The sequence below is a fragment of the Ipomoea triloba genome, chromosome 13 (assembly GCF_003576645.1).
Source record: "Ipomoea triloba cultivar NCNSP0323 chromosome 13, ASM357664v1".
NCBI classification, from domain to species: domain Eukaryota; kingdom Viridiplantae; phylum Streptophyta; class Magnoliopsida; order Solanales; family Convolvulaceae; genus Ipomoea; species Ipomoea triloba.
In genome coordinates this window covers 27,281,462-27,342,667 of record NC_044928.1, presented here as the reverse complement: position 1 = coordinate 27,342,667, position 61,206 = coordinate 27,281,462, and the positions used below count along the sequence as shown (strand labels likewise).

General features: G+C 34.0%; 8 protein-coding genes across 9 annotated transcripts in view; 4 read left to right on the top strand and 4 right to left on the bottom strand.

The window, feature by feature from the left end:
• Nucleotides 1-2,451: 2,451 nt before the first annotated feature.
• On the bottom strand, nt 2,452-4,341 carry LOC116001540 (probable WRKY transcription factor 75). Its single transcript, XM_031241418.1, has 2 exons — nt 3,858-4,341; nt 2,452-2,962 (listed from the first exon to the last, which is right to left on the bottom strand). Exons 1-2 carry the CDS (start codon nt 4,256-4,258, stop codon nt 2,785-2,787), a joined length of 579 nt encoding a protein of 192 aa, XP_031097278.1. The 5' UTR covers nt 4,259-4,341; the 3' UTR covers nt 2,452-2,784.
• A 12,167-nt stretch (nt 4,342-16,508) lies between these two features.
• Nucleotides 16,509-18,919, top strand: LOC116000892 (CDT1-like protein a, chloroplastic). Its single transcript, XM_031240754.1, has 9 exons — nt 16,509-16,550; nt 16,679-16,791; nt 16,960-17,079; nt 17,191-17,410; nt 17,632-18,237; nt 18,320-18,421; nt 18,495-18,594; nt 18,681-18,771; nt 18,862-18,919. Exons 2-9 carry the CDS (start codon nt 16,691-16,693, stop codon nt 18,917-18,919), a joined length of 1,398 nt encoding a protein of 465 aa, XP_031096614.1. The 5' UTR covers nt 16,509-16,550; nt 16,679-16,690.
• Nucleotides 18,920-19,144: 225 nt separating this feature from the next.
• On the bottom strand, nt 19,145-20,537 carry LOC116001430. Its single transcript, XM_031241309.1, has 2 exons — nt 19,953-20,537; nt 19,145-19,676 (listed from the first exon to the last, which is right to left on the bottom strand). The coding sequence occupies exons 1-2, from the start codon at nt 20,535-20,537 to the stop codon at nt 19,425-19,427; spliced, it is 837 nt and encodes a 278-aa protein (XP_031097169.1). The 3' UTR covers nt 19,145-19,424.
• A 1,885-nt stretch (nt 20,538-22,422) lies between these two features.
• On the top strand, nt 22,423-25,000 carry LOC116001429 (heavy metal-associated isoprenylated plant protein 7-like). The gene is made up of 5 exons (XM_031241308.1): nt 22,423-22,431; nt 23,603-23,723; nt 23,811-23,986; nt 24,085-24,172; nt 24,705-25,000. Exons 1-5 carry the CDS (start codon nt 22,423-22,425, stop codon nt 24,998-25,000), a joined length of 690 nt encoding a protein of 229 aa, XP_031097168.1.
• A 3,166-nt stretch (nt 25,001-28,166) lies between these two features.
• LOC116003195 lies at nt 28,167-30,938 on the top strand. Its single transcript, XM_031243356.1, has 4 exons — nt 28,167-28,874; nt 29,569-29,809; nt 30,077-30,194; nt 30,436-30,938. Exons 1-4 carry the CDS (start codon nt 28,312-28,314, stop codon nt 30,522-30,524), a joined length of 1,011 nt encoding a protein of 336 aa, XP_031099216.1. The 5' UTR covers nt 28,167-28,311; the 3' UTR covers nt 30,525-30,938.
• A 14,036-nt stretch (nt 30,939-44,974) lies between these two features.
• On the top strand, nt 44,975-49,812 carry LOC116002205 (ACT domain-containing protein ACR4-like). Its single transcript, XM_031242277.1, has 8 exons — nt 44,975-45,330; nt 45,580-45,625; nt 45,808-45,922; nt 46,024-46,091; nt 47,199-47,795; nt 47,981-48,085; nt 48,184-48,216; nt 49,278-49,812. The coding sequence occupies exons 1-8, from the start codon at nt 45,257-45,259 to the stop codon at nt 49,608-49,610; spliced, it is 1,371 nt and encodes a 456-aa protein (XP_031098137.1). The 5' UTR covers nt 44,975-45,256; the 3' UTR covers nt 49,611-49,812.
• A 2,523-nt stretch (nt 49,813-52,335) lies between these two features.
• LOC116002870 (photosynthetic NDH subunit of lumenal location 5, chloroplastic) lies at nt 52,336-55,593 on the bottom strand. Its single transcript, XM_031243054.1, has 7 exons — nt 55,432-55,593; nt 55,110-55,334; nt 54,361-54,511; nt 54,186-54,274; nt 53,097-53,151; nt 52,923-53,008; nt 52,336-52,700 (listed from the first exon to the last, which is right to left on the bottom strand). The coding sequence occupies exons 1-7, from the start codon at nt 55,453-55,455 to the stop codon at nt 52,548-52,550; spliced, it is 783 nt and encodes a 260-aa protein (XP_031098914.1). The 5' UTR covers nt 55,456-55,593; the 3' UTR covers nt 52,336-52,547.
• Nucleotides 55,594-55,875: 282 nt separating this feature from the next.
• LOC116000853 (protein ESSENTIAL FOR POTEXVIRUS ACCUMULATION 1-like) overlaps nt 55,876-61,206 on the bottom strand; it is a 7,314-nt gene continuing 1,983 nt past the window's right edge. For both annotated transcript variants that reach the window (XM_031240704.1, XM_031240705.1), the window contains exons 4-11: nt 60,926-61,206; nt 60,754-60,847; nt 60,399-60,545; nt 59,599-60,327; nt 57,410-59,419; nt 57,254-57,314; nt 56,771-56,922; nt 55,876-56,521 (exon numbers count right to left, since the gene is read on the bottom strand). The exon at nt 60,926-61,206 is cut by the window's right edge and continues 574 nt beyond it. In XM_031240704.1, the coding sequence (XP_031096564.1) occupies nt 56,184-56,521; nt 56,771-56,922; nt 57,254-57,314; nt 57,410-59,419; nt 59,599-60,327; nt 60,399-60,545; nt 60,754-60,847; nt 60,926-61,206 (3,812 nt within the window). In that variant the 3' untranslated portion in view covers nt 55,876-56,183. The remainder of the gene's footprint in view (nt 56,522-56,770; nt 56,923-57,253; nt 57,315-57,409; nt 59,420-59,598; nt 60,328-60,398; nt 60,546-60,753; nt 60,848-60,925) is intronic.

Here is a 61,206-nt window from a genome sequence, read left to right as displayed (position 1 = left end):
TCAAAAACACTGCAGATTTCATTAATATATATATATATATTCAAAAACAAGATTTCATTAATATATATATATATATTCAAAAACAAACACTGCAGATTACATTGATAAAACTTGGGTAGAATCCTACAGATTACAAACACTGCAGAAACTTACTTTAATTCTTCAAATTACATTATATCAAAAACACTGCAGATTTCATTAATATATATATATATATTCAAAAACAAGATTTCATTAATATATATATATATATTCAAAAACAAACACTGCAGATTACATTGATAAAACTTGGGTAGAATCCTACAGATTACAAACACTGCAGAAACTTACTTTAATTCTTCAAATTACATTATATCAAAAACACTGCAGATTTCATTAATATATATATATATATATATATATATATATATATATATATATATATATTCAAAAACAAACACTGCAGATTACATTAATATATATATTATATCAAAAACACTGTAGATTAAATTAATATATATATTATATCAAAAACACTGCAGATTACATTAATATATATATATATATATATATAAATAAAATGAAGGAATACATGAAATATATATCATATACACGCAGTCCAACCATTCAAGTAATACAAGTAATACAATGAAATATATATCATATACAAGCTTACGGATATACGAGATGCAATAGAAAAAAAAAATATACAAGTAATACAACAAAATAAATATATACATACCTACAGACGGATGATATTGCGATTGGCCGGTTGCAGACTGCGGAGCGAGGTGGCTGATGGGTGATGCTTCTGCGGAGAGTGAATGAAGATGAAGCGATTAGCGTGAAAATTGCGAATAAATAAGAATAGAAAAGGGTTTTAATTGGGAAGGGTAAATGATGTCATTTCTTTAAAATAATAAGGTTAAAGATGGAAAAAAAGTTAGGAAGCTAATAGCTTATTTTGAAACGCTATCTTAGGTAGCGTTCAAAAATAAGCTCCTATTTTAAGCTACTAGCTTATTTTAGGAACATTACCAAACAGAGCTTATAGCTTATTAGTAGCTTAAAATAAGCTATAAGCTCCTAAATAAGCTCTGCCAAACAGAGCCGACATCAAAAACATTAATATGCATAAAAAAATCAAAACAAAAATTTAAAAATATTAATCTAACCTTAAAAATTAAATTATCTAATACCTATGAACTGTGAACAAGATTTACCTAGTGCATGAATAGTGATCGAGGGTTTCTCTCATCGCAAAATAATAATAATAATAATAATATCCTTTGCACGTTAGGAATCATTGGCAATTGGGGCATTCTACCAATTTTTTTCAATTATCTTGAAGTGGGTTAGCCCAATAAGACTAAACCAGGCCACATGTGAGGATCTCTTCGGCCCAAACATCCTACGGGCTGAAGTATGGCCTGTTTTGAAAAAGGAGTTAGTTTATTTTAAGTAACCTTTGGGATTGGAGGATTCAAATAACCTTTTGGGAGAAGAAAAAAAAATTTTATTTTTTTCTTTTTTTTTTTAAATGCTATTTCTTAAAACGTTTCAAAATAAACTCATAATTTATAATTATTATTATTATTATTTTTTAAAAAATACTACATGTACTTTCACTTTTTACTCCCAGTTTATACTCCTTATCACAAACCACTGAGAATCTTGAGATCCACTTAATAAAAATATCATATTATTGATTGCCATTTATCACATCATAGAGTAAAAGTGATGGAATAGAACTTGGGAGTATATACAATTCTTCTTCTTCTTTTTCACTTTATTTTCTTTATCAAATCTTAACTGTCTCTTATCCCTCTCATATCTTCCCTCCATTGTTATCAACCTCGAAATCTACCCTATTTTTTACCAATTAACAAAACACACATATGTGCTTAATATTATTCTTCAAAAAGAATTATCATCATCATCATCATCATTATTATTATTATTATTATTTTAAAAAGAATTTATTAATACACATATTATTGCCTTAATATTAATTATACACATAAATTTACCTAGAATAATATATCATATATGAGATCTATTTCAAAAACATTTTGTAAATATAATCAATCCATTGAAAAACAAATATATACAACACTAGTTTTAAAATATTAATTTTTTTATTAATATGTTACAAAACAAAATTATAATTCTTTCAGAAACTGTAAACATTGATCATTTGAACATTACAGTATCTTATAATATCCTTTAATTAATTTCAAATTAAATATATGGAATGACTACATGTGTGTACTCATATTTAGACTTTGATTGGTTATCAATTTTCTCAATAACTAATTGTATCAAACACTTATAAACATTAGTTTAACTTTTTAGTTAGGTTTACTAAACATGCATATATAGCCTAACCTTTAACTAATATCAATACACATTGAGTGGGAGCCAGACTTTTAATTAACTTTGAGTTGTCAAAGCCACACGGTCTTTCGCACGTTCAACAAAAGTTAAAACCTGAGTTTTATCCATCTAAAGCTATAGCCATAAGCAAGAGTTCCATTAGACAAATATTCATCTAAATTAAAGAAACCATTCCCATACCAATCCGAGTCCGTCTAGAATTCTAATTTATCTAACGGCCTTTCCAGAATACATTCATGTACGTCCTGACGAATTTTTACACACACACGAGCAAAAAAAAAAAACTTGACATGATCTGATCAGTTGTACTATAAGCTAATATAATTGTACACCATCCCAACTCGACACAATTAACCATTTCGTGTCCGAGGTGGTGCATGGTATGTGTGTCGGCAGTCATGAAATTAATCAAAAGGCGGCGTAGATTTGCATCTGGCTCAAGATGTTCTCAAAGTTGTCGGTGGATTTCTCGATGGGATGAGAATGGACGCCTTCGTAGGTTGTCACCACAACTCCTTCGTCCTTTGACAGCCTCTGAACTTGCTTCTTCACGTTGCATCCTTGATGGGTGCACCTATAGTAGCTCCTATATATACATACATGCCACCATTAGAGAGAGAGAAAGAAAAAAGAGGAATGAGCTGACGAAGATTATTGCTATATACCCAAAATTAGGTTTAAACTTATTAGATGTTTTCTAGCTTCATCATATCCTTTTTAAACTTTACCCCAACCCCAGAAACAAATTTTAAGTCAGGGATTATTTTCTACTTATTACATCATCAACTCCGTCATATACCTAAAAATAGAAAACCCTATTTCGAGTTTCTATCTCTTAGTTTGTATTTAATTTATTTCTCAGATTAAGTGATAAGTACAATAGAATTTCCTTTCCAAATGACAACATAAAATCACAATTCTCAAAGTATATATCCTATAAACTCAAGAAATAGTAACAAGAAAACCGTCTTGATTTTAGCTTGGTAACAACAAAGTTTCAAGTTTTATTTTCAGTGGGGATCGGTGTGATCTATTAGCCTTTTTGATTTGAGGTGACTGATCATTTATGAGCAACTTAGACTGATTTACTTTTTTAGAGTCATTTGTCAGTTAGGATCATAAGACATATTTTATTGATGCAGGCCAGTGGTTGTGAATTTTTCTCATCACAAAACGAAAAAAGGAAGAAATAATAACAAGAAAAGAAATTCTTTCCTACACGATTCATTAAAGCTATTAATTCCAGTGCTTAGAGATTGTGAAATTTTTAAATTTCTTATGAAATTCTTGTAATTTTTCACCAAACAACAACATAATAGTGAGTTTTTCTTTCGTGGAAATAGCTTTTGATATTTTTTTTAATAAAAAAAATCATATTTATTGATGAAAACCTAGATGGGTGGTAATTAATCAAGTAAAAAAATGATCAAATAAATATGAAAAAAAAATATTTATTAAAAAAAAAAAAAAAAAAAACCAACCTTGGGAATCTATTGTTCTTAACAGCCTTCTGACCATATTTCCTCCATCTATAACCATCATCAAGAATATCAACTTGGCTCCTAGTCTGGAAAGCAAATCTAGCCTTCTTCATCTTCTTCTCTCCCTTCTTCTTCCCCGCCGACGACGATGACGGCGACTTCGCCGCGCCGATCTCCGTCAAACCACTATTATTCTCAGTGGTTGCAGCAGCAGTGCAAATAGACTCACTCTTCATCTCCTCACTGCAGGGAACCTCCACGTCACCCGCACTACTCATCTTCATCCCCAAGAACCCACTCTCCATACCACTGTTATTATTATTATTCATCATATTCATCAGCGACAGATACGGCAGCGGCGATGGAGAGGAGCATCGGAACATGGATGGATAGGCGTCCATGAGCGTAAAAGCTAGAGATCAGAACAGATCAGAGCTAGGACTAGAGGAATATTTGGGTGGGTAGAGGGGAAGAATGGGAATGAGGTTTATTGGGGCTTTTATAAATGGAGGGGCGGCGGCTGGGTGGTCACTGGTGGCTACTTTATTTTAATTTTTTTTTGGTCTAGGTTCATTATATCGACTATGCATTTTAATTTAATGCCGTGAACGCCCAGAAAAAGTCAAATCACATCATTGAATACATGGAAACAATGACACAATATTGTACTCCACAAGACTTAAAACATTTTAATGCCGTATAGTTACAATGTAATATCTATTCATAACTACTTTCTAAAATTACTAAAATTATTTTTTCAATTTTATAGTTTTTTTTTAGTACTATTGATTATGTTACAATGTAATATCTATTCATAGCTACTTTCTCAACCAAATGAAGCACAAAGAGCCAATATCGTCTCTACTGAAACTCGAACTTATCCCTCCCATGTGGGTTGATTCAGTGGTTGATTTGAGATCTATTCGATTATCTCAATATTTTTATGGTTGAAAATACAAATGTCATTTTTAATGAGGTTCGAGCCCTTAATTATTGATCAAAGGCTCCGTCCTTAAAGTCTTACCAACTATGTAACATCATGAAGTTAATTTGGTACTACTAATGATTTCACCACACAATTCAATTTGCATGGGTAAGGAAATTGGAAAACCACAATTCGTGTTGAGTTGACAAGGACTTTGAATAATAATTATGATTAAAAATAAGGTTATATTTATCTTCAAATTACACCTCTTTAAAGGGTGTTATTCAATATATCAATCCCCTTAAATTTAGAGTATTATCATAAATTAACATAATATCGAGCATAGTTATTATTTATTACATAACGTTTAAATTAGCTTGTTAGTTGAGTTTCATTTTAAGCATAGTCGACAATCTTTCGGTTTAGTGGCTAAAATGAAGACTTAAAAGTTGTAATTTTAAAATTAAAAGTAGTATTATCAAAATTTATTTTATATGAGTGGAGCTTTCATGATCATGGTTTTGAATTTTCAAGGTTTTTAGAATCTAAAGTCGTGCATGGTAATAATTCATTTTTTTAAGTAAAAAATGATAAATAAAACAGCAATAGTTTATGTCACTTTTGAATTTACTTGTTTCATGGTTATTCATTTGAATAATCTACGCTACCTAATTATAGTATTATAGTTGGAATAAATGTGAAACTCTCTCTAATAACTTTCCCTTGTTTTAAGCGTTTTATTGAAGTAATTAACCGTGTTTAAGTACTAGGTGCAAAAAACAAGAGAAATGTATATAATCCTTATATTGTTTTAAGCGTTTTATTGAATTCATTGACACAACTTTCAAAGGAGTGAAAATTATATAACCGAGTTTGCGGGCTATTAGACAATATCAAAATTTATTCAATACACACTTTCAGGTAGTAGTTGTTGGTTTTACTTGTTAAAAGAAAAAAAAAAGTACATAATCCGAGTTTGTATTCACAATATACATAATCGTTTATCTTTTTTTTTTTTTTTAAATAATTGAATAGTTTGTATTTAAGTCAAAACATTGCTCATGCAATTGCAAAGTTGATATGATTAGACTAAATCTAAATTAGTTTTACAGTGGCAAAGATAATAGATGCATATGTAAAAAATAATTTGAACTTAAAGTGACAATTATTTATTGGTTAATTATATAATATACTTCATACTTGTGAGTCTAGCAGTTTGAAACAATTGGTAAGTGTACTGTCAATACAACTACAATGTTGAAGGTTTAAACTAACTTTGTAAATTGTAATGGCTTGAGTAGATCATTTTAAGAAACACTAATCAAACTATCTGAATTATTAGTCTCATAATATTGAAAATAGCAATTATCATACGCAAAAAAAAAAAAAAGACATTAAGATTGAAACGCCTGTAGTATTATATTCCTCTTTTTCCATTTCCATGTCCCAATTAACTACAAATAACATTTTTTCTTTTTCCATTTTTGCGCCTACTGACTGTAACACGCAATTGAATTGTTGGTCAAGCCGTCAATGCACGTGGATTTTAATTCCAAATAACATATCTTAGAATTATCTTTTCTATAAAGCCAAAATGAAATAGGATTCCTCCATATTTAGTACTTCATCCATGGAATTCTAAACATACTATTTTTTAACTTTTTTTTTTCTTTTTCAATATACCGTTCAATATCTTAATTACTGTAAAATTAATCTGAACTCAATTCAAATCTTACCAGTAAAATTTACCTCTTACTTAAAAGAAAATTTGACTCGGAGCTTTTTAATACAACACACCATTCTGAACTTTAATTATTCGATATTATTTTTTCCTCAATTCCAAAAATGGGTAATTACAAATTTTTACATAATAGTTTTGCCTTGTAATTATTATTATTAAATAATTAGTAATTAATAATTAAACCAAGGCTAGTATAAGATGCATCTAGAAAGACTAGAATGATGAGAACATAAAATTAATTAGAAATTATAAATTACCAAAATAAGATAAATTTTAATTTATTGCACATTACAGTCAAAGAAGACACCTACCCAAATATAATAAACTTGTGTTGTGCATTATTTCTGTTCAGACAACTGCCATAGACTTAACCGTATGTATAGCAATTGCAAGGAAAATTGCATAAATAGACTCTAGAGAGAATTAATTAGGATATTTTTTTTTATTTTTTAAAAAGATATGAGTACAACATACAATACAATTATAATATTTTTAAGCGACTAAGAAAATTCACAATCACTATATGCTGGTGTACACGAGCTAAACATTATTATTGTCTAATAGTCCATAAACCAAAAAAAAAAAGGTTAACCGGTAAGGTTATAATATTTTAAAATTACAATTATGTGCAACCAATTACAAATATTAAATGTTCATAAAATACTAAAACATATATTCTTAACGCTATTAAATGTAATTGATGTTATGATGGTCCACAAACTAAAACTTCAATTCCTATCAAATTTAAGTTGCTTTAGCATTTTCTTAGGTTAGGTTCACTATAATGTGACATTTGGGGATAGAAAAAGACATTTAAAAAAAAAAAAAAAAAAAACACACACACACACACACAACAGTAAAATCTCAATAATAGTTATTCCTTAATTTTATCGAAATAACTGTGTTTACACATGCACTTATCGACAAACGATTATAATTTTGCATGCATTTGCTCGAGCATTTCCTGCTCTTGAGAGAAGTTCGCTTGAAGATAGAATTAGCCTTCCCAAACTAATTTCCTTCAAATTTATTTTATTCCCAAAAGGTTAAATCCCCAACCCCAAGGGTATACCACGCTCCGACAGAGCATATGGGAGGATGTAAATCATGGTAATTCAGCTGAACACAGAGGCTAGACCTTTGTTTACCACGCACAAGAAACCCCCTCACTTTGAGAGGTTGCTCTCACACTGCCGTTGGTGAGACTCGATCCTGATTTTTCTTTCATGTTACTCATTGACCATAAATACCTATTTTACCAAAGACTTTCTTACAATCCACTAATATTACAAACTAGTCAAAACAATTAATACAATAAACTATCAGCTAACCATTAATAACTAATTGTCAAATACCCCAGAGTTGATGCTCCCGTACGTCTATGGAGGACTGTTTGTGATCATTATTGACAAATCCTTTGTTTCTCGAGTGCTTCAGTGCTTCTATATCCTACTAATTAAAAAAAAAACTAATATAAAAATGTCAATAAGAATTTTGTCATAATTAATACATTTTACAATTTTTTAAATTAAAACCAAAAGCACAATACAACCGATAATCAAAGAACTTAATGGATATGCTTAACGAACTAAAATACTAAACAAGAAATAAACATGTCATGTATAATGGATAAATTCTAATTCTCGCTAATACTTTAATATGAATTAAAACAAAAACAATCTTTCATTCATCATAAAACATTTTCTGTAATTTTTTTTGAAGCACAAAGAGTCAATCCGCCTCCACTAAGACTTGATCTCATGATCTCCTATATGAGAGAGTCACTACATACATGTCATCTGAGCACAAAGTGTTTGGCAATATTTTCTGTAATTAATTCAAACTCACTCTACTGAAACCACATCAGTAATCGTTGTTACACATTAATGAGCTACCGTAACGTTAGAGGTATATCGAGATAATGAGAACTGCGAAAGAATGCTCAACCAATCCCCACTGAATTCCAAATAGGAATTCAATGGATATGGAAAGTATGCAACGACTGACTATTCCTGGTCAAAAATAGTGGACTAATAAACTCGTGCACACGGCTAGTGGTTTGGAATTTTTGAGATAAAAATTAATTTGAATTATTTTATTTTAATTTTTTGATAAAAATTTTCCACTAATACTCGTTTTCTGCTTTGCCTCCTGATTTGGCTGTATTACGTGGACTGAATAGTCATTGTGAATTGAAAGCATCACTAATTATCCTTTTTGTTTATTTGTTTTTTAGTGAAAACATAATTGGTGCATGATAGATTATCAAATTCCATTCACATTTTGTTCTTCGATTAATTTTTCTATCAGCCTTAGCTGAAATCTCTCATATGACAGTCATGTAAATTATTTGAATTTAACAAACATGTAGATTGCAGAGAAAATTGATCGAGACTCGAGAGGACCAAATGCGGAAGGAATTTGGTCTTTAGTACCTATCACTTTTTCTACGTTTAGTGCCTAACTATTAAATTCCTCTCACATTTGGTCATTTTTTATTAATTTTTTGGCAAACCTTAGTCTAAGTCTCTAGCATGAAAGTATTGTGAGTTATTTGAATTTAACCTTCATGTAAACGACATAGTAAAATATAGTGATCTTAGGGTTGTCATTTATAAAAATTTAAAAAGATTGGGTAAAAATTGATCAAGATCAGATGGTGAAATGTGGTAGTAATTTTATAGGCATGCATAAAATTTAAAAAAAAAAAATTGATAGTTAATGACTAAATAATGCGGGAGTGGTATGCCCCCTCTTGTTTTTATTTTTTGTTTTTTGTTTTTTTTGTTTTATTTTTTTATTTTTTTTTGGTTTTGTTTTTGTTCTCTGTTTCATTATGTTTGCAATGTGTGTGTGTGAACTCATAGAAAAATATTACGGAGTACATTTTTATTAAAAATATTACAATATATATTTAAAATCAATCTCACATAAGCATTTGTATTTATTTTGGTTAAAATTTATTTGTATGAGCAAAAAAATCTCTAGAAAAATTAATGAAAATAAAAAGATATTTATTTATACATGTTTTAATTTAAAATAAATAATATATAATGAAAAATAGAAAATTCAAAGAAAAAAAAGGGATTGAAGAAAAATTTTGAAAAATTAAATTAAAGATAGCATTAGAATCTTTAGTCTCGTGCAGAAGAACGACACCATCGTGCACAATAGTTTTTTTTTTTTTTTTTTTTTTTGAGTACTACTGACTCTGTTACAATGTAGTATCTGTTCATAGTTACTTTCTCAGACTGAGGCTCAAACCCACTCCCATCATCCATGTGAGAGTGTTTTCCGGGACACCGGGTGCCACTAAACCACAAGGTCATTGGCTGCACAATAGTTTTTAATTATACAGCTTTTGATTTTTGTCTTTATTAGGCAAATTTTTAATTTTAATTTTTAAAAAGGAATTATGTTTCATGTGTGGTCAAATGTGAACAATGAACACTTAATGAAGATACTTTTCTTTCACGCAAAATGTTCATATTAGGTCCTGCCTCTTCCACGATATGACGATAAAGATGGTGACCTTTGATTTTTGGAAGTGCTACAACTAGTAGATAATCTGCTTTTATGCGTTGGGATGAATATGATGTTAATGCATGTAAAAGTTTATTTTTATTGACAATATAAAATAAATTAAGTTTTCTTAATGCAATATTGATGATTCAATAAAACTTAATTAATTTTTTGTTAAAAATAACATGATTATACTTAACTTATTATTATTTTTATTTTTGTTAAAAGTAACATGATTATAATAGGCTTATTGATATTGTCCAATAGTACTGCTATGTTTGACAAACCTAGCTGAAAAGGTAGCTGAAAGCTGAAAAATAGCTTAAAGCTGAAAAGCTATAAGCTCGAAACTGAAATCTGAAGAGCTGTTATGCTTAAAAGTGTTTGGTAAAATTAACTTTTTGATAAGCTGATAAATATAAAAAGACTAAAAAGGACATCTTCATACAATTTAAATAATTTTAAATTTAAATATGTTTGTTTATATATTAAAATATAAAATAATGAAATCAATATATTTAAATAAAATATAAAATAAAAACATATATTTGAAAATATATAAAATAAAAAAAAATATTTATAATTCATAAGATTAGTTCATACAAAAATTAATGTTCAAACATAAATATCAAACTGAAATTACAACCAAACATAATAAAAAGAAAAATGTCAAAAGGGTTTTAATTGAGGGGGTAAAGGATGTCATTTATTTAAAATGATAAGGATAAAGATGAAAAAAAGTTAAAAAGCTACTAGCTTATTTTGAAAAGCTACCCCAAGTAGCATTTCAAAATAAACTCTTATTTTAAGCTACTAGCTTATTTTGAGAACATTACCAAACAGAGCTTATAGCTTATTAGTAGCTTAAAATAAGCTATAAGCTACTAAATAAGCTCTGCCAAACAGAGCCGTAGTAATAAAAAAAATTATGCAATGAAGTTATATAACATATGAATTCATAAGTTTTCATTGTGTATATGGTTTGGAACTCAATTTTTGTTATGGTCCTGTTTGGTAAATGGCTGTTGGCTGATTGGGTTAGAAGGTATGATTTGTTAATAACATTAGCTGATTGTAAAAAGTTGGCTGATTGGGTTGGCTGTTAGCTGATAGCTGTTTGGTATAAAATTTTTTTCAAAAAGCTAATTGAAAATGCGGGCTACTTTGAGTAGCCTTTTGAATTTTAGTATTTTAGAGTTACAAAAAGCTTATTAACCAAACAACTAATAGTGGTCAAATAAGCCAAAATTGGCTGATAGGCTGATATAACCAAACAGGGCCTATGTGTGAACTATTCATATTGTAAGCTCTCATTTACATTTTGAAATATTATTATTTTTCCTATAAGATTGATTAGATAATTAAATTTTTGCATTTAAATTCTTAAAATATAGAGAAATTGTCTCATACATAGTATATTAGCTTGTAGTAAAATGTACATTTTAATTAAAGCGAAGGGACCAAATTTGACAAAAATATTTAAAATGTGAAAATCACCATTTTGGTCACTGAAAGGGTTTAATCGATGAAATTTTAAATAATTCGAAGATCAAATTAGTTGAAATTGAAAACTATGGACTACATTGATAGTTGAGAGAAACAATTGATGGACCAAAATGATGATTAATTCTATTTATTATTAGTAGATATGTAGTATGAGAAAGTGAATTGTATGTTATTTATCAGATTAATATATACATATCAGAGTATAAATGGGGTTAAGTCAAGTTGAAATTCTACTAGTATTGGTATGGAAGTACATGTATAAGTGGTTATAATTTGTTACAAATTTTGTCCTAAACTTTCTCTAATCATAATTAAATAAATTAAATTATTTGACTTCGTGTTGTTAACTTGTTAGGTTTAATTTTGGGTTGGGTATGCGATTTGTTTTTCTGATTTTGGGTATGACCATTGCCACGCTTGGATTTTAAGTGATAAAGAGAATAGGGTTTAAAATTTGATAAGTAACGAAAATTTGTGGGGTAATCTTATCAAGTATTAAGTTGGTCAAGTTGTTAATTTAATGACTACAATGTCATAATTTAACTCTCATCAAGAATGGCCTAAATTCTCTCCATGATATAATTTTATTACAAAATGCATGACTAGGAAAATTTGAATTCAAACAACTGAATTCAAATTTTTTGATTTTGGACTCTAAAACTTTCGTTCACTTTTTGTACAACTCACTTTGAATTGGTACATGACTTAAGCAACATGTTAAAGTTTGGTTAGTTGTTCCATAATTATTTTCCAAAGCTCAATATCGTGTTTTTTTTCCTTAAATTATGCACCTCACTCTCGAAAATTTACCTTGCTAGGGACTCTAAAACTTTCTTTCACTTTTCATATAGCTCACATCGAATTGGTATATGGCTTAAGCACCATGTTAAAATTCGATTGTTCCATAATTGTTACTCAAAGTTACATGCACATCTCTCTCGAAAAATTGTCTTGCTACATGGATCAGAATCTTTCCTAATGCACAATTGTGAATAATATGCAATTTGAATACCTATATATTTTGAACTTCCATTAAATTAACTAATGTAGCATTGATTCTTCCAAATAATAAGTAGAAATTCCGATCCCTGTGTTTATCAAACCGCACCTGCCCAAATTCTTAACAACATTGAGCACAAGTGTAGAGAGTTAATAGTGACATGGGAGGTTAGGAGTAAAGTAAAAATTTGATTGAAAAAAAAAATTATTAACTTTTTATATGTTACGTTAAGACTTTTATTTATAACGGAAGAAAAACAGTCAAGTTTTATAATTTGTTTTGACAAGTTGACGGAGGCTATTGGTTGGACTAAGTCGCATGGTATAGATTGGAATTATGATGAATGATGATCAACAAGTCTATATATTATGCCTATTTTGACATGCGCCAACTTATTGTTGGTTGATTGGTTAAATATAATCAGACCTCTCACGCGCAATTGAACGAATACATGTGAAGACTTCTTAGACACGATTTTTGAGAGGAGGTTAATTTCTTAGACATTAAATTTTACGAACCTTATTTTATGAGTTAATCATAATCAAATGTTAGACCATTTTAAATGAGTTAGGCCTGATAGGTTGGGGCGATATATTCCCTTCAAAAGTAATTTAAGAATTATATATGGGATATTATTCAAATGAATAGTTTAACTTGATTGGCAAGAAGTATAGTTTGCATACTACAACTTTTTACCTTATGATTATGAAATCAAGTCAACTATCTTATCAGTTCAACTGAATTTCTCCCGTTCTTGCATTAGGTAAATCTATTTTGTTATCTTAGCCGATAAAAAAATTAAATCAACCTAAATTGTTTATAACCAACCACCACTTCCATTAAAAATCAAACTTAAAATCTTAAAATCACTAAATTAACAAGCATATCAACTTTCTTTGATTCTATTAATTAATTGGCTTCATTTCTTAATTGCTTCAATTTAAAGTGCAGAACTCGTGCTTCCCTGCTTCAATAAATATGGCTCCAATTCATAACACGTGCTTGTACTCTCTGTATATTTTATTCTAAATGACGTGGCCTGGTGTACTGTGTAGTATCTTTGTTTTGAAAAGTCTATGTTACCAAAAACAATGCCACTAGGAAAGTAGGAACTAGGAAGTATCCAGGGAAGCTCCGAGTATACCAGCAAGCCAAACTTTTCCTTGTGTACTTTTTTTTTTCTTCACTTTTTTCCACTGAAATTTTGTAGTGAGCTTTTTAACCAGGCATAAGTATGATATAATAATGTCTAAGGGAAGTGTACTAAATTATTAGATGTGGATATTACTAGAGGTATTATACTATGATAATACATCTTCATCTTTATTAGTCTTATAATAAATTAAAACTTTGTATATCTTGTATATATTTGATAGGGATAAAACCCCGGTCTACTTATACCGACCTCCTGGTCTATGTTCCGTCCCGGGCTATTTCATATTCTCTAGAACCCGCCTTTATCCCGGTCTCTACGGGTCGGTCGGACTAGCGTCTCAACCTAACTTAATACCCTATCTGGGTTAGAGCCTTACTTATCCGAGACTAGCACCTGGCTGCTGGACGATTGGGCTGTTACTCGTACCGGTGCATGTTCGACACGCGTAGCGCATGTCGCTGGGCCGGAGCTCTGCTCGAGGCCACTTATAAAAGGCGCATTTATTGCTGTCAGGAGAACTTTTGGCTGTTTTATCTCCTGAATAGTCAAAGAGACCGAGAACCTCTGACCAACTGTCACGTAGATCGATTTTGCCTAGGGTATTCCTACTTGTACCCACATCAGTATTTATACAGAGTATCCTAATGATATTGAATTGAAGGATGATTAATAAGAGTATCCATTATTCTCTATCTTTCTCTTTATCTAATTACTTTACCGCAATCAAAATCATACAACTATTCACGCAAGGATACATCTAGTTTCACAACATTAAAATAACCACATATTAATCACAAGGTTCCAAGTTTTAATTCCCGTGGGAGCGGCATATTGACCTTATTAGTTTGAGTCCAATTGTTATACCATGGACCAATGTTCGTATTGCATTGTGAACTCTAGTTCAAAAATTATGTATCTACAGTTAATACATTTTGTACCTACAGTTATTAATTTCAGTACTTGTAAACAAATTGAATGCATATAATATGATAATCACAGACACATAACATAATAACTATAAACACATGCATAAATTGTCAACTGCAGGTACAAAATATGTTAACTCCAGACACATAAGATGTTGGTTAACATATTATGTATATGTAGTTAGCATACTATGTACCTGTAGTTAACAGTTTATGCGTGTGTAGTTATCATTTTATTTGTCTAATTACTATGTGTGCCTTCAATTTGATTACAGGTACGTCAACAATGAGCTGCGGATACAGAATGTGTCAATTGTATGTACAAAATTTGAATGTTGTTTTTAGATTAGGGTCCACAATATAAAGTACGTATACCTGGTCCATGGTATAATTTGTTGTTTGAGCTAATTACAAGCTATGCTAGTTTACCTCCTTGTAGTTCTTTGACTGCTAGGGTAAAACAAAAAGTGAATGTTATTTGGTACACACTCTTAAATAATGATTATGGATATCCTTCCTAATCCAAAAATAAACAATAAAGACAATTAAATTGAACTTAATAGTAACAAATAAAAAACAAACAATTGGAATGAATTTGTGGTCCGGTCAATTCTTCTAGAGCCTCAAGATGCTTCATTTGGGCAAAACATTCAAACCAACAATGGGAGGGATGAGATGTTACAGACTTTCACAACTTAATTTAGTTATTTTAATGGGCTAAGTTACATCACCCATGAGGTATCTAGTTATGCATGTCGTTACCACAAATAAAGTTTGATTACACTCTTAAAAAACACATTAATTCGTGAATTCATTAAAAAAAAATGAAAAATAAAATTGCACACTGTTTACTTGTTTATTACCCGTGTTTGTAAGTTATGATGATGAATTGATTATGTACTATCATATGAAAACCATCCCTTCAAAGCTTGAAAAATTATAAGAAATTGAGAGAAAAGTATAGTAGATTAACCATGATCAGTACCCTCCCAAACTAATGTCATGCAACATCTTAGAAATATAATCGAGGCTCGACTGTATTAATTTATACAAGGTGAATATTCGTAAAATGTGACAAAAAAAAAAGTATTATAAGCTATTTAATTCATCACGTACTGCACTACTGCTCCTTCTAGAGCAGCCAATTCTTCTAGAGCTTCAAGCTGCTTAATAAATTTTGCAAAACGTTCAAACCAACAGTAACAGATGTTACCGATATATATATAATTTTTATTACAAAAAATAATCATTTTGATTGTGGTAGCATATTTATATTTAATCATATTTTGTTCTTAATATTAATGACACTTACTAATTTGGTTTTTTTTTTTTTAATTTCTTTGTTACCTATTTCGTTTATTTTTGTAAAATTTGATGGTCAAAGATCAACTACTATATTTTTGTTATAAAGTCTTACATTCACTTCATTATTGTAGTTGTGTTCCTTTTACTTATTTTTATTTTTATTTTTGAAATACTCATGATTCCTTACAGGGTAGTATGTATACGTTCTACTTATTTTGTAGTCATTATACGGTGGACCATGGTCATAAAACACTGTTATTTCATTAATTAAAGAAACGGCTGCCGTTAAGTCTTAACAGAGCTTCATAAATTAAAGAATATTAGAGTTTATCTCAAAAATACTGCCCCTCACATTTGTTTATACCTTCTCCAACTTTTGTTTATACCTTCTCCAACTAGAATTAGAGTCGCCAACGGTGGTAATCCAACTCAAAACAGAATTTGGCTCGAAACCTTTCCTGGCATGTGGACACGTGGCTGCCACCTCAGATTTCCCGCCAAGTTCCCGCCAAGCTCTAATATAAAATGCCGCGCACTTAGCCTCCTTCTTCAATGTTTGCCCTGAAACCCAGCCTCAAGAAGACAAGAAGATAGAGGCGTTTCTTAACGGAGGTTAGAAAATAAAATTTTATTTCTTTTCTGTTTGTTGATTATCTCTTAATTTTCAGCTTGATTTTGGAGATTGAAGTTATAGTTTGATGATATTTGCATTGTTTAATGAGGGAGTTTTGGTTTTACAGTGAATTTTTGTAATGAAATCCGCTAAGCCGTCATTGCTCAAATCGTTTAAGACGAAGAAGGTGCTGCATTCCCGTTCGAAGCCAAATCCTTCGCCTGCAAAGCTGCCGGAAGAGTAACAACTTTCCCCCTTTTAGTTTTGCTATTTTGGCTGGATAATCTTGTATATTTTTCTGTTTAATCTATAGTTTTAGGGTTTCAAATAATTATTCCAATTTCTAATCCGAAATTGGAGTGTCTGAATTGATTCTATTGAATATTAATGTTAGTGACTATGTTTCAGGTATGAGCTTTTGGGTGAATTCTTCAATAGCTTGGCTAATTCTATCCGGCTGCTACGAAGGAAGGGATCGAACACAACATTTACAAACATTAGTCCCAAAATTGAGTTTTTAACTGACAGGTACACATATCAAATTGAGAGTTGGTTGCATTTGTTTAATCTCTTCAAGATATTACTGTGATTAGGTTATGGCCACTATGCTAATTTATTGGTTTTGGTTTGATTTTGTAGGAGGTTTTCTCATGGTCATCTAGCTCAGTTGAAGTTTATTCTACCTGAAGCCATTGAGGTAACGAAGATCATCGTGCATGATGAGCGCACGAGCTTTATGAAGCCTGATCTTCACATTACGCTAAATGCCAGCGCGGTTGGGGACAATGGAAGTGGGATTTTGGAGTTGGGGAAAGTGTTCCGGGCTCGACTTTTGGATTTCTTCAAATCCCATCCAGAGGTATGCATTTACTTTTATGCAAACTAGTTTTTGTTGTAAGTACTAGTGCATAATGATTTGCTGAAACTTGATGAGAATTCAAGCTTTGTTGATGTAGGATTGTTTATGTTTATTGAGAATTAGCATTTCATGGATAGTGTTTGGTGGAATGAACATTGTTGCAGATTGTTCTTTTTAATGATTTTGGAAGACAATGTTTGTTGACTATGATGTGTGCTTAGGGAGATGACATTCCAGAGGAGGAATTACCATATCCCTTCAATCAATCAAAGCCACCAGTGCCTTCTGGTTCATCCTTTATACCGTGCGGTGAGGCCAGAAATGAAGCTGTGTATGAGATTGATGGCGTCGTCGTCAACCTGTCTAAGCCCCCGGTCTCAACGTCCCACCTCTTTCGTTCTTTTGGACGGAGCTTCTCCCAGCGCAGCACGCTTTGCAGGGTGGAGGACACCAAACAAGAACAAACACTTGCTGTCAATCTTTCCCCCGAGAGGAAACCTTGCACTGATTCGAGTGCTGGATGCTCGCCTAATGCTGTTGCTGTGAAGAAGGATTTGCATCTCTCTAAAGTCGAGGAAGGTTCATTCTTGACTGCTGAAGGAACACCATCTGAACTCGCATCCACCCCACCTCCCAAGAGATGTTATATGACTCGAGAAGACGATAAAGATTCAGCTAAATCTCCACCAAACAAACTAGTTAGGCGCTCTGCCCGGGGCAGGCTGATCTTTGACACTCCAGTGAAGAATGCAGGAGGTAGTGAGACTGAAAGACTTTCATCAGCTCATGATCATATATATGATCTCCCCGAGGATCTCCTGCAATCAGTAAGTACATATCAAGCTCCTCGCTACTTCGTTTCAAACTAATTTTCAACAAAAAAACTAACCATGGTGCTTATATATGCAGATAAGAGAAAAGGAAAGGAAAGCGCTCGAGGAAAAAGATCCCGCCATCTCACAAGCAAAGTGGAGGAAACAAATGCTTGCAGGACTACCAAAACTGTTTGACATGATTTATTTCCTGTTTCAATCAAGCAAAGTGGAGGAAACAAATGCTTGCAGGACTACCAAAACTGTTTGACATGATTTATTTCCTGTTTCAATCAATCAGACGCTCTGTCATCCCCAAGGAGGAACTTATGCACAGGATCATTTCAAGCCCCCTAAGAACTGTTGATACAAGTAAGCCTCGTACCAAATCTCGAGCCAACTGATACTAAAAAAGCCTTTTTTGTTTCCAAGTTAAAACTGTTCTATTATTTCTGCAGGAGAAATCGAAGAGCAACTCAGATTACTGCATGAACTAGCCCCAGAATGGATCTATGAAAAGTCAGCATCAAGAGGCGATCTCTTCATTTGGTAAGTCCTAATAATTTTTTTCTCCTTTTACTATCATTTAGATAATTCCTATAGTCGAAAGTATGGTCACTCATATTCCACGCTTTGCAGTGTTAACAAGATCCCGGGCCCTGAATCAATACGCTCCAGACTTGCAGATGCAAAGTGAAAGTGGGGAGGATGAAGTAACAGTTGTAGATAATCTTGATGGCTTGCTGACTTAAATTTTACTTTTTTATTTCAATATTTATTGTAGTGATGAGCTTATTGTGAAGTTGAATGACATTGACATAGATCAAAGTTAACTTTGTAAGTAATTACTTGCAAGCTTTTGTAATTTTGAAGTTTACCCATTGGGACTGGAGGATGATTAATAAGAGTATCCATTATTCTCTTTATATTCTTTGTCTTTCTCTTTATCTACAACCGAAACCATACAACTATCATGCGAGAATACATCCAGTTAAAGATTTGATCTAAAGCTTGGATTTTGGCGATGACTAACTTAATTGGGCAAACCCACAGCTCATACACGTACAATTCCTTAGAATGAAAGTGATGTATGTGATGGATGAAATGATGATATATATCACAGATGGAACCTAACCGCCATTATATTATATTGTAACTACCTTTAGTCTATGGATCAAACAGTACTAGGATAGTACTAAACACTAATCTGCCTTGTCTGTGTGCAGATGATGATGAGGCTGAGGCTGAGGCTGAGGCTGCTTATTATTGAGCGTTGTTGCAGGCGAGCGCCTGTAGTCTTCTCCCGTCTTGGCAACAATCTCATCTCTCTCCCTAAAGTACCTCTCAAACGCCCTCGGCAAATAGCACGGAATCAAAAACCCGAACAGATTCACACAAAAGTAGAGCAGATTAGCCACCGCCAGCCCCCTCCCGAACCAGTGCCATACAACATCCTGAAACCCACTTAATCATTCACTACATGCAGAGTTATCTGAACTGGTTGGCTCAAACCCAGAAGACTAATAAGTCAAACTTGTTGAGCATAAATATAATATACACATAAATGTGCAGTCTAAAGCTTAAGCTTTTAGTTAAGATGAAGCACATACTTACTTCAATTTGGTATCAGAGTCATGCACACGTGAGGGGGCGTGTTGAGCATGTGATTACCAAATAATGTATATATGTAATTGGATTCATTAAATTGGTATATATGTAAGTGTTATTACCTTGAAATCTGCGGTTGCAGGCAATGATTTGTTAACCCACACATCTTGCATCCAGTCCAGTATCACGAACACCCGGCGAACGGTGTAAAGCAAAGGGACAAACGCTCTCACCGGCGCCGAAAACAGAGACCATCGGCTTATAATATTCTCCGTTAGTATCTGGAAAGACAGCAAGAAGAGGTGAGGCGTTGCTGATCGGACGGCATGCTCGTCGCCCCTCGCGAATCCACCCAACACATAAGCCAGCGGCAAGAACAGCCCAACGGTTGTGCCAAACACCACGTAAACACGGAAAAGCCGGCCCCCCTGAAACAACTCCGGGGGCCCACAACGGGAGTGGGAGGGGAAGGCTAGCCGGGAAATGATGAGGAGATAGGCGGAGGAGAGCGCCGGAAAAGATAGGTCTAGGAGCGGGACTAAGCCGCTCGCGGAGAAGACCATGATGAAGGCTACTAGTTGAAGCTCGATTACGCGGAGAGACCCCATTATGCCTACTGCTGGTTGGTTTTTCAGGTGCTTTTGTTGCTTTCTTAGTGAAGATGGGTTTGGCTCGTCCAGAGCCGCTGCTAGGGTTACTCCTGACATTTTTTTTTCTTGTTTTCTTCTTAATTTCTTTACAGTTCAGCTTATTGAGTGAGTTTTTAGATGGCTTTGGGGAGAAGATGAAGAAGAAGAAGAAGAAAGGTGGACCGAAATTTGAGATTGGAGGCGCTTACACGTGTAGCTGAATTGGCATGTGTGCCACGTGGAGGCGGGATGATTGACCACGTGGCAGGACATTTTGATAGTACCTCGAACATGTCGCCGTCTTCCAAGGGGATTCCGACCTTTTCAATTACTAAAGAAATCATCTTTTGATGATATTAATGAATGAAAACTATCTTATAATTTAGCCCAAAAAGCATTATCATTTTAGCAGGTCCATGTCCGTATTATGGCCCATATTGAAGGCCTATAATAATTCTTATAGTGCGGAAACCAAATTTATAGGAATGGCCAATGGAACACAAAATGTGGAGAGCTACCATATATACAATTCAAGAATCATGTTATATTCCCCTTCTTAATTTATAAAATGATCGATTAGGTAAAGAAAAATCATTTATTTTCATTTAGTTTTAAATAATAACACATTGTACAATATACCCATTGTTATTCATCTTGTAATTAGATTGACCGTTATCTTACCAACCATCCAAATTGTCGAATTAATAAGTAAAAGTAATTTTATTATCATAAAATTTAGAAGGAAAATAAAAAAAATAAAAAAACATATTAGCCAGGCAAATTATACTGTGCACCACGTACCTAAACGACGTCGTTTTGAGCATTGTAAACTAATCGTCCATTTTTTTTGGAAATCATGTTTCCCGTTTCGGCCGGTCTCTGTATTTATGTTAATATTCTGTGTATTCTAGGCAACCGTTCTGTGTATTCTAGACAACCGTTATGTGTATTCATGTTAGTAACACATGTTGTGATTTCATGTTAGTAACACATGTTGTGATGTGTTTGTGCATTCGAATGTTTATGAGGATGAGTTATGTGTATTTTGTGTAAATATTCTGTGTATTCATGTTATTAACACATGTTGTGATGTGTTTGTGCATTCGAATGTTAGGAGGATGAGTTCTGTGTATTTTGTGTTAATATTCTGTGTATTCTGGGCAAACATTCTGTGTATTATAGGCAAACGTTCTGTGTATTTTATATAATGATTATGTGTATTATAGATAATGAATTTCCTGGAGTCATTCGCGTCCGCGTCCACTAACATCTGTGTATTTTGTGTCAATATTCTGTGTATTCTGGGCAAACATTCTGTGTATTCTAGGCAAACGTTCTGTGTATTATTGATAATGATTATGTGTATTATAGATAATGAATTCCCTGAGTCATTCGCATCCGCGTCCACTAACACCGAAACGACGTCGTTTTACGTATGTGGTGCACATTGCTATGTGCACCGTGGTGCAGGGTATAACGATTGATTTTAATGTGTCCACTTTTACTCTGCCTTATATTCAATTTTAAGTAATAAATATTAAATCTGTAACGTTTGTCCTTTCAAGCACAGTCATTGAATCCTCTTAATAAAAAGTTGATAAAGCACATAAATACTAACTACTGCTTTTCCTTAAACCCTTTTCAGTTACCAGTATAGTTTCTGGATTTAGTGATTCCTTAACATTTAGGTACAACTTTCTCAGGTAACTACCATTAATTCTTGATTTTCCATAACTAAATTTGCTGTTTTTCTGTGCAATCAACTTCACAGATCAGATGTCATGCCACTTTTAAATCAATCAGTACAGTGTACCAGATGCAATATAATAGTGCCATTATATTCTTCAGAATTCTTCTTCCTCTCTATATATTCATCCTTTTTGTTATAAGTATACATCTGAGATTCTGAGAGCTTGTTTGGTACTGTCCTCTGCGGCTTCAGCTTTTCAGACTCAACAGAAGAATGGGGAAGGTAAGAAAACTTGCTTCCTTGGCTCTCAACAAACTTTTAAGAACATTTCAAGAACCCAATTCTCGGATTATTGTCACTCTCTTGCAAATTGTGGATGGAATATATATATATATATATATATATATATATATAAAGTCACAGCTCGAGGGTGTGTACGAGATTAATCCCGCCTTGTAATCCTAGTAAGTGGAGGTAAACAACTTAGAATTGCCCCATAGCTGACTGATTCAAATCAAGAATGTCAATAGACCCATATTTGGCTCAATTCAACAAGTGGCTCAAATCAAGCCAATAGACTGTGAGTCTATGATTAATTCAAACCAAAAAGGTCAATAGGTCTATAGCCGACCAATAGGCTGTTTCGACTGGAAATTAAACTTGTAGGCTACGTTTGGCAGAGCTTATTTAGGAGCTTATAGCTTATTTTAAGCTATTAATAAGCTATAAGCTTTATTTGGTAATGTTCTCAAAATAAGCTAATAGATTAAAATAAGAGCTTATTTTGAAACGCTACTTCAAGTAGCTTTTCAAAAATAAGCTAGTAGCTTTTTAACTTTTTTCCATCTTTGTCCTTATTATTTTATATAAATGACATCATTTATCCCTCCCAATTAAAACTCTTTTGGCATTTTTTCTTCAATATGTTTCGTTGTAATTTTAATTTGATATTTGTGTTTGAACAATAGTTTTTGTATGAACTAATTTTATAAATTATAAACATCTTGTTTTACTTTATATATTTTCAAATATATGTTCTTACTTTATATTTTATTAAATTATATTGATTTCATTATTTTATATTTTAATATGTAAACAAACTTATTTAAATTTAAAATTATTTAACTTTTATGAAAATGCCCTTTTTAGTCTTTTTACATTAATCAACTTATCAAAAAGCTAATTTTACCAAACACTTTTAAGCATAACAGCTAGTTTAACAGCTCTTCAGATTTCAGCTTCGAGCTTATAGCTTTTCAGCTTTCAGCTACCATTTCAGCTAGGTTTGCCAAACATAGCCGTAATGTTGTGATTATTAAGTCAATAATCCGAATAATTTGGTTGGGTGGTCTCGGTAGAGTTATTTTTTGATTGCCTATTAGTATCATTGTTAAATTTACTTTTGTTCTTCATAATGTTGCTACATCGATCTTAGTTGATGCATAAATTACAGGGAAACAAAAGTGAAGAAGGGTCAAATGAGCAGAACCCAGGAGGGATAATTATCTTGGGAGTCTACATTCATTGCAAAGGCTGTGCAGAAACTGTCAGAGACTCACTCATTGGTTTTTATGGTGATTTTACTTTGCATGTCAAATTAAATCGTCTTTAACTATTGTTGGTTTTTTCTTTTGATTTGTTTGACTGTGTCTTATATATAGGCGTGGAAGGAATTGAAATTGATGAGAGTAATCACAGAGCAACTGTGAAAGGGAAGAATGCAGACCCAATCATGGTGACAGAGAGGCTAAGGAAGAAGACTGAGAAATATGTGGAGCTCATATTTCCTATTCCAAAGCCCAAGAAAGAACCCAAGAAAGAACCTAAAAAAGAAGAGGTCTAATCTTGTATCTCAATCTCTAATTTTCTAACACTTTTTGGTCTTCAACTTCATTTTAAAAACTGTTTTCTTTAAAAAAATCTTTTTTGGTACAGCCAAAGGTGATTGAGGTTATATTGAAAATATATATGCACTGTGAAGCATGTGCTAAGGAAGTGAAGCACTGTATCCACAAATTGCCAGGTAATAAACTTACCTACCCGAATACTGTTTTGGTGTTGCAAATCATTTTTCATAGACTCAGAGTGAAGTTCCCGTGCCGCCGACAGTACTTCCTGTACGATTATGCGGTCACTCACTATTTAGGAACGCATAGCACCGTAAAATGTTCATAAATGCACGATGAGATGTTGTGAATTGTGGTGCATTTTTGGTACGTGGTGCGTTTTGTAGTGCATTTATGCATATCTGATGGTAAATTCACACTAGCCACACGGGAAGCACGGTTCGCATTTGAACCAATATATAATCTCAATCAAAGTGATCCGACTATTAACTTGGTAACCGCAAAGTTCAAAGTTGGACTCTTAGTAGAAAATGACCTATTGACTTTCTTGGTTTAAACCAGTCGCTTATAAACAACCTAGACTAGCTTACATCCTTGTAGTCTTTTAATTTGCCGATTAAGGTCACAAAGCACATTTACTCGGTGCACACTCACGAATAGTGAAAAAAAGTGAATGAATATGACGAGGTGGTTATGTTGATGTTGTAGGGGTACAAACAGTGGATTCAGACATGGAGAGCAACACAGTAAGAGTGAAGGGCAACATGAGTCCTGAAAGCCTAGTGGAGTTCATCAGCCAAAGGGCAGGGAGGCATGCTCAGGTTCTCAAAGTGAATAAAGTTGTAAGCCAGAAGAAAGATAACAAAGATCATGGAGAAACGCCGCCGGATTCCAACAAAAAGGGTGGCGCCGCCGCCGCCGTTTACAAAGGCTACACTCATGAACTCCTCCATGCCCCCCAACTCTTCAGTGACGAAAATCCCAATGCTTGCTCCATTGTATGATCATGTAATATAATTCTGAAAAAAAGATTATTAATCACTTACTTTGAAGTATAAATCTCGTTTAAAGTGACAAGATAAGAGTAAACGATTGCCTATCTTCTCTAAAGAAAAATGGTTCTTTTTGAGTATATTTTTGTAGAACGTGTTCAATTGGTTAAGAGAATCACCATCAGTGGTGATTGGTGGAGATAATGTCAGATAAATGCCTACATGCCGTGAGAAAGGAGAGGAGAGAGAATGGGTGAGCAGCTTCCGCAAATTAAGCGTTCATTGCAGATTGGTGAGTCCCACTGAGGCAAAGAAACAGGGCGCTCACGCATGGGTGAGCGTCACTTACTGCGCCCAGCGGGCGCGTGCACTTACAAAAACTTATATTTATTCTTTTCCCTTTCCACATTTTCTTTTTCCTAATCACACATACAAAAACTATTTAAAAAGGACTAAATAATTCTACTGTTAAAAATGCTATAAGGTCCCTGTCCAATTGTTTTAATTATTTTTTTGGTTTTATATATAAGCAAAATAATGTACGTGAAATCCAAGAACCAAAGCAACTTATTACAGGCTTTGTAAGACAAACGTGTAACTTTTGACTTTACACCCAATTTTGAGACACATCATTTACATTGTACTCTCACATTTATATATGAGTCATTTTCATTTTTGGTCCTATTGTTATTGGGGTATTGACAATTTTAGTCGACTTTATTAATTTTTGCCACATTACTGCCATTCTTATTTAGTCCTTGCCACTTTTAGTCCACTGTTAAAATTTTTGTCAAATGGTCGTCCAAAACAGGGGTATTTTTGGTCTTTTCATGCTTTGGTCATCTCCTTTACCCTTTGCAGTGGTTTTCCTTACACATTTTCATCTAATGAAGAGGTCCGGCGGAAGCCATGGCTTTGTAATGTGGCTCACATGGCTTCCGCCAAACCTCTTCATTGGATGAAAATTTGTAAGGAAAACCACTGCAAAGGGTAAAGGAGATGACTAAATCATGAAAATACCAAAAATATCTCTGTTTTGGACGACCATTTGACAAAAATTTTAACGATGGACTAAAAATGGCAAGAACTAAATAAGACTGGCCGTAATGTGGCAAAAATTAATAAAGTGGACTAAAATTGGCAATGTCCCAATAATAGTAGGACCAAAAATGAAAATGACTCCATTTTATATATTCTTTATTTAGTTAATGAGATTTTAGTAAAGTTATTTACATTAATAGTATATAAAATTTATGTATTTAAAAATTATATTAAAAGTATTATTAAATATAAACATTTAAATTTAAAAAGAAATATACTATCAAATATTTTTTTTTAAAAATGATTTGACCAATGAATAGTAAACCTATAAATAACATTAGATGGATAAAGCAATTGATCGAGGGAGGTGTAATTTTAGAAACTTTGATGTATATTATTTTAGTGCAAATGAGATATATTCAAGCCTATCTTGTTTGGCAATTAGTTTTTTTTTTTTTTCAATTAGCGGTAGCGGTGAATATCTAAACACTTGAAAGTTGTTAAAGCAACAATTTTAGTGCTAGAGTTTCAATTATATTTAGAAACAATTGTGGTTCCTTCGACGACATTTCAACCAAAATTCTACAAGAATATGGTTTCTTAATCATTATATACAAGTAAAATTGTCTTCACACTATAATTTTATTTCTTCATTTTGGGTTGGATGTTGAGATGAAGAGGGAAAAAATGAAAGAAGAAATTGGAGAAAAGAGTTTTTTCACTTAGCTTTAAGTCTTTGCCATGTGCACGTGTTTGAACAAAAGCATATATGGTCAAATGAAGGCAACTCTATAAATTTGGACTGCCCCCTAACAACTAGGAATTTGAATTATAATATAATGTTTGGTGTGAATATAAATTGAAAAGGAAGTAGGATAAATATCAAATTGTACTTTATAATAATAATTTAATAATATTATTATTTTAATAAATTATAAACTAAAAGTAATTACATATACAATATTATAATAAAATATACTACAATATAATTATAATAATATAATAATATAATACATCATAAATTATTATAGTCAACTATTATTATTATTGGCAAGCAAGGCCCCTAAAAAGGGGAATTAGACTTTCACTATACGAGTTTTAAAAGACAAATTTTTATTAAACCAATGAATAAACAATATAACTATATTCAAAATATTAAGAAAATCATAAGACTCCAATTGATATTTTGATTGAGGAGAAGATCTGTAGTCACTATCTTAAGATGTGTGAGGTGAACCATCTTTTGTGACCATAATTGTCAAAATGATCACAAGGAGTAAATCAGTTTAGATTATGCATAGCTGACCAACTCAAGTCAAAATATCAAATAGACAATTTCACGTAGATGAGAATTTAAAATATTGTGATTATCAAACTAAGTGTAAGATTTATTTGTTAGTAATTGATTCAGGTCAATTGACACTCTATCAATGTATATTGTATACAACCTAATATCATGGTTGCAGTAGGCGCTAGGCGCTAGTCAGGTGGTATACTAGCGCCTAAGCGGTACCTAGGCGGCAACCTATAAAAACAAAAAATAATGCATATATATGCGTGTATGTCATATATATATATATATATATATATATATATATATATATATATATATCATTTACTTCTCTTATTTATATAAATAAATATAATAAAAAATTTAACAAGGCAAACTTGTCTGAATTAACTCGACTAACTCTATCGAGTTGGGCGAGTTAACTCGACCAAGTCGGACGCCAACTCGGCCCAGTCGGCCGAGTTAGGCACTAGGCGACCGCCTAGAGTCTAGAGAACAATTCTCTACGGTCTAGAAGTGCCTAGCGCCTAGGCACGGATTTTTACAACAGTGCCTAATATGTAAAATTGTATATGATGCAAATGGACAAGAAACGAATTGAAAATTTTAACATTTTTGGAAATAATAATGTTGATAGTGACTTGTAAATTTGTAAAGAAATCCGTCCCGCCACAAAGGATAAAAAGAGGGGGCACTTCGAAAGTCACCCAGAACGTTGCGAACAGTAACCAATAACAGAGTGACACGTGTATCCTTACAAGGCGATGCAACGCTCATCAGTTAAATGTACTGATTTGCCCACGTGTCTTCACCCTTCAGCACACTCAAATCTATCCGTTAACCCTAACACCTAACCCCTTCTGTCTTTCTCTCTCTCTCTCTGTAACGGTTCTGTTGTCCATTGAAGGAGAGAAGAGGAAAAAAAAAAGGGGAAAAAAAATTAAAAAAAATTCAAAAGATTAATTGGAGAAATCTGTGGATTTTTCAAGAAATGGGGAAATTAATCTGCGATTCGACGGCGTCGTCGCCGGTGGTTCCATGGAGGGACCCGACGGCAACCCCGTCCAACCTCGATTCCATCGATCTCGTTGACCAGATGTCCGCCACCGCCGCTACGCCGTGGGAGAATGTTTCCGGGCTGGAAGAGCAGCAGAGGAGGAGCCTGGTGAAGCTCCAGGCGAAGGGAGTGCTGTGGAAGCACCCGAAGGATCAGAACTCGTCGGTGGTTTTCCGGCTTAGCCACGGCGGCGAGGTGGAGTCCGACGGCAACTGCCTCTTCACGGCGTCCATTAAGGCCATGGGGCTCGCCACCGCCGCCGCTACCGCCAGAGATCTGAGGCGGCGGACGGTGCTCCGGTTCATGGAGGATTTTGGATCGGCGAGGGATGAGGAGAGAGAAATGATTGAATCGGCGATTAAACACATGTACTCGCCCGATCTAAATGCCGGTTGGGGTATTCATGTGGTCCAAGAGCTCAAGCTATTAGCCAAGAAAGAAGACCGGGATGCTTTAGACTCCGCCATCACTGAGCTCGTTCAGCTCGGAATGCAGCGGTAAATTTCCTTAATTTGCAGATCTGATAAACTCATTTTTATTTTTATTTGTTGAAATCTCTCTGTTTGCTCGGTAGACATGTTGGTAATTGATAGGAAAATGATAGAAAAAAGATGAATTTCTTGACTTATTGCGTTCAGCTGGGAAAGTATATATAAATTTTCAATATATTTGAAGAAAAAATTAAATTTTTATAGGCAAGGCGAGCTTCGATTTGTGAACTAAAAATGATAAAACTTGCATCATTTCCTGCAAATCTTGATTTATGAAAAATGAAAAATTAGGTTCTCTCAGATCAGTGCTTGATTGAAAAATCTGAAAATTCATGTTTTCTATGCCTTTTCGTGTACTATGTTCCTATACTTAGTGCAAAGTTGTTCAAAGGGAAAAGCTCACCAAAATGGTGCTGCCCTGCCTCACTTTAAACCACAAAGCTAAGCATCGCTTTTGTAAACAAAAAAAAGTTACAGGCACACTTAGTGAGTGCCTGTTACAATTTTTTTTAAAAAAAATTGGATTAATCATTATGTTCTTTTTGTGCTTGCTCTTAATTTAAGGAATGATTTACTATTAATAGCAAAATGTTGTTTGTTAAGGTGCTGAATGTTTAGCTTTTGGGTTGTCGCCATAGAATGTGCTAGTTTTATGTAGTTGCTTTGCTTTTGACTTTATTTTCGTGATTGATAATTTTAGAGAATTGGCCGCGGAGTCTATATACAAAGAGAGGTGTATAGCAGTTGATGATGGCCCAAGTTGGGCAAAGTACATGTTGATCTCTGGTTCCCCTGATGATGAATACAATATCATCAATTTGCAATACACTGAGGATGGCTTGTTAACCATAGATGAGAATAGAGATGGTCGTGCTGCTGCTTTTGGTGATGACATTGCCATTGAGTGTCTTGCAACCGAGTTTAAACGGGAGATTTTTGTGGTGAGAAATCAATTTTCCTACAAGTTAATTCAAGATGAAAAACCAAATCGAAATGAGATAAAATTCTGCCTTTTTACTTGTACCATCTGATCACAAAGAGCAATATTGTCGGAGGAAAGCTGAAAACCCTTAAATTGGACAATGATAATAAACTCGTCCCTTGATAGGGTTGTTAGAAGTATATCAACGAAGATAGTTCTCTCGGGTAATTTTCTTTTAGAATTAAGTGATTATAACTAACCTCTTCTTTCATCTGTTTGTCTATAGGTGCAAGCACACGGATCTGATGCAATGGTTGATGAAGACAATTGTGTTTTCTTCCTCCCACACAGTCCAAGAAGCGAAATATGTGAACCTCCTTTCTTTCTTTTCATGAAAGGAACAGGTAATGAAACTTCTTTAATACATCACCAAAGATGTAATTTCTTCAGTTAAGGCTTACATCTTACTTATCTGTTAGTGCTACATTGGTAAACAACAAACTTGAGACTTGAGCTTGAACATCATAACATGTTTGTATAGTAAACACTAAACAATCACCGTCTCATGTGGCTTTCTTGCTTGTTCTTCCACTTGTTATCTGCTCGTGAAATAGTGAACGAAAAGATGATGGTTGTGAATTGCAGGATGGTGCGGAGCAGGTGCAGACCATTACGAGCCGCTCATTGCTCACCCTTTGCCATTTTCCCAGGAGAAGGTTGCGCTGGTACTTTAGATAATTCATTAGTTTTAGAGAGTGCGGAGTTAGAGGTTGAGGTAGAAGACGATGACGAAGACGACGCCAATCAAAATTTTGTTTGGATAGTTAAAAATTTTGCATGCAAAGTTTCTGCTGATTCTTTGGGGCGTGTAGGTCACAGAGGGGATTGCCCATTGTGGCAGTCAATTTTTTGTTGATGGTAATGTGACTACTACTACTACTGTGTGGGAGTTGGACTAATTTTGGCTGGTCTTGCCTGTGCTTTGCTGGGGTAGTGTTATTTTTTTCTTTTTTGCCGGCTTTTGTTGTTATGTAATTTTGAGTCTTTAGTGTTTGTTGGTTGATTGGTACTATTCTTTTTTGCTTCTTGTATCGGAATTCTGGATTGAGTTTTAAATCATAGAAATGACTTCCCTTGTTGCAATGAAATCTTCTCATGCTTTTTTTGCTTTTTTTTTTTTTGGGAAATATGCTTTCTCTACTCAAACTGTGCACCTACCTTATGAGACTATAAGGACATAAACTAGTTTAAGTTGCTCATAACTGATAGACACAAATCAAGTAGGCTAATAAGTCAATTTTAGTGAAAATCGAATTTAGAACATTATAATTATTAAATTAATTGTATGGACTAACATGGATGGTGGGGTAACTATATTGAGGACACAAATGTCGAGTTAAATGACCAAGATTTTTGTGTTTTTTAGACATCGACATCAGCGTATCAGAATGCAATCTAGGCGATAACAACACCTCAAGATTGGTTAAATAAAATCAATAATGTGGTTGTTGAGTTAGATTTAGAAGTGGGAATATGCGAATATGGGAGTAAAGGTGGACCACCTCCAAAATTCTGGTGAATAGTCGTCGTCAAATCCTTGCTGGAGCCCTGCAAATTCTTCGTGTTGTGTGCGGGTTTGAGTTTCGAGTTCTACTACATGGACTCTCATCTTATACCATCTCACTTTTACTTCTGACGTGGCAAGATATTATAGGCTATCTTCATCAGGTCACAAAGAAAGTATCAATATCAAATTTTTGTTTGAGGCTGCGAGAGAGTGCAAGTAGAGAGTAAAATTTGAAAGTTGAAGTAGTATTTTCCTTGAGTTTCTGATACCCCTCTTGCTCCTGTATAGGAACAAAACTCCTTATATTGTACATCTTAAGTTTACATTGCAAGTGGATCCAAGATACATGTTCATTTTTCGTATACTAATACTTTATTTTTTTTACTACTATATATTCATTTTTAATACATTCATTATATATAGGGAGGGGGCTAACCTTGAGTTTAGTAGAAAGAAAACACTTAAGAGATATAATTAAATTCATTTTTAGTGTACTATAATATTTTTTTTCCCAAAGAGATAAATTGACAAGGGAGATGTTTATAGTTATGTTCATCTCACTAGACCCAAAGCATTTCTTTTTCATGAGAAAGTTATGAATACGGAGTATATCTTAAGATCCCCAAGGCTAGACTCTAGAGATTGGACTGGGCCTCATGGTCAGCCCAAAGCCTACATTAATGTTTGAGAATTAAAGCAGATTATAGCATCTATACGAGTTGACAGCGTTGTGTTGATCATGATCGTCAAATGAAATTGTAGTAGGATTAAAATGATACTTTAGTGTTGTTATAACGAAATTAGTATGGACCATATAATAAAACATTGTCAAATGAACCTAAAGTATAATTAAAATTATACTTCAACATTACTATAATTAAACTAGTCTGTGAAAAATGAAATTAAAAAATAGAGCTTATGCAATAATGTATATTGTCAAAAGAAACTGTAGTATAATTAAAATAATACTTTGGTATTGCTATAATGAAATTAATGTATGTAAAAAATGAAACTAAAAAACAGGGTAATATTGTCAAATGAAACTTAAATGTATTAGAATGATACTGACTTCATAGTCCACACAACTAGATGAACCATGATCAACGGTAAAATTTGCCCACATATACCAAACATCTTTCTTTGCCTTGAATACATTAAAAATTTGAATATTCAATGACTAAAAAATAAACATTTAGGGCCAAGACCTTGTGTGGTTTAGTGGCACCCGGTTGCACCCTCATATAGAAGGGGTTGCGTTCGAGCCTCACAAAAGTAATTGTGAACAAATACTGCATTGTAATCGAGTCAGTAAATAAACATTTAGGGTGTGTTACATGGGAATGATAACGAGTTTTGATGAAAGTATTTTGCATGTTTGGTAGTAGGGTGAAATTGGAATAATTATTAATATTGATGTTTAGTTGTGTATAACTCTATAATGAAAATAAATGTTTTATCCAAAGCATCAGTATAAACAAAAAATTAAAACAAAGTTCAAAAATATTAATGGATTACTGAATTATTGTGATTTACTCATCTACTATTTTTTCAGCCCGAAAATGTGGGGGTCTGGGCAAGGGAATTTGGGGGCAAGGAAAAGATGAGATGGGGGGCATGTACACGTGTGACAGGCTCCTTTTGTTCCAAAACTGACGCAGAAATGTTGTGTCTCTCATCTTTTGCTTTAAAGCCAGAAAGAAATAAAAGAAAAGCAGAATTGAATCCCATCCATAACTCCACTTGGACACCTAAATTATGTTGCCTTTTAGCATATATAGTATAGCTATAGTATGGTTGCATATATGCGTGCCACACTGAACCAACTAACAGACTTGTTCATCAATCCTAGCTTGTATGTTCGTTCGTTGTCGCACATTACTACCTTTATAAAGGACGACTGCAATACGACACCGTAAACGACAACACCCTGATGAGATGCGACCTACACACTACTCTCCGTTAACAAAAGATTGTCGGTAAATGTACCCGGACGATGATGTTTTTGTAAATATAGTTAAAAAGTAAAATTATTGTTCTATAATTTTTGTAAATTGGAGCCATTCGGGATAGGTCCAATGCTGCTGAATGAGGTAAATCATGAGTCTTTCGATCAGTCATCAATTTTCATCACTGTCAACACAAAGAATCTTTATCATCTCTAATCAATTTTGTGGGCTTTGGATTTCCAATGATCCCCCATTGTACTCTTAGGTATGCATGGGCACAACGAAGGTAATTTGTACGCAATTTAATTAATTTAATTTGTAAACAATTATGAATTTCTCCTTGATTGTCACATGTTAAATCGTCAATTTCCATAGAGCTTGAGACGTTTGTTCTTTTTCACGTTGGTTTGATGTACCCTAGATTCATGTGATCGATTTGTTTCTTTTTCCTACCTTGTACGAACAAAAACTATTCAATTCACTATATTTTATGTGCTTGGTTTAGTTAACAAACATAATTTAAGTTATTCGAAATTCATTTTTTTTTGGTTATATTTAACTTATTAGTATTAATATATAACATATATATTTTAAAATGTACCATTAAACACAAAAAGAAAAAAAATTAAATTTAAAATTATACTAAAACACTGAAGAAAATAAACTAATAAGAAAAAAAAAAGATTTGATCAATACAAAACAAATATGATAGGTACATTTGAGAAATAAATATTATTTTATTTACAAATATGTAATTATTTGTTCTTATTTACAGTAATCAAAGTTCTTAGGTAGAACTTCCTATTAAAATTAGGGAAAATGGTTAGTCCTAAGTTATGACTAAATGACTAAAATGGTTTTGTCAATGAGTTAAGGGTTGAGTTAGTTACTTTCTCAATCAAGATAGTCAAATAGTTAGTTTAGTAATCATAAAGTTTTAAGTTTGGTTTCTTATGTGAGTTGTCTATTAGCATTCTTGGTTTGAGTTAGTTAGCCATAAGTAGCTTAAATTGGTTTACTGACCTTTTTGTGAAATTACGGTTATTTACCGACTAGGGCTATAAGATGAGTTTCACCGAAAGTACATCAACTACAAACTTTTTCATAAATCAAAGTTAATTATTTTCCTAATAATTTAAAAACTAAAATTGCCATTTTTCTTTAAATTAATTGAATTTTGAAAATATATGATATTTCATCCTTCAACATATATAATTAATTAATTACATCTCAACTCTAAATTCTCTCTTTTTGTATTTATCTCGTTTTCATTAAAAAATAGCACCCATCAATTAGTAGTTTACTACCGACAGCCTTTTTTTTTTTTTTTTCCTAAAAATTTTCTTTGTATCTCAAACAATTATAAATAAATAATTAATAAGCTTTAATCTATTTGGAATTCTCTATCTTCATCTTTCCAACGTGACTGTCGTGTTCATAGCATGTAATACTCTCCAAGTGGCAATAGTTGTCCTTGTCGAGCTCAATTATTTTTGTTGGATGTGGAAAAATTTTGTTATCATCGTGACAAAAAAGAAAATAAATGATAATTTTAGAAGAAAAAGAAATCGTTGTTGAATTGAAATAACATGTGCTTGACCTACTAAAGACCTTGAGGTCAATTATGACATAATTATGATTCTTCTAAATGGGAGGTCACATGTTTGAACAGTTCTTGTTATCTCACTTCAAAATTTAAGGATATATATAACACTTTGTTAATTCACGAAAAAAATTCTAAACGTGTTTAACACACTTTTCTTAAAACCTATTTGTTTTTCTCTCGAGAGTGTTATAAGCGTTGAAAAAACGTCAATTTCTTAAGATACAATATATTACAACAAATACATTTTATCACTCAAATATTTTATTTTCAATGCAACGAACTTGAACAAAGTAAAACACTCTAATTTGAGTGGAGAAGTTGGAAGAAGTTTGTAGAGAGAGTTTAGACAGTATGCATAAAGAAAAATGGGAGTTGAATTTTTCAAGTGCATAACCATTATGCCAACAAACACATTTGTATAGGGAACCTGTAAATGAATAGCACTAATAATATGAGACAAAGACTACTTTAAAACCTTCCAATGCTCTATTTCTCAATTTCATAAGTATCCTTTGAGAATTAATTTCTCATTCAATCAATATTTGTTTTGAATGTATAATATCAAGTTCATCCCCTCACATAAGAAAATCCAAATCTACTTTGACCCGACCCAAATCAAAAGTTGAACCCACTCAAAATATTGTCTCAAAATAATCACTTTCAATCTCATTTCGCTAATTTTTTCAACAAAAATAAGTGACTAGTTGAACTTCTTCATCGTCACAAGGAGTCAATACCGCCTCTACAACGACTCAAACTCATGACCTCCCATTTGGGAGAGCCACTTCGTGCCACTAGACCACAAGATCATTGGCTTATGCCGAATTATTTAAAATCCCTAAAAAGATAAGTGGGAAGACATGCTCTCATCTTTGAAAATACACAAAAAGAATTTTATCCAACTTAGACTCATGGTATTCTTGATTTATCATTATTCACTTGAGAAAACTAGCACAGTAGCACATGTATCTAGAGTTGTTAAAGCGAGGCAGGGCCTGCCAAAACCCTTCATTTTACTCGATCCAAATCAAAAGTGGAACCGACTCAAAATATTGTTTCAAAATGATCATATAAAATTTCATTTCGCCAATATTTTCAACAAAAATAAGTGGCCAGTTGAACTTCTTTCTCGTTCTCATCAAACTAGGGTCCTCATCCTTGACCATCTATGGAATTTCATCCTCAACACATTTTAAGTGGTTAAGGTGCATCGGTTTTAAGAGTAAGCAAGTGGGCAACCACAACATAAATCCTCAAATATCATCATTAGCTTGTCTTACCACTTTAAACATTGCCAGCATTAAATAAAAATGCTTGTAAAGGCTTTTACAATCATTTCTTTAGCCGTTAAAGAGAAAAGATTTGCAATAATTTGTATTTATTATGTAGAATTATATAAAATCCCCCAGAACGATAAGTGGGAGGACATGGTCATCTTTGAAAATATACAAAAATTCTAGATCCAACTTTAGACTCATGGTATTTTTATTTTATCATTAATCACTCGATAAAGCTAGCGCACATATCTAGAGTCGTCAAATCGGACCCCACAAGGCCAACCAATTTTGCAGGCTAGAAATGGGCCCACCCACCTTAGGCATGCCAAGTTAAAAAAGATTAGTTGATTAAAAAAGAATATAAAAAAGTTAATAAATGTATATTAAAATAATTTGAATAGTTTAAATAAACATTAATACATTTATATATAGAGTGTTCAAACAAGAATATGGTCATTTTGTAAAATGTGATGACTAATTACAACTGTTCATTAATGATTGAGGGCTTTAGTAAAAAGAAAACACGAGATCAATTTTATAGTTATTGTAAATTTTTAAATTTGCAGTATTTATAAAACTGACATGCCTTTTTATTAGTTTTTTTCAACCGCCTCAATTGCTAATCTACCCAAATTGATAGATCATATCTGTATTTAGTTTTTACCTAGGATCATGTTCTCACTTGATCCCTCACACACATGTATTTTATCCGTGTGAAGCACAAAAACAATTATATTACTGTGAAGTTAAGAGAGAAATTAGAAAGACAAAAAATAAGTGTTGCATTACGACTGAGTTTCTCGCACCAAAGTTGACTTTCTTGCATCAAAGACTCACAGACCTTTATGATATGTGTTGCATCATGGATAAGTTTCATTACCATCAAAGAGCCATGATAATTCATGTCAACAAGCACATTTGTATAGGGAACCTATAAATGAATAGCACTAATGTGAGATAAAGACTACTTTAAAACCTTTCAATGCTCTATTTTCTCAACTTCACAATGTATATCCTCATACATCATCATTAACTTCTTGTACCACTGTAAACCTTGCCAACAATATATTAAATAAAAATTCTTGTAACGGCTTCTACAATCTTCGCTTAAGCCGTTAAAGAGTAAAGATCTGCAATAATTTGTATTTATTATGCGGATTGTTTAAAACCCCCCATAAAGGTAAGTGTAGTGGGAAAGCATGCTCTCATCTTTAAAAATATACAAAAATTAATGATCCAACTTAGACTCACAGTATATCATTATTCATTCGAGAAAGCTAACACACGTGTCTGGAGTCATTAAAGCAAGATGGGTCGGTTCTTTGAGCAGTCACGTGGATAACCATAGCGTGAATCCTCAACTTTTCGTACAACTTCAAACGTTGCTAGCATTAAATAAAGTGTTTATAACTGCTATTACAATCACTACTTAAGCCGTTAAAGCGTAAAGATCGACAATAATTTGTATTTATTATTCAAAATCATATAAAATCTTCAAAAAGACAAGTGGAAATTAACACAATCATCTTAAAAAGTATATGTTAGAAACATTTGTAATTTAGACTTTGATGGTACCAAAAGTTAGGAATTTTAGTCCCCTACTTATTTTATGTTTTGGACTTAGGTTATTTCTGCTCAAATTTGAATAGTCCAAATGTTAATTTGAATAGTTATGTTTCGAATAAACAAAACAATCATAATGTTAATTTGAAAGGTTATGTTTCAAATAGTCTCAACAAAGTTTAGATAGCAACTCGAATGGCTACCCTTCGAATAACTTATAGATGGAGACCTCGAAGAGTTGAAGACTTGAAGTGTTCGAGAAGAACATTCAAAGAGTAGAAGACTGCAAGGCCGAAAGGTTGCAAAAGTCGAATGGTGGAAGGGCCTACCTTTCAAAGTAAAAGGTGGAACCAATGGTAAAGTCAACCAGTCATATCTGAGAGGTAGTAGAGTGTTAAGGTTCAAAATGTTAATTCGAATAGTGGCAGTTAACCATTCGAAAAGAACTGCTCGAGACATTCTCTAAGGTAATAGTTCGAAGCCTTAAAAATACTAATGAATGTGACCGAGGAAAAGAGAGTCCTAGATTTACATTCCAAGAAGGATTTTCCTTAAAAATTCCTAGATATTTTGTGCAGAACAAAAAGATATGTTCAACACAAACTAAGTGTCAAACGGCTGAAAAGTCTAGTAAGTCTACCTAACCTCCGGATTACACGATGGTCAATAGATGTTTGAAATGGCTTTCCCTCCAACGGACACATTTCTAAAACGCTTATAAATACCTTCATTCAAGACTGAAGAAGGTGCTGATCTATTCAAAAGTTTTCTAAGTGTTAAAGTGTGAAAAGCAATAATCAAGCAAGATAGTGAGAGAAAAAAATTAAAGCTCAAAGTTCCTATACAGATTCAAGAGACTTGTGATATAAAAGAAGATCATATCCAGACTCAAAGAAGCTAAGCACTTAGTTAGAGATTGAAGAAACATTATCTTCAACATTTGCATCTCTACTCTGTAGAAGTAGAAAGAGACAGAGTAAACTTGGGGTGCGTTTGGTTCGCACATGGGAATCGGAATCGGAATGGGTATCAAATACTTGGTAATGGTAATGGGTTTTGGTAAAAGTATTTAGCATGTTTGGTAGTTGGGTGGAATGGGGATGGTTATTAATAGTTGGGGAAGAAAGGAGTAAGGGAGATGAAACCCTTATTTAATAAGGGTATGGGTTTTCTCATTAATGGGGTATTCCAAACCCATAGTAGCATTCATAAAACCTACCAACCAAACACAAACAATCACTTTCATACCCATTCCTTATGCCTAAACCCACCAACTAAACACACCCTTGGTTTAGTTGAAAAAACTTGTGGAGTTCAAGGCCTGTTTTGTGTTCAAGGTTTGAACATCCTTCTTGTACTAACAGAATAGTGCAAAAATTCTTAAGTGTTTTAAGGAGAAGAGTGGAGTATGTTGAGTTGGTCGAACCACTATAAAAATCTCTCTCTATCTTTTATATTACTACTTTTATTTGTTTCAAGAACAAACTACGTGCAAAACTAACCAACAAGGGGTACAATTATTTCCATTGCGTAAAACTCTCGAATCGTTGAAGTATAAAAAAAAAAAAAAACAGCCATTCGAAGCCTCTTTAGCTAAATTTTTAAAATTGTCAAAAACTGTCAGGCTTAAGGTTGGTCAAGGGCATGAACGATTCCTCTCGCTGACCTGACCTGATACTAAGTAGGTATATAGTACGTACATGCATGTTTAGTAGATTTAACAGTTGGAAAATAAAGAAAAATAACACAACAAAAAAGTGGGATCAATTTCATAAATATAAAAACTTTGAAAGTTTGGATATATATGGAAGGGTTCAGGTGTGGGGAAAGGGTTCTCGTGCGCGGTTGTGCGATTACGCACCTTAAGCATTACAATTACTCATCTTAAGTACACAAACCACACACCTTATGTACACAAACAAAGCACCTTAAAAACACAAACCATGCGCACCTAAAACTTTTGGCCGACGCACCTTAAGTACACAAACCACGCACATTAAGAACACAAACCACGCACCTAAGGTTTTAAAATGGCGCACCTTAAGTTTCAACAACTCACGCACTGCAAGCATACAAATCACGCACCTTAAGAAGAAAAATTACGCACCTAAAGCAACCACACAATCAACGTGAACACACACACACACATATAGTAGATTTAACCGTTGGAAAATAAAGAAAAATATGGCAACAAAAAAGTGGGATCAATTTCATAATATAAAAACTTTGAAAGTTTGGATATTACAAAATTGACCCACCATTTTTATTCCCTTATTTTCTAGCTATTGATCATACTAGATGGATAACGTAGTTCTCATTTGATCAAACCAACTCAAAAGAGTTAATTCCATTTCTTATCATAGATTTATAAGTGTCAGTCCACTTTTAGTCCTTTTTTATTAGAACATCCTCACTTGGTTCCAGTATTATTGTGACATGACCATTTTTAGTCATCCATCAATAAAATTATTGAAATGTCATTAAATACAAAGATGTTTTAATCCCTTTTATACAAGTAGGTTGAACCACTATATTTTTTATATTTATTATTTTGAAAAAGTCCATAATTGAATACCGAAATGTCCTTGTATTTAACGATATTCAAACTATTTTCTTGATAAAGGACAAAAAATGACGATGATACAATAATACTAGGATCAAAAGTAAATGTTCTAATAAAAAGAATTTAAAGTGAACCGTTGCCTATAAATCTAAGAAAAAAATGAAATTAACTCTTAACAAAAAAGACGGGGGTTTAATTTGCACCAAAGTACATCCTGAGTGTTTAATTTATATTTAGAGTATTGACATCATCAATTCATCATCAATCATGTTTTGAGGTTTGACCCACAACAAAAACGTCAGTACCAATTTATTATTGTTTTAACTTGAGATAATCTTCCATTTTTTACATGATAGAAAAAAAATATGATTTAATTACTATTACCTATATGTATAAATATTTAATGAATATAATTATGAGTGTTCTAACTTCTAATTGCAATCGCCTAGAAGTCAACCTTTAACGTTTCAAAAATATAAATAAAAAGAAGTCAACCATTAAATTAATTAGTGAGAGTGAATAATTTAAGTTGGTCTTTAAACTCTTTCATTTATTGGAAAGCACACAACCACTCCTCAAAGATGTCTAAATCCGATTTGTGACTAAATGATCACAAAAAGACAAATCAGCCTAAGTTGTTCATAGTTGACCAGCTCAAATCAATAATTGGTCTAAACTTATTTACATCTTATGAATTTTTTTAACTTAATATTTTTTTACTCACTAAAAAAAATTCCAGCAATGTTATTTTAGTATTTTTGCTTATATTAGAATTAGAATTAAAATTAAATATTTTAATAAATTACAACTCGTACATAAATTGTGTGATTAATTGACCTCACTCATATAACACACACACACACTCTCTCTCTCTATATATATATATATGATTCAAAGATGGAATCATGGTGGGCGTGAAGGAATGTGAAAATCTGGTAAATCTTGTAGCACATTTGGAGTTATTTGCAGACCAAATTGTACACCGCAACTAAATGTCAAAGGAGAATTATTGTTCCTTCGTATACCATTACCCAACTAATTAATGTATGCCCCCTTATCCAACTATGCAAAATTTAAATCTCTCTACACAATCACAAAAAAATAAAAATACACACCCTCTCAGTCGAATTCCCGTATTTGGTTCAAATTATACAACATAAGCAAAGAAATGTGTCATTCTAAAATTTATATTCCATGTCTAGTTCATGATATTTGATCTTAGGGTGTGTTTGGTTTATGAGTTTATACACGTGTTAATATTTAATTGACAACTTTTTAAAATACAACTATAAAATTTGATTAACCCTTCAATTAAAAATCACATTCTCTAATTAAAAACATACATCATTTCATCTCATCATACTCATCTGTTTATATGATATATACCCATCCCAAAGTGGTCGCTATTTGTTTATCCATATAATACCGTTTGTCAAAGCAAATAAAGAAATATTAAAATTTTCTTTTTGAAAGAATAGTAAAATGGTGTATAAAATTTGGTGTGGTAGGCGAAAAAGTGAGAATAAATAATTAAATATAAAGAAATGGATAGAAGAATTGAAGAAAGAAGAATAATTCCGATTTGTAAATGATTGGATGATGATGCTGTGATGATGACACACGAAGGGATTTGTTCATTCCATTATACTCTCTAAATTTGTATTAAAAAAAAAATTAATTTCAATTCTTATTGAAACTTTTTTAATCAAACTTGTTGTACAATGTCTTTTAATGTAATTTACTTCTTGTATATAATTTACGAACTATTACAAATGACTACGTGAACAGAATTTATTTAGTGAATACTTTCAACTAGTGGTTATGGGTTTCTTCATCACCATATATATATATATATACACACAGTAAATAGTTAAAGTAGGATTTTTTTTTTTTTTGAGAAGAAGAATATCTTTTACTTCAAGTGTAACAACTAACAAGTTAGTAAAAGTTTGGTGTAAATAATATTTTTTTTAAATAATAATATGAAAAATAATGCCTTATATTAATATTAATATTAATTAGGCAAATATAAGAATAATCATTTAAGTAAAATTATGGATTTAACAATATTCAATATGTGATTTTAATGTTAAAACGTAAAAGATTCAATATATTTCCAATATATAATTAATTTTTGCATGCTTAAAATTAAGTTTGACTAATAAATCAAATTAAACATGGTAATGTGGTATTAGTAAAAAATCTTGTAATTCAGTGAAATAAGTGTAAAATTATTTATAAGAGATTTCAAGATCAACCTAACTTTTAAATCATTTTTAAAAAACATGTTGGGTTCAAATCAAATCAAATTAAAATGAAGTTTTATGTCGTTTTCTAAACACATCAAAGCATGCTATATTTGATCATTAATCATTTTTTTAAATGACTAATTTCACAAGATCAATTGATAAATAAAACTCCACCAAACATACTTTTAAGGTTTTTTTAATTGCCCTAAAAATGGTAGCCAAATAAATGGAGCATGATTCTCATACTAAAAGGTTATGAGTTTAATTTTTGTCAATATCCTTTCATCAAGCGGATCATATAGGATTGTTCTAATGCAATTTATCTTTTATGTGTGGAACAAGGTATACCTAGTACACACCTTCAAGTAGTAGTTGCAGGTTTTCCCATCTTGCCCGCATGGTCAGCTCAACTGGTCACATGGATGAAGTTTGTGAAAATAATGTTTTCCCCACCTTGTGAAGTCTCTTGCCCCCTAGGCCCCACGTCCCATCTAAACAAGTTTGTAGAGGGATAAATCATAGTAACTAGAGCCCACAAATGAAATTCCAACACTATGATTGCGGTTGCCATGACTCGACCCTAAATCCTCAAGTTCAATCTAGCATTTAAGTATCAACTGAGTCGCTCGTACGAGCGGTTGTAGATTTTTCTCGTTAGCTAAAAATAACAATTTTTTTTTATTACTATAAGAGGCATGTGGGTGCAGTTGGATTGGGGTGGGGGGTTTGGGTGGAATTTGGGATAAGAATAAAATTAACTAAGAAGGGATTGTAGTCAAAGAAGTGAAATGGCATGTGATGAAATGAATGAATGATTGTAAGTGGACAAAGGGGCCATTCTTTTAATCTTTGCTGATTACTACACAGACCATAGCAGAGACCATCCATCAATCAATCCTTTCACCCTTTATGTTTTACCTCTCATCAAATCTTTGCTCCCTATTACTTCTATACATTTTATTATATGCTTGTTAAAAACAATCCCAAAGCCATCATTTCTCAAAAAAAAAAAAAAAAAAACAATCCCAAAGCCATCAAATCCTACCAACCTTAGTTTTAACTTCATTGTAATATAATAATTATAAATTATAGTTTTTTTTTTAACATTTTAAATAACTGGTAATTTTAATTTCCTAGAAGTTGTGGTATATTGGACGGTTACTACTGAATAATCTAATGAAGATTATGAAAATCAAATAATCTATTATACACACATGCACAATAATACAATTAATAAATATTAGTATAGCATAGTATTAGTATAATCTCCTGGTAATAAATGAAATGATTTTCTTTCTTTCTTTCTGAAATCATAACAATTTTAACTATTGTATCTTAGTTTAATTTTATTTCTATATTAACAAGAATCTCACATTTTTATTCAATGATTGACTTTATATAGTAAAAATCGAAACAAATTTCATTTTTAGTCATCAACTATTGTAGCATTAATTTGAGGGGTGTGGTTGAGTAGAATGGACTCATCCATCTTTAACTAAATGCTAATGATTCGATCCTTGGCTTTGGGTATGAAGCGGCCTTAAATCTCCAAACCAAATGTCTCACCCAATAGAGGTGCCTACAATTCGGCAGTGTTTGATTAGTCACTGTGTTCGACGGTAGAAATCTAGGTACACCCAAAAAAATCAACTATTGTAACATCTGTTCATCTATACTTTCTCAACCTGTTGAAGCACAAACAGTCAATATTGCCTCTACTGAGACTCGATCTCATGACCTCCCATATGGGGAGTCATTACATGACATCTGAACACAATGTGCTTGGCTTAGTGCTCTTTATTTAACAACGAAATGACAAATTTTTAAACTAACGACTAATTGTGTCAAGTAAATGAAAGTTAATAACATAATGATACAAAATTAAAAGATTAAGACTAAATATAGTATTCTCATTGGTAACTAAAATTGAAATTACTATAAAAAATCAAGTGACAACTAATTAGCAACTTTTTTTTTGAAAGGACTAATTAGCAACTTAAAAGATTACTTGCCAACAAAATATGAAATTGCCTGACCCCATAGCCCTACACTTCAGGCGGATGACCAGCTTAAAAGGTTACTAATTCAGTGAATTTACAAGTAATTAATGAATATAGGAAAGGAAAGGAAGAAAATTTGAAGTGAAATTTGCAAAACGAAATATAATTAAGAAAAAAAAGATTGATGATATGATGTTGCGTTTGTCTCCCGCACCACCCACGCCACTCAATTCTTGTCATTAGATTACCCTAACCCCAACAGTGAGACTGGTGTTTAAGAGCAAAAGGAGGGGAGAAGAGGTGGTGGGGATTGTTTGGCGCGGAGGGGCCCACAAGGCGAGAGCCATGAACAACGTGTGTAGTAGTAGTGGTGGCAGTATTCTTCCTCATGAATCTTGATAATTTGATCCTAAAAATCTCTTCTTTTTTTTTTTTTTTGGGTGTTAATGCTTAATGCCACTGTGGAATTTGTGTCCCTCCCAAAACTCTTGGTACAGCTCAAGAGCCAGTCTTTACACCTACTTGTTGTCCCCCACACCCTTTGTTTTCACCCCCTCCCTTCCTCTCCCTCCGCGGCTTTAACCAACACATACCCAACAAAACGGACCCCTTTTCCTTGCCAGTTACCATACACACACCTTAAGCAGAGCAGTCTTTAGAGGGGAAAGGGAGCAGAGATTTCATCACCCACAGCCATGGATTGTTGGTCCTCTTCTGTCACTGTTGATGATGAATTTGAGAAGCTTGTGCTCCGGATGAACCCACCAAGGTCCTTAATTTCGCGTTTCTTTCCAATTCCCATTCTTTCTTTTGTTGTGTTTTGTGTTTTTGCTCTCTGAATTCTGCTTAAATTTTGTGTCTTTTGAGATGGGTTGTTGTCTTTTACTGTTTTTTCTCTCTGAATTCTGCATAAATTTGGTTTCTTGGTGATGGATTGTTGTTATTTATTTATTTATTTAGTTATCATGTTGTTACTGGTGATATCTGTGTGCTGATTGAACGTTAATTTTGGGTTTAGGGTCACTGTTGATAACATATCAGACAAGAAAACAACTTTGATCAAGGTATGTCAATGTCTTATTCTGAATTTGATTGTATGGAGACATGAAGTGTTTCTGTGAAGGAAGCTTTCCATTGTCATGCTTGCTTGGCCTTTAAGTGCTGTGAATTGTGATCCATATGGCCTGGATTAACTGATTGAAGGAATTCTTGTGAACCAAATGCTTTACAAACATGAAATTTGCAGGTTGATAGTGCGAATAAGCGCGGTAGCTTGTTGGAGGTGGCTCAGGTTCTTACTGATTTGAACCTCATAGTTCGTCGGGCTTACATTTCTTCGGATGGAGGATGGTTTATGGATGGTGAATTATTGATTCTTGATGCTTTTTTGTCCAGGGTTTCTTTGTTTGATTCCCTTTTGCTCGCCCTGTTTTGATCTTCCTTTTGTGTATTTTTTTTGCAGTGTTTCATGTTACTGATCAGTATGGGAATAAGCTGACCGAAGATAACGTGGCAGAGCGCATTCAGCAGGTAAATCTGCAAAATTGAATGCATTGTAACGTAGCTCGAATTCACGATTATTTTCAAGTGATTTCTATATGCTGGAGAGTCTTCTTGAAATATACTGAAATGCATTTATGATTGAATATGAGATTCTTGTTTTGTTGGTGCACATGATTCTTGTCGCTACGTGTTAATTAGTGTCATCCAATTATTAGCGAGTTTCGTATGAAAACGGTTTCAGAAAACTCAAACGCCTAGGAAAATTTCTTCAAATTTGTTGCCCTTAATCTTATGACAAGGATAGTTCTATCCTCTCAATATGCTGCAGAGTCATCTTGAAATATTCTGAAATGCGGTTATGATTGAATATGAGAGTCTTGTTTTGTCGGTGCACATGATTCTTGTCGTTACGTGTTAATTAGTGTCATCCCATTATTAGCGAGTTTCGTATGAAAACGGCTTCAGAAAACACAAAGACCGAGGAAAATTTATTCAAATTTGTTGGCCGTAATCAATGACAAGGATAATTCTCTACTCTCAATATGCTGCAGAGTCATCTTGAAATATACTGAAATGCGTTTATGATTGAATATGAGATTCTTGTTTTGTCGGTGCACATGATTCTTGTCGTTACGTGTTAATTAGTGTCATTCAATTAATAGCGAGTTTTGTATGAAAACGGCTTCAAAAAACACAAACACCGAGGAAATTTTATTCAAATTTGTTGGCCTTAATCAATGACAAGGATAATTCTCTCCTCTCAATATGCTGCAGAGTCTATCTTGAAATATACTGAAATGCGTTTATGATTGAATATGAGATTCTTGTTTTGTCGGTGCACATGATTCTTGTCGTTACGTGTTAATTAGTGTCATCCAATTATTAGTGAGTTTCGTATGAAAACGGTTTCAGAAAACACAAACACTGAAAATTTCTTCAAATTTGTTGCCCTTAATCAATGACAATGATAATTCTATTTCCTTATTTGGTCAAAGACGAGAATCTGTGAATTCTCCTCAGTGACGCAATAAGCTAAACATCTATCCTGTTCCAATCCGATATCACGAGGAAATTTTATTCATTCATAATTTATTTATAAGCATTCACGAATGATGGAAAATTTTCATCTTGCAGTCGCTGGGACCAAGGAGCTATAGCTTTCGGTCATTGACAAGATCTGTTGGTGTTCAACCTGCAGTTATGCACACCACAATTGAATTGTCGGGAAGAGACCGGCAAGGCCTGCTTTCGGAGATCTTTGCTGTTCTCACCGACCACAAATGCAACGTTGTAGCTGCAGAAGTATGGACTCACAATTCAAGAATGGCCTCGGTTCTCTACATTACTGATGAACAAAACGGATTGGCAATAGATGATCCCGACAGGCTAACTAAAATTAAGCAGCTTTTATTGTACGTTCTCATGGGGGATCGAGACAGGACAGGTGCCAACACTGCAGTTAGCGTAGGGTCCACTCACAAAGAGAGGAGGCTGCATCAACTGATGTACGCTGACCGTGATTTCGATAAAGACGATACGGGCGGGATCCCGAGCCATCACTGTGAACCAGTTGTGACTGTGTACAATTGCGCGGAAAAAGGCTACACCGTCGTGAATTTGAGGTGCCCCGACAGGCCAAAGCTGCTTTTTGACACAGTGTGCACTCTAACCGATATGCAATATGTAGTTTACCATGGTACAATCATTGCTGAAGGGCCTGAGGCTTATCAGGTACGTTATAGTGACTTCACATCTCGTTCTTATGATATCTGCTGCATTATATTCATTCATCATTATAAGCAATAGAATTGCATTTTTCAAGTTCATCGTGGCCAGTATAGAAATTTCTGTTGATTTTAAAACAAAATATCGGCAAAATGCACTTATCGGATCTCAATATTTCTTGATTTTATTAGGAATACTACATTAGGCATATGGACGGGTGCCCGATCAGTTCTGAAGCCGAAAGGCAACGCTTAATTCATTGCTTGGAGGCGGCCATCAAGAGGCGAACTTCCTCGGTACGAAATCTGAACATAATTAATTCCGAGATTCCAAAACATCATATTGAGCAACTTTTTGTGTGTGTTTTTTTTTTTTTTTTTTTTTTCCTTTTCAGGGGATAAGGCTGGAGCTGTGTGGGGAAGACCGGGTTGGGCTTCTATCTGACGTAACGCGCATATTCAGAGAGAACGGGCTGTCAGTCTCCCGAGCTGAGGTGACAACGCGAGGCAAACAAGCTGTGAACGCGTTTTATGTGACTGATGCATCAGGATGCCCGGTTAAAAGTGAAACGATCGAGGCAGTGAGGAAAGAGATCGGGCAAACCATCCTCCGCGTGAAGGACGACATGTACGCCAACTCGCCACCGCCACAGCAGCAAACCGGTAGATTCTCTCTTGGGAATTTGTTCAAATCGAGGTCAGAAAAATTTCTCTACAACCTGGGACTCATAAAATCGTGCTCCTCCTCGGCTGTCTGCTAGGTAGCTTAGTGTTCTTCCTAGGCTGTAAATGCATTATTGCTCTTTGGTAGCATAGTTGGCTGGGAGCCATAGTCTTAGTTTCATCATCTCAGTACTCAAAGTCTGTAGTATTAAAGCTTAAGTGTACATCCCTTGTTCTCTCCTTCTGGAATTGTATATGCAGATTCATCGTTTTTCGACTAGTAGGAACATATTTGTTCAAGGTTCGAATGCATATTGGTGACAAGATACCGAACTTGATCAAGGTTCAAATGCATATCGGTAACAGAATACTGAACTTGATCAAAGTTCGAATGCATATCGGTAACAGGATACCGAACTTGATCAAGGTTCGAATGCCTACATTTCTGTTATAGGATACAGAACTTGATCAAGGTTCGAATGCATACATATCGGTAACAGAATACTGAACTTGGTCAAAGTTCGAATGCATATCGGTAACATGATACTGAACTTGATCAAGATTTGAATGCATATGTTTAAATGCATATCGATAGCATGATACTGGACTTAGTTCTCCAGACTTATGATCAATTTTTTACTTAAATCTATCATTGATTGAATGATTGCTAGGACAGCCATCATTTTCCTTGTATTAGTAAGTAGTATGGTCCAGACTTATGATCAATTTTTTACTTAAATCTATCATTGATTGAATGATTGCTAGGACAGCCATCATTTTCCTTGTATTAGTAAGTAGTATGGANGAGCTGTGTGGGGAAGACCGGGTTGGGCTTCTATCTGACGTAACGCGCATATTCAGAGAGAACGGGCTGTCAGTCTCCCGAGCTGAGGTGACAACGCGAGGCAAACAAGCTGTGAACGCGTTTTATGTGACTGATGCATCAGGATGCCCGGTTAAAAGTGAAACGATCGAGGCAGTGAGGAAAGAGATCGGGCAAACCATCCTCCGCGTGAAGGACGACATGTACGCCAACTCGCCACCGCCACAGCAGCAAACCGGTAGATTCTCTCTTGGGAATTTGTTCAAATCGAGGTCAGAAAAATTTCTCTACAACCTGGGACTCATAAAATCGTGCTCCTCCTCGGCTGTCTGCTAGGTAGCTTAGTGTTCTTCCTAGGCTGTAAATGCATTATTGCTCTTTGGTAGCATAGTTGGCTGGGAGCCATAGTCTTAGTTTCATCATCTCAGTACTCAAAGTCTGTAGTATTAAAGCTTAAGTGTACATCCCTTGTTCTCTCCTTCTGGAATTGTATATGCAGATTCATCGTTTTTCGACTAGTAGGAACATATTTGTTCAAGGTTCGAATGCATATTGGTGACAAGATACCGAACTTGATCAAGGTTCAAATGCATATCGGTAACAGAATACTGAACTTGATCAAAGTTCGAATGCATATCGGTAACAGGATACCGAACTTGATCAAGGTTCGAATGCCTACATTTCTGTTATAGGATACAGAACTTGATCAAGGTTCGAATGCATACATATCGGTAACAGAATACTGAACTTGGTCAAAGTTCGAATGCATATCGGTAACATGATACTGAACTTGATCAAGATTTGAATGCATATGTTTAAATGCATATCGATAGCATGATACTGGACTTAGTTCTCCAGACTTATGATCAATTTTTTACTTAAATCTATCATTGATTGAATGATTGCTAGGACAGCCATCATTTTCCTTGTATTAGTAAGTAGTATGGTCCAGACTTATGATCAATTTTTTACTTAAATCTATCATTGATTGAATGATTGCTAGGACAGCCATCATTTTCCTTGTATTAGTAAGTAGTATGGAGTGGCCAAAGACCTTGTAATCTAGTGGCACCCGATGTCCCAGTTTACACTCCCACATGGATGATGAGAGTGGGTTCGAGTCTCAGCGAATGCAACTAGCTGTGTATAGATACTATATTGTAACAAAGTCAGTAGTATTCAAAAAAAAAAAAAATAGTATAGAGTGCTTTTTGACTACTTCTAACCATATTTTATGGTGATAAAAAAATTAAAATTTTTTTGTAATGATTTTATTGCTGTATTATGAATATAAAATTCATGTTTTTTTAAAGAAAAGTATATAATGGTGAATAATAAGAATATCAACTACTATTAAAGAATAATAATAATATTTTTGTTAGTTATGTGAGTAGAAACATTATTTTATTTATAAAAATTTCACTACTCTCTCTGTTAAGCAACTTGCTCCTTAACGAACCAAACTCATTAAAAAAGGATGAACACAAAATTAGTTAGAGGCTTGTTTGGGTGGAATACAATCCGGCCAGCAATCCTAACCAAGCTTATTAGATTATTGGTTTGGTAATTATAAGGTTTCAAGTTTGACTTTTAGTCATAGCGGCCTTCTTAATTTGATCTGGTTAGCTATAAGCAATCTAAACTGATTTTTCTCCTTGTGATCATTTGTTACCTAGGGTCACAAGAAAGTTTACATCAATGCACACCCTCAATGAATAAATAAAAGAAAAAAAATAACCACATACAAAAGATAGAATAATACTATGCATACTCTCCATTTTTATTTTTGATTGATATAACATGTTCTTATTCATCTTTAAAAAAAGTGAGCTATAGTTTTTATTACTCTTTTTCTTCTATTAATAAAATTGTTGTGCATTGAGAGTCCATGTGTCACTTTTCTCAAAAGTACTCCATATTTTTTAAAGTTATAAACAACTTTATTTGTTTTATTTTATTTATCATGTTTACGACATTGAATACATAATAATCATATTAATTTTTTATTTTTTTTTATAATTCTCAAAATCATGGTTGGTGTATTTAATACGGAGTAGTATTTTTTTAAAATGTATAAATTTCATATGATAATATCACATTAAATATTTAAAAATTAAATCATAAATAATTGGAATTAAAATCTATTACCTAAATCAAACATATAAAATGAAGTTAGATACATAAAATAAGATTATATTGGATTTGGGATAAAGTGGTCAAAGCAACATCAATGAATCCGTTAAAGGAATGAATAAATTAAAGAAGGGGTTTGACGAGTGATTTATGGTGTAATTAATGTAAACACAGTTTTCATGATCATTTAAGACAGTTGGGAGATGTGTGTCCTGTAGTGACAAAATAAAATCTTATCTTAGAAATTTTGCTGAATTGATCAGAGAAAAAAATTACAACCTACTACCTAGATATAAATATTTGAAGGTTTAAAATTAGTCTTAACGGCAAAATTGATCAGAAAAAAAAAAATTGCAATTTATTGACTGGGTACAAATATCTGGAAGTTTAAAATTAGTATAATGTAAACTGATAAATATAAAATAATAATAGTAATAATAATATTCCGTAATTAATAAATAAAGACAGCCGCCAGTATTTATTGGGCTTTGACGGGGCCCACAACCTCATTCTATTTTACCAGACACAGCCAAGTCCGACATTGTCCTTCTCGCCTTGTCATGTGACCAAGATCCTCTCGTATCCTTCTCGATCCATGTGCGTATTCCTTCTTCTCCCACGTAAACTTATTTCTTTATCTAATTTTAATTTTATAATTCATCACTAACTACAAAGCGACGTGTGATGGAAATATAAATATATATTTTTCCAATGAGTTATCAGTTATCATCAATCAATTCTGGACTCAACGTGCAAAATTAAGAACCACGTCATGATCAATCAATATGGTGTACGGATGGTGGGACCGCATGGACCACCAACTAAAATGGTCTGTTTTAGAAATTCTCAACAATATGTGTGTCCAGAGTGCTATAATTGTTGGACCATGGGCAGGTTGAATTTCTATAATATTCTGACACTTCACCTGGAGTGGGCCTAAGTCTTGTCCAAATTTCATTCATTGGGCCCAGATACAACCCATACAAATTGTAGAATTCCAGTTCAAAGTTCAGACAAACCTGGAAATAGAGTTTCTACAAATATCATTCTTGGAATACAAAAGCCTTGAGATTTCCCACAACACTCTTGATGGGAACAGTAGTACTCTATAGTAACTAAAAGGACACAAAAAAGCCCTGCTTAGACAATTGGGAGTTCACCGCAATCACTGATGACAACCCTGTTCTTAGGACGATCACCCCTGTCTGTCTCTTGTGATTCAATTAGCTTCACCACATCCATGCCCTCAATAACTTGACCAAACACGACATGCCTGTTATCCAGCCATGGTGTCTGCACTCCACCAAAAACAAAATATGTAATCAAATATTCAAATTGCGACTCATGAGTTGGGTCTGAGTCTGGGTCTGTATGCAGCATTACCATCACGGAATGTGCATCGCAAAATAGACTTACTATATTAATTGGAATAGTTTAGAAATACAAAACAAGGCAATAAACATGTGTCCTCAAGTCCTGAGGTTAGATAGATGAATTGCAATCTTGTCCACATACCTTGACAGTGCATATGAAGAACTGGCTTCCATTTGTGTTGGGGCCTGCATTTGCCATGCTCACAACTCCAGGTCCAGCATGGACCACTGCATGAATTTGGTATTGTTAAAGAATAATGATTAGAGAACAATGCATGTGTGTGTGTGTGTACACGCACATAAATCTCAAACTTACACTTGAAGTTTTCATCTTTAAATGTACGACCATATATGCTCTTACCACCAGTTCCCTGCAACAGGAAGTTCAATGTTTGTAGCTTTAATTAAATTGTATAACAAATATCTGATACTGTCTTCACTGAAAGTTTTTTTTTTTTTTTTACAACTTTACTATGTAGAAAAATTCTACAATGCCGAAAATGCACCAGTGGCTTCTAGTGTAAAAAGAAAGTGGTGGTGGCTTTTTTGTGAACTATCATTCTATTTAAAAAATAGGTAACTACAGCTTTCTATTTATAGTAGTATGCACAATACCTATTTGGCATTGTAGAATTTGAACTTCTCTATGTATATTATATGGAAAACAATTGAAGATGATATGTCAGATAAGCTTAGAGATGTAGAAAGTAGCAATTAATAGACATTAGCATATAATACAGGCACAGACACCAGGAGACATTCAGAATTAATTGCTTCACATAGAGAAATTCAAATTCAAATGACATCCTGGATACATATAGCAGGTAGATCTATACCATCTATACTTGATCATACTTTACAATGAATATGAAACTATTCATTCCAAACACTTTTTAGCTTATCTAAGCTAAAAAATCATAACCCAGAGTTAACTATATCACTCGTAATCCATAATGATAAACTTTACAGGTATATGGTATACTAAGAAACCTAGATTCAGTTATAAATTATATTAGCATAAAAAAGGAACAAAATGAAACAAACAAATAGAATCAGGAAAGACATGCTTTCCTTGATCAAAACCATCCCCTTGAATCACGAAGTTCTTAAATCATAAACATTACCAAAGCAAACCCTTTATAAAGCAAATAGTTAGAAATAGTTAGAAATGATATTAGTGTCTTAAAAAATGAAACAAATAGCATTAGGCAAGACATTCATTTCCTTGATCATTGCCACCCCCTTGAATCATGAAGTCCTAAGCTTATAAAGGTCCTTGGTTCAAAGTTTTCAATTATATAAAATAGGAAGATTATGAGAGCTAGAAGCTGTTACAGATAATATTAGCATAAAAGAGAATAAAAGGACCAAAGGTAATCAACAAATAGCATTAGAAAGGACGTACATTCCCTTTGTCAAAGTCACCCCCTTGAATCATGAAGTCCTTAATAACACGATGGAAACTAGAGCCTTTGAAGCCAAAGCCTTTCTCTCCTATTTAGAAGATCACCCAAAAACAAGTTAAGAACTGCAATCCATTGACTATTAAAAGCAAGGATACAATAACAATAATAAACAACCTGTGCATAGAGCACGGAAATTCTCAGCTGTTTGTGGCACCTCATCTCCATACAATCCAATCACAATTCTCCCAACAGCCTTTCCCACAGGATTCCCAATGCTTATGTCAAAATAAACTTGGCTTGTCACTTTTGATTGTGGTTCAGCCACCTGGATAAATATAAATGGATAATAAGATTTTCAAACCATCTTGTGAATCATCAGTCACTGCTACCGGACAAACTCCACATAGAAGGCATAATTGCACATTCTTTTTCCAGATAACTTCTAATGTCATATTGGCAACAATCAGTAACTAGGTGTGGGTGCAACATAAATACTATAGCACTATGCATTAGGCTATAATTGTGTCTGAAAGCTCTGAAAAAAGGAGTAATAAATGCACAGCAATGAACAAAGCCAATAAAATTTATCTTCTATTCTTTGTTTGGTAAATCTCATGGGATTGAGGATTGAACCTGTGTATTAGTCAATGTTATCTTCTATTCGTCTATTCTAACTTCGAATATTGTTGATTTATTGACATAACTCTTTCCACGGTCACAACGAACAAAAAATAAAGGATGTACTAGTGTGTCCTATTGGAAAAACAAAAGGGAAGTATCTACTTCACAATCAGAGTCTCTTTATCATACATAAAGAAGCAATGAAAGCGAAGTCTCATTTCAAGAAATTACACGCGGAAGAAATTTTACCACATATTATCTTCATCTCGAAGGTTAAAATCCAAATAGTTAATAAATTTGACCTGAGCAGTTGCTTGAACGGGAGGAAGTGGACGGGCGGATTTAACTTGAACTGAGCAACTGGGAAATTTTTGGAGACGCAACGAGCCCGAGATGAAGGCCGATGAAGAGAAAGAAGATAGCGAAGAGGCCGAGTTGGATCTCGGAAGCTTCGAGAACGAGCACATAGAGCTTGAAACCTTGACTGGTGCGAGATTTCGCGGAACTGAGAGGGAGCCAGCGTTCGCCTGCAAGCAAGTAAAGATGTGTAAATTGGATGAAAATTCAAGAGAAGAAGAGTAAATGAAAATGTAATGTCAAGATTTCTCAAGGCTTTTGCTATACAAGTGCTGCAAACGGAAGCGCCATTGTTGCAAGAGATTTAGGGCTTTCTTCTTCTACAGGTGTATGAATGTTGTTGGAGAGGAGACGTGAAAGGACGAAGACGATAAGCGGCGGAGGAGTCAAGACGAGCAGAATAGTGTGGAATGTGGATATGAATTGACTATAATGGGTCGTGACTCGGGATTTCTAGAAAATGACAATTCTTCTTAGAAATATCGTTCCGAGTGAAAAATATCCAGAAAACATTTCTATCAAACCCAAAAAAAAGAAAAAAAAAAACACGCAAAATAGACAAATAGTAATTTGAATTTGAAATCTTTACAGCTATCTTAACGATCCTTTCACTTAAAATTACATCTAATTTTTCCTTCTAAAATTACCTCTGAATATTTTTACCATTTTATCAGAAAACGGAAGTATCTCTGAGATAGAATAATATGAAAATTAGAAAATAAAAATTAACATACATTTGATGTTATTAGAAGAATACAGACAGATTCATGCTACAAACATCCACTTTGTATAAGAACACTATTGATCACCGTCTGTACAAAATTCAATCTATACAAAGTTCTTTGGCGAACATGTAATGGACTTCAACTTAGAGTAAACTACATTCTACATAACTAAAAATGAAAATGAAAGAGGGTGATCAACCTGGGGAATAAAAATCTTTGCCGCGAAAATTTACACGAGACTCAACCTATATAGCCAGCCATTCCAGCCAAGGAAAAACAATGCTAAATAAATGTCTAGTCCTCTATGCGCTGTATCTCACCCATCATTATGCGATTGCTGGTGACCTTGAATCCAAGAAGAGCTGGGTCGATCTGTCTCCCTTTCTTCCCTTTCTTTTTGTTGCTTCGACCACCCTGGGCTGCATCTGATGACGACTCAGAAGCAGCTGTTGAAGAATGAACCTCCAGGGAGGCCTTCTTTGCAGTACTCTTAAGCATGTCACTGAATGATGTCTCTGTAACTTCTCCATCACCAAAAGATGCAGTTCGGCGAAAACTTGTGTCTTTTTTCCCAGTTGCACCAGCATCGGAGACTTGATTTAATGCATTAGCTCCTCCATCCCGTTTTTCCACTAGTAATGAGAATTAGGGGAAGGGGGTTAGTTTATTATTACAAGAGACCAGGCATTAATAGAGAGTACAGGAGAAAATATGTTGTCCCCTCGAGCATTAGTGCATTCTCCCAGAAAGGGGGGAAGAAAACACTATATACCAATGCCATTTTTAATCCTCTGGAAATTTCATTATAACTTTGGTATTGACTACTAGAATTACATGGCTATTCCTGTGAACAGTGCAACAGATAGGAATTAAAAAAATACCTTCACAAGCTACTACATTGGAAGGACTTCTCCCTCTGACAAGCCGATCAACGTTCATCTCAGATAAACCTTCTTGATTTGATAAAACTCGCAAAACAGGCGGACGTTTTAGCAAAATGTTTTCTGGACCTCTTGATGTAGCAGCAGATGTACTGTCAAATCATGTCCACGTTCCAAATTTAGTAATACAAACAACAAACATAACAGTGATCACATAAAGAGAAACCTAGTGCATACATATTTAGACCAAATGCTAAAACTCCAACTCTCAACTCACGACTCTACACGCATTTGCTCTTCATACAAAATGTTTCAAACTCTTGTGAACAAATTAGGCTCAAAGTACTGTCCTTGTCATAATTATCCATCAACCAAAAGGCAAAAAAGAATTGAAATGTAGATGACACAATGAAAACCGTAAATTAAGTATGCAATAAAAGGGAGACTAAAATGTACAAAAAAAAAAAAAAAAACTTGTATTACCGATCCTTATTTACATCCTCTACCGGGGCACCACCAGTACGAATGTCATCACTGTACAAGCCTGCATTTCCAAGTATTTTCAACAATAATTTAATAATAGTTTAATAATGCCAACAGTAATTTAATGTTCTAAGAAAGAAACAAACAGAAGATTACCTCCAGTGCTGAGCGAAGTATTCCTTCTCAGAACACTAACTGGGACTTCCCCTTGATCTATATTTGCCAAACTGGCCTTATCATTTATGCCAGAGAGGAATGGTTCTTCAACTAATGATCCAGAAAGAGAATTGAAGGAAAATTTTTCACTAGCAATCTCTAAATTAGAACTACTAGGCCCTACGAGAGATTGGCTTAGCCCCATTTCTTGATCAGACACAGAATTGAAGTTATAATTTACAGTATTAGTCCCAGAAGTATGTGCTGAAGCTAGACCCCTTTCATAGGAAGTTCCAACCAAATTTTCTGAACGGTGAATTGACTGCTGATCAGATTTCTGGTGAAGCAGTTCCATAAGCAAACGCCTTGAACTTTCATCATTTCCTCCTGCAGACATCCATAAACTTGAATCATCAGAACTCCTTTTCATCTCTGACTCCTTCATTTGCCTCTCACCAGTAAGATGCAATCGCTGAACATGGGATTCTATCCAATCAGTTGGTAACTGACCATTGCTTTCGGACCATTGGCCCTCCACTGAATCTGAATGAGAACCATGAAATGCATTGGGAACCAATGACTGATGGTGGTAGACACCAGAGAACCCACCTACATTACCACCAGAGTGCATTTGCACATTAGGGTCTTGAACATGTAAACCCTGTGCACGTGCCATTGTATTTACAACATCTAGATTAACTCCACCTCCAGGCAATGACATTGATCGCTCAAATGGATTTAACCCTGGATCATAACGCCCGCGTTGAGGCCTTCTATCTTGTAATGGAAGATTCCGCTCGAGGAGACCAATGTGATCTTCAGGAGAAAGTATCTGTTGCTTCTGAAAAAGATCTAATGGCCCAACTCCAGAGCTGGCACGGTGAGCACCAGGAGGATTTCTAAGAAACTGACCAGGTTCATTAATTGGCCAGAAAGGAGTTTGCCTGTCTTCCTCCATTTCCATCCGTTGCCTCCTCAACCCCATCGGTAACTGCCTACCATGCAGCTGTTCATGCTGAATGATCTGATGCTCCAATGGATGCATCTGTCCATGTTTTGCTCTGGATAAGAGCTCCAACAAATCATTTTGATGCTCTTGATGTGGCATTTGACCAAACCTTGCTTGAATAAGATGCTCAATGGAAGGGTCAGCTTGCCGTGTAGGCAGATGAGGGCGCTGTTGTAGCTCACTTAAAATTTTCTGCTTCAACAAAACCTGTTCAAGAGCGCTATTGGCTATCATAGCATCAACATGTGATTGCCCAGGATTGGAATCAAGCATTTGATTCCGCAATATTTGTTCAAGAAGCAGCTGCTCCCTCGCCTGAGATTGTTGCTGTTCTTTCAGGAGCATTTGCTGCTGATGGTACTGTTGTTGCTGCTGCAGTTGTTGAAATTGCAATTGTCTTTGCTGTTGTGCTTGAAGAGCAATGAACTGTTCCAGATCTTGCCCCATTTGACTGGCAAGATGTGGACTGTGTATTGAATTCTGAGTCCCCACTCTTTCCATCATTGCATCATTCATGTGGGCATTATGAGACATCAAACTATGTGGAGGAAGATGCTGTTGTTGGAGTTGTTGAGACAGCAGCTTATCAGCCAAATCATAGCAGTTTGACTCCTGGTCCATCCGTGACAAATGCCGAACATCCATAGCACCTTGATATGGATTTTGATCTGAGTGTACATTGCTTTTGTAAGCATCAGGCCTGGCCTCCATAGAAACAGTTGATTCACTCATTGTGCCAAATGAGGAATCCCTTCCAGAAATGGGGTTTACAAGTTGATCCTGACCAGCTCTACTATCATTCCTTGCAAAAGGGCCTTCAAGCTCAGACCATAGCAGACCAAATGGATGCAACTTATTATCTCTCTGAACTGCAATCCCATGCTCAGACAATTCATTTGGTATTGATGAACCATTTATAATACTTGAAGGATCACTGGTGGTCCCTGATGTTCTGCCAATAGGATTACCACCACTTCCAGGCCTTCCTGGGAAAACAATTTCTGCAGAACTAATGACAGTATTAAAACTGAACAAAGAAATTATGTAACCAAGAAAGTATATAAAGCCAAATGGGCAAAGGATTCAACAAAAACATAAGGAGAGCAAAATCATAATTGTTCTGATTGCCTTAATCAAAATAAATAAAAGAGTACAATGTCAAGATTCAAGAGTAACAAACCTTCATCTTGAGCATAAAAATCATTGAAGTTATTGCCCCTGGAAAATGATTTTTTTGACTGAAGAAATTCATGATCAGATACTTTTGACTGAATATGCGGGGAATAAGGACCAGAGAAATCCGATGGTTGCCAGATCAAGCCATCACGAGCAGCTGAAGAACCAATTACAGTAGATGCAGAATCATGTATATCAGCTATCAATGCACCCTCTGGTGTTGCAGGTTGTTCTAATTTAGAACTTGGATCAGAGACACCACCATAACCATCTCTAACTCTTAAGTGGGGCATAACATCACCCAGTTCTTCAAAAGGTGAATCTTCAGGGGCATCTACCAAACGAACTGGCAAATCTGATCCAAAAAATCCTTGTTCGAACCAAGAAATGATGTCAACACCAAGAAATGGGCCCTGGATCTCTCCTTGAGGATCACAATAGAACATACTTAACTCCTCAGGTGGAATGCCCCTCTTTAATTGGTTTTCAATAGTGTTGCGTCCCAGGTATTGTGCTGAAGATGGCATACCAATAAGGGAATTTGAATCATTAGAAAGCTTAGAACCAATGCCATCAGAAGCAGTTGTTTTGGCACGATGAGAAGGAATGAGTTCAGAAGCCTCAAATTGAGTCCCAATATCTACCGATCTGTTTATATACTCATCTCTTATCAAGGTTGACAAAATATCATCTCCAGCAACAACTTCAGGAACTCTGTTTTTTCCTTCTATCTCTGGATAAGACATCACCATTAGAAGTATTTAAACTAACAAATCTTCAAGGGAGTGTTATTTTGGTACTTACCGTGCAAATTTGTCTCAATAGCGTTGTTGTCAACAGCTGATTCGTGAATATCTTTTGATAAGTTAGGAATGATATCCACCTTCTTTTCCATTGTACCTGTAGAGAGGGGTGACACTTTTCCATTGGAAGGTTCCATGTCTTCAATTTCTGGAAGAAATACTCTCAAAACTTAGATTGATAACGAGTGAGAGTGAGGATACAATTCGTGAAGGCAACATCATAATCTCTTATCTTTCCTCTATATATATATATATATATATATATATATATATATATATGATTTTCATTTCGAGAGAGGATATAAAAATAAGTACTAGAAACCATACGTGAAATATTTGGAATAAAAAATAATTACCAGTAATGTTATCAGTTGATCTGCCCTTCCTATAAGAATTATATAAAGCCCCACTACTCGTGATTTTTCCAGTGCATATATCATTAAGAATGGCCTGCACGATTGAACAATGCATTAGACAATAACAAAAATATGGCAACAAAAAAATTAGCAATGCACAAATTTAGTTCACCTCCTCATCAGCATCAGGAACAACCAAAGATAAGGGTTCAATGACAGTTTCTAGTGTGATTGGAGGTGCTTCTTCCATATTCTCATAAACATTAGCAAAAGAAGAGTCAATCCTCTGCTTGCGATAAATATCAAGCAGTTTACCCCTTGGATAGCAAAAGGTATTGGCAGCAGTGACTGGTTTTCCAAGAACACTTTTATCACTCTCAGATAGTGCAGCACCAATTCCACCACTTGACGGTCTTTGAATAGACGTGCTAGATCTCCCACGCCCTATGACAA

What these genes read in the sequence shown, in the direction of transcription:
- LOC116001540 (XM_031241418.1), bottom strand. Translation starts at nt 4,258, where the DNA reads ATGGACGCCTATCCATCCATGTTCCGATGCTCCTCTCCATCGCCGCTG. An exon ending in AAGAACAATAGATTCCCAAG is followed by an intron (nt 2,963 to 3,857) that starts GTTGGTTTTTTT and finishes ATGTATATATAG; the next exon opens with GAGCTACTATAGGTGCACCC.
- LOC116000892 (XM_031240754.1), top strand. Translation starts at nt 16,691, where the DNA reads ATGAAATCCGCTAAGCCGTCATTGCTCAAATCGTTTAAGACGAAGAAG. An exon ending in CCTGCAAAGCTGCCGGAAGA is followed by an intron (nt 16,792 to 16,959) that starts GTAACAACTTTC and finishes ACTATGTTTCAG; the next exon opens with GTATGAGCTTTTGGGTGAAT. An exon ending in CCTAAGAACTGTTGATACAA is followed by an intron (nt 18,595 to 18,680) that starts GTAAGCCTCGTA and finishes TTATTTCTGCAG; the next exon opens with GAGAAATCGAAGAGCAACTC.
- LOC116001430 (XM_031241309.1), bottom strand. Translation starts at nt 20,537, where the DNA reads ATGTCAGGAGTAACCCTAGCAGCGGCTCTGGACGAGCCAAACCCATCT. An exon ending in CTGCAACCGCAGATTTCAAG is followed by an intron (nt 19,677 to 19,952) that starts GTAATAACACTT and finishes AGTGGGTTTCAG; the next exon opens with GATGTTGTATGGCACTGGTT.
- LOC116001429 (XM_031241308.1), top strand. An exon ending in AAGAACCTAAAAAAGAAGAG is followed by an intron (nt 23,987 to 24,084) that starts GTCTAATCTTGT and finishes TTTTTGGTACAG; the next exon opens with CCAAAGGTGATTGAGGTTAT. An exon ending in CTGTATCCACAAATTGCCAG is followed by an intron (nt 24,173 to 24,704) that starts GTAATAAACTTA and finishes TTGATGTTGTAG; the next exon opens with GGGTACAAACAGTGGATTCA.
- LOC116003195 (XM_031243356.1), top strand. Translation starts at nt 28,312, where the DNA reads ATGGGGAAATTAATCTGCGATTCGACGGCGTCGTCGCCGGTGGTTCCA. An exon ending in GTTCAGCTCGGAATGCAGCG is followed by an intron (nt 28,875 to 29,568) that starts GTAAATTTCCTT and finishes TGATAATTTTAG; the next exon opens with AGAATTGGCCGCGGAGTCTA. An exon ending in TTAAACGGGAGATTTTTGTG is followed by an intron (nt 29,810 to 30,076) that starts GTGAGAAATCAA and finishes GTTTGTCTATAG; the next exon opens with GTGCAAGCACACGGATCTGA.
- LOC116002205 (XM_031242277.1), top strand. Translation starts at nt 45,257, where the DNA reads ATGGATTGTTGGTCCTCTTCTGTCACTGTTGATGATGAATTTGAGAAG. An exon ending in AGAAAACAACTTTGATCAAG is followed by an intron (nt 45,626 to 45,807) that starts GTATGTCAATGT and finishes TGAAATTTGCAG; the next exon opens with GTTGATAGTGCGAATAAGCG. An exon ending in TGGCAGAGCGCATTCAGCAG is followed by an intron (nt 46,092 to 47,198) that starts GTAAATCTGCAA and finishes TTCATCTTGCAG; the next exon opens with TCGCTGGGACCAAGGAGCTA.
- LOC116002870 (XM_031243054.1), bottom strand. Translation starts at nt 55,455, where the DNA reads ATGGCGCTTCCGTTTGCAGCACTT. An exon ending in GTGACTTTGACAAAGGGAAT is followed by an intron (nt 53,152 to 54,185) that starts GTACGTCCTTTC and finishes TTCCTGTTGCAG; the next exon opens with GGAACTGGTGGTAAGAGCAT. An exon ending in TAAAGATGAAAACTTCAAGT is followed by an intron (nt 53,009 to 53,096) that starts GTAAGTTTGAGA and finishes AAATTCATGCAG; the next exon opens with TGGTCCATGCTGGACCTGGA.